This window comes from Ranitomeya variabilis, chromosome 1, assembly GCF_051348905.1.
Source record: "Ranitomeya variabilis isolate aRanVar5 chromosome 1, aRanVar5.hap1, whole genome shotgun sequence".
Classification (NCBI taxonomy): Eukaryota; Metazoa; Chordata; class Amphibia; order Anura; family Dendrobatidae; genus Ranitomeya; species Ranitomeya variabilis.
Genome location: NC_135232.1, coordinates 682,589,850 through 682,650,797, shown reverse-complemented (window position 1 = coordinate 682,650,797; position 60,948 = coordinate 682,589,850). Strand labels below are relative to the sequence as shown.

General features: G+C 45.0%; 1 protein-coding gene across 2 annotated transcripts; it reads left to right on the top strand.

Moving 5' to 3' along the window:
• The first annotated feature begins 21,735 nt into the window (after positions 1-21,735).
• On the top strand, positions 21,736-53,259 carry LOC143776282 (homeobox protein SIX4-like). Of its 2 annotated transcripts, none has more exons than XM_077265512.1 (3): positions 21,736-22,883; positions 27,535-28,199; positions 36,252-37,556. In XM_077265512.1, exons 1-3 carry the CDS (start codon positions 22,165-22,167, stop codon positions 36,920-36,922), a joined length of 2,055 nt encoding a protein of 684 aa, XP_077121627.1. In that variant the 5' UTR covers positions 21,736-22,164; the 3' UTR covers positions 36,923-37,556. The 2 variants fall into 2 exon arrangements, with proteins under 2 accessions (XP_077121627.1, XP_077121619.1); XM_077265504.1 differs by lacking the exon at positions 36,252-37,556 and adding an exon at positions 50,384-53,259 and having other exon boundaries at positions 21,808-22,883.
• The last annotated feature ends 7,689 nt before the right edge of the window (positions 53,260-60,948 follow it).

The following is a 60,948-nucleotide window of genomic DNA, read 5'->3' as shown; positions in this document are numbered from 1 at the left end:
GCTGGATTTACACAAAAAGATAATAGTCAAGGAGCGTTCCTAAAACAGTCGTTTCACGAATATCTTTCAGTGTAAACACACTGCCGATCACTCGATGAACGAGCAGTTCACTTGTGAAATGAAATGATGTTTTTTGCAGCTCCAAAAATTATTTCTTTCTGCGGTGCATCCTGTGTAAACAGGACTCGTGCTGCCGAGAAGTATGGTGGCCTATGCGAACTGAACGATCTGGTATAGATCGCTCAGCATACCTCACTTACTGCGGTCTGCTATTAAATGACCGCCAATTGGTAAAGACCGGCCGTCGTATGGTGCCGCTGTAATTGGAGATTTAGACCACATGTGGTTCCTCAGCTAGCAAGAGCGCCCTAATGACACCAATATCAGGGGTATAACTATAGCATTGGCCAGTGATACCAGGGTAAAGACTATGCTATTATATGTTTAATAGATTTCATTCCTCATAATAGCCACTGTGGATGAACAGCCATTTTTATATGTAGAAGTGATTGGAGGTGTATTCTGGAAAGAAGGCATCAGGTAGTTTCCATTTATCCTGTCTTCTCACGAGAACACCTACAAAGGCCAACATCCTCAAAACGATAATATCTGTTATATATCGCATAAAATGTAAAAATGTAGAAAAATCACACACACAAAAATAGTCACAAATATATATACAGTACCAATAAAATATTTTATTAGCTCATTTTACATAAGCTGTCCTTCACAAATTATAAAAGTAAAAATAAAAAATGGGGCACACATTTGGTTTTTTTTATTCTGAAATGGCACTATATCATGTTGTTGGGTGTGTTCCTTCGTGCACTTTGCTTTTTTCCCATTAGGGTATGTTTCTGTGACTGGTGTGGTCCAATCTGCTAGTTTTTAACTATTTATATTATTAGGCTGAAACGGCTGGATTATGTGAATTGAAATAGTAAGAAATTAGAGAGATATTGAATATAGATATACATATAATCTTTGAATCTATATATATATACACTCACTGGCCACTTTATTAGGTACACCTGTCCAACTTCTTGTTAACACTTAATTTCTAATCAGCCAATCACATGGCGGCAACTCAGTGCATTTAGGCATGTAGACATGGTCAAGACAATCTCCTGCAGTTCAAACCGAGCATCAGTATGGGGAAGAAAGGTGATTTGAGTGCCTTTGAACGTGGCATGGTTGTTGGTGCCAGAAGGGCTGGTCTGAGTATTTCAGAAACTGCTGATCTACTGGGATTTTCACGCACAACCATCTCTAGGGTTTACAGAGAATGGTCCGAAAAAGAAAAAAAATCCAGTGAGCGGCAGTTCTGTGGGCGGAAATGCCTTGTTGATGCCAGAGGTCAGAGGAGAATGGGCAGACTGGTTCGAGCTGATAGAAAGGCAACAGTGACTCAAATCGCCACCCGTTACAACCAAGGTAGGCCTAAGAGCATCTCTGAACGCACAGTGCGTCGAACTTTGAGGCAGATGGGGTACAGCAGCAGAAGACCACACCGGGTACCACTCCTTTCAGCTAAGAACAGGAAACTGAGGCTACAATTTGTACAAGCTCATCGAAATTGGACAGTAGAAGATTGGAAAAACGTTGCTTGGTCTGATGAGTCTCGATTTCTGCTGCGACATTCGGATGGTAGGGTCAGAATTTGGCGTAAACAACATGAAAGCATGGATCCATCCTGCCTTGTATGGAGCATCTTTGGGATGTGCAGCCGACAAATCTGCGGCAACTGTGTGATGCCATCATGTCAATATGGACCAAAATCTCTGAGGATGGAATGCTTCCAGCACCTTGTTGAATCTATGCCACGAAGAATTGAGGCAGTTCTGAAGGCAAAAGGGGGTCCAACCCGTTACTAGCATGGTGTACCTAATAAAGTGGCCGGTGAGTGTATATATACACATAATGTGGATATGTGTTTGTTTGTTTTTTTGTCTTGTGGACTATTGGTATGTATTTCTATTTGAAAGTGGATTTCTAGCCAAAAAATAGTCTAGATGTAATGCCATAAGTTATCATATTGGTACTTTATTCCACATTCCAAAAATAGAAACCAATAAAAGTTGTAATTAAGAAAGAACACAATTGACAGTTTAATGATGAACAGATTTATACCAAGACTCAAAATAATTCATCTCCTCGAAATCAAGGATACTTTATGCAAATACTACTAACCCCATGAGCTACAGACCCATCTGTGTGTATTCAGTAGCTGTATGAACTGCAGAATCACAAGCAGGGTATCCTGTTTGACATTGGGATATACCGCAATTAGTGGTTTAGCCCTACAGCATTAATGTTAAAGGAACAGGAAGGAAGCGTAACCATATTCACACAATGCGAAATGAAATTAAGTTTCCCATTGGAGGAAAAGAAAAATATGTATTATGCTTTCTGGTGCTAGGCAATATCTTAAAGAGGACCTTTCTCCAAATTGTACATGTTCAACTGGACACAGGATGCAATAGTTGCGGCAGAGCAGAATAAAATGTGGTTTTTTTTGTTTTCTTTTCCCCTCTCCGTTGCAGAGATATTAGCAATCTAAGTATTTTGCACCTAAACAGTTAACTTTTTTCTTAAAGGGAACCTGTCACCTGAATTTAGCGGGACAGGTTTGCGGTCATATGGGCGGGGTTTTCGGGTGTTTGATTCACCCTTTACTTACCCGCTGGCTGCATGCTGGCCGCAATATTGGAGTGAAGTTCATGCTGTGTCCTCCGTAGTACACGCCTGCGCAAGGCAATCTTGCCTTGCGCACGCGCAGTATGCTGCCCAACTGCGGGCAAAGCCGAAAACCATTAGTGCGCATGCGCCGGCGCAATATGTCCTGGAACACAGTGAAATACTTCCGGGACATAATGCGCCGGTGCATGCGCACTAATGCTTTTCGGCTTTGCCCGCAGTTGGGCAAAGCATACTGCGCGTGCGCAAGGCAAGATTGCCTTGCACAGGCGTGTACTACAGAGGACAGAGAATGAACTTCACTCCAATATTGCGGCCAGCATGCAGCCAGCGGGTAAGTAAAGGGTGAATCAAACACCCGAAAACCCCGCCCATATGACCACAAACCTGTCCCGCCAAATTCAGGTGACAGGTTCCCTTTAAGTCCAAATGGGCATTACCAGAGAGATTTCACTGGTGGCATGAACTTCTTCTTGCTGACACTGGCTCTGTAAACTGTGGCTCCTGTTCACACAGGATGCATTTTAGTTAGCACTGGGCAGCCCGCCTGATCTAAGAGTATGGGCGTCACTAATAGGCTGTGAGCCAGATGCTCTGCATCTCTTGCGTGTGAACATTGCCGCATACAGACTGTGTCTTTTTGTGCACTGGTGTACCAAACGGCCAATCCCTGATTGCAGGCTGGCTGTCTCATCGGTATTACTGCACCTGTGTAGCTGCCATCTTTAATCGGGTCCCCGATAGTGCATTTGTTTTGAGGCCTGGGCAGGTAAACATCTCTGCCTTTTTCTTGGTGTTTTTTTGACACTGACCAAGCATAAGCAGGAAGAAACACCCTGGGAAAGAAGAACACCCCCCGCCTTAGATTAGAAGAGGCACAGTGTGAGACGTATTGAAAAACACACCGCAGCAAAGTGAAGGACTGCATCCAATCCAGGTGAAGTATAAAAAGTCCTTTATTGTGCCAAATGCATTTGGCACAATAAAGGACTTTTTATACTTCACCTGGATTGGATGCTGTCCTTCACTTTGCTGCGGTGTGTACTTTTCCATTTGGGTCCAGTGGAACTAGGACAGGCATCCCTATATCAGTTGTGCTGTCGGCTATTTTCTAATATATGTATTGAAAAACAGTCTGCTCTCCTCACTGCATAGTGATGACAGGTGCTAGAGCACAGCAGACCTGAGTGTGATAAACTAAGTTTTAACTCTGCAGTAAGGAGAGTAGACTGCTAATATGTCTCACACGGAGCCTGAAAAAAAAGCTAGGAAAATGTGATCTATGTGGGTCTGAGACCATCACCAATAGGGAATCTGTGCCCAGTTTCTACCTAACATAGCGCTACTTTTGACTGTGCGTTATGATTGATATTACAACTATACTGCAATATCAGACATAGTCCAGGGATAAAGGTAGTCTCAAAAAAGCTGAAGTACCCACCATATTCTATGGAGTAAATAATCTTCATTTTTGTGATTGATTATGGTTTCAGTGATCAGACATGTGCTCAAGAGCAATTGGTGCAACGTACAGATTTTGCCTTTCAGATAGCAATCAGGTAAGAAAATCTGACTTTGCGTGATTGTGACATTGATAATTGGTAAAATCCAACACAAGACAGTAATTTTGACATAGGAGAAAAATTTCACGGATAGCACTCGTACCCGTCAGTCTATGGAGCCATGTACATGTATCGAGGAGACCAGTCCAGTTTTGATCCAAGGGTCGGATTAAAATCGGCAATGCAAGTCAGTAGGTCCATGAAAAAAATTGGACTGCAAGTGTGGTCCAATTTTCACGTACTGTCAGAATGGAGACAGTGGAATTTTTTTAATTTTATTTCTCCACATACAAGAAAATCAGATGACATTTGGACCACACTTTAGGCCGGAGTCACACTACAGCGATATACGGCCGAGTCTCGCAGGTTAAAAACAAGCTTTGGCACCGCCACTCCGGAGCGGAGCGTGCAGCTCCATGTATTGCTATGCGGCCGCATGCTCCGCTCTGAAGCGCCGGTGCCAGAGCTTGGTTTTAACTTGCGAGACTCGGCTGTATCTCTCTGTGTGTGATCCCGGACTAACTCTGATGAAAGTCTGATCAGAATAATTGGTCCATTTTTCTCATAAGTGGAAAAATCGGACGTGTGAATGGCTGCGTTCAAGGATTATAGGACCCAAATGCAGAAAGATTGCTAACAATTGAGCCAATTATTAGTCAAGCATCTGTACTAAAATCTGTAGGAATATAGCAATATGTAGAACATCCAGGAAGTCTGGATCTGTCTGAATGGTAAACATACTTCACAAAGCATCAGTAAGTACGGCTATTAAGGTATTAAGGCTTTTACTTAAGTGTTTAACAATGTAATGAATAATTGCTCTTTCTTTCCTACAAAGTCATGTTCCGAGAAATGTTTTCCTAAAAAAATTTTAATAATAAAAAAAAAATATTTACATTATATTATAAGGAAAAAAAAGCGATTCAAATGAATAGGACTGAGCTGTGACTAGTAAATGTTGATGAGGATGCGGCACTCGCTAAGGAACAACCACCAATATTGTGTCCTAATATAAAAGGAAATTCTGAAGATTATGCATGGGAACAGTCCAAATGCACATAATGGTACACCAAACTCTTGGCCACACCAAGGGTGCACCAAAGCCTCCTCATATATACAAGCATGGCTGTTATAGTAGCTATGTCCCCCTACAATGCCGTAAAGCCCATATAAAATGCATTTTGGCGGTGATGGATTCTCTTTAATCCAAAGTTAACATTCACTCTTTAGAAAATATAACTATATGTAAGATCCATGATTGCAGTTTTTACGCATATTCTTGAATTTACATTTTTCCTCATTGAAAGCTCTTAATAAAAATGCAAAAACAATGCAAGGCAAGTAGGCGCTAAAATAAAGGGTACTTTGTTCTGTTAGGCCCTATATTATCGCACCTTATTAACATAAACATGGTTCCCTCATTCAGATTCCCCTTCCATGAGCTATGGCAGAAATCATATCAATGATCACCCATTCATGTGAATGACCGTCATGTATACTCCTAATGATCACCCATGCACATATAAGAATATTACCATTAGAGTCTTATCCTGTAAGACAAGACATAATAAACAAATCTGACCATGCGCTCAACTGCTGTCTGCCATGCTTATCAATTATGCAAAGACCATGTTAATAAGACATATAAAATGCATGCAAGCATTGTCTCCGAGTGTATCATCTTTTATTTAGATGTCACCATAGTAAACCTAGAAGCTAGTATAAAACGAGTCCACATATAATGGAGACATCAGAACTTCTTTCAACTGTGAAAATATAGGTACCATGTAACAATATATTTATAACATAAACATGATCAAAAGGAGGTTCTGGGGAAGTGGTGAGACTGACGAGACGAAACCGTGTCTGCATCAATATCAGTCGAATTAAATATTAATGGTACTTTCCATTTAATTTATATTACTAAAACTAGATCCAAGGCCGAGTTTATCGATTCATCTTTTGCCAATATTTCAAGAGCAGATTAGTAGGAAATGATTCAGCAAGGAATTGTGAGGGATTTACACTTCTACGGGCAGGATCTCAATTCCAAAGTCAATCTGTTCCCATTGCACAGTGTGGAATGTGTGGATGAGAATAGTGCAGATACAATGTTCTTATTGACTTCCAGTGTGATATAAAGGGGATGGACACTGCTTATTTTTTTTTCTTTATTGTTGGTCTATCCCTAGAATAGGCCATCAATATCTAATCGATGAGATTGCGACACCTGTCAGTTGTTACTGACGCCGACCAAAAGTTCTCGGATGACGTCGGAACACAGAAGCTTTGTCATTTCTATAATGGCTGTGGCCGGGTTCTGCAAATCTCCCCACTATTCAACTGAATCTTCGGTGACCATAATAAGTTCCAGCAGCATCCGAGAACTTACAGCCACAGCTGATCGATCGGTGGGGAAGCTGGGTGTCTCACCCCCACTGATCAGATATTGATGGACTATCCTAAGGAAAATTCAAAGTCAAGAAAGTCCTGGCACTCACATAGATTTTTATTCTTTGTTCCTTTAATCTTCAAAGTTGGACACGTTTCAGCTGATCCAAAGCTTTCATCAGCGATGAAGTCTTTTGAATGGGCTGAAACGCGTCCAACTTTGTTGAATAAAGGAACCAAGAAAAAGCCTTGACTTTGCATTATCTACCCTTTCCACATGCACCACTAATACTATTGGAGTGCCGATCAATTTTGGATTACTATCCCAAGGATAAATCATCAAATTAAAAAAAAGTAGTGGACAACCTCTTTAAGGTCTGCAAGATGAGTGGACTTGCATTGGCTATACAGAAAACTTTCTTCTGCTGGTTTCCTGTGAAGTGTGTGGTTGCCCTGGGCTCACCGCCTGACATAGACAGCCTGTTTCCTCAAGTTGTCAGTGCCAATGACAATTACTTTTTGGCAATGGCGGATCAATGCCATAATGCCGTCGAGATGCATGCTGCACTACAATTACAGATTCAGTCTTGGTGAATTGTAGAGTGCAAAATTAATTCTGTTATGAGGTTGACATCTTGGAAAAGACCTAAGCCAGGAACTGTTTGTACACTGGGATAGGCATCTAACGGGAATCATCTGAATCTCTACGACCCAATTCTTCAAGTGGTAAGTGTTAGGCCGGGGTCACACATGCGAGTTTTACGGACGTAAGAGCGCAGAAACTACGTCCGTAAAACTCGCATAACATACGGCACAATTATTCTCAATGGGGCTGCTCCTATCAGCCGTATATTACGGTTCAGTATTATACGGCTTTCTACGGCCGTACAAAATCGCAGCATGCTGCGTTTGTCAGCGTATTGCGCAAAAAAATCGCCAATGAAAGTCTATGGGGGCGAGAAAAATACGGATTACACACGGACCAGCAGTGTGACTTGCGAGAAATACGCAGCGGTGTTAGTGAAAAGCCGGTAATTCAATTGCCGGCTTTTCATTTCTCCTGCACAAACCCGACATGATATGAGACATGGTTTTCATACAGTAAACCATCTCATATCCCCTTTTTTTTTGCATATTCCACACTACTAATGTTAGTAGTGTGTATGTGCAAAATTTCAGCGCTGTAGCTGCTAAAATAAAGGGTTAAATGGCGGAAAAAATTGGCGTGGGCTCCCGCGCAATTTTCTCCGCCAGAGTGGTAAAGCCAGTGACTGAGGGCAGATATTAATAGCCAGGAGAGGGTCCATGGTTATTGGCCCCCCCGTGGCTAAAAACATCTGCCCCCAGCCACCCCGGAAAAGGCACATCTGGAAGATGCGCCTATTCTGGCACTTGGCCACTCTCTTCCCATTCCCGTGTAGCGGTGGGATATGGGGTAATGAAGGGTTAATGCCACCTTGCTATTGTAAGCTGACATTAAGCCAGATTAATAATGGAGAGGCGTCAATTATGACACCTATCCATTATTAATCCAATTGTTTGAAAGGGTTAAAAAACACACACACATGATTTAAAAGTATTTTAATGAAATAAACACACAGGTTGTTGTAATAATTTATTGCTCTCTCAATCCATTTCCAGGCCCTCGCTTGGCAAAATAATAAACGCACAAGATACATACCTTCTGATGTCAGATCACTTCCCAAGATGTAATCCATCTGAAGGGGTTAACTAATATTACAGGCAGGAGCCCTGCTAATGCAGCGGTGTGCTCCTGCCTGTAATTTCGCCGGCGAATGAATGAAATGTAGGTCATTGACCTACATTTCCTTCAGTCGCGGTGATGCGCCCCCTGGTGGATGTCCTCATATGACCTGGAGCGTGGGAAAAAGTTCCCAGGCTGCAGTTCATGAGAACATCCAGCAGGGGCGCATCACCGCGACTGAATGTAAGTACAGATCCAGCTTTCCTTTCAGCACCCGGGGTTTACAGGCACCAGCGAGTGGTTTATTGCAGTTCGTGCCTGTAATATTAGTTAACCCCTTCAGATGGATTACCTCGTTGGACGTGATCTGACATCAGAAGGTATGTATCTTGTGCGTTTATTATTTTGCCAAGCGAGGGCCTGGAAATGGATTGAGAGAGCAATAAATTATTACAACAACCGCTGTGTTTATTTCATTAAAATACTTTTAAATCATGTGTGTGTGTGTTTTTTAACCCTTTCATACAATTGGATTAATAATGGATAGGTGTCATAATTGACGCCTCTCCATTATTAATCTGGCTTAATGTCACCTTACAATAGCAAGGTGGCATTAACCCTTCATTACCCCATATCCCACCGCTACAGGGAGTGGGAAGAGAGTGGCCAAGTGCCAGAATAGGCGCATCTTCCAGATGTGCCTTTTCTGGGGTGGCTGGGGGCAGATGTTTTTAGCCACGGGGGGGCCAATAACCATGGACCCTCTCCTGGCTATTAATATCTGCCCTCAGTCACTGGCTTTACCATTCTGGCGGAGAAAATTGCGCGGGAGCCCACGCCAATTTTTTCCGCCATTTAACCCTTTATTTCAGCAGCTACAGCGCTGAAATTTTGCACATACACACTACTAACATTAGTAGTGTGGAATATGCAAAAAAAAAGGGGATATGAGATGGTTTACTGTATGAAAACCATGTCTCATATCCTGTCGGGTTTGTGCAGGAGAAATGAAAAGCCGGCAATTGAATTACCGACTTTTCACAGATATCGCGCTGAATGAAATCTAAATACAGAATATATATATATATATATATGTGTCTCAATGACATATATATATATACTGTATATATGTTTTCCCTAACATTTGAGCACATAAATCCATTAGATGTCGGTTTTGCAAGCCTGCGCGAAAATCTCGCAGTACGGATGCCATACGGATTACATACGGAGGATGCCATGCGCAAAATACGCTGACACACCCTGACTACGGATCACTATTTTGGGAACATTTCTCCGTATTACGGCCGTAGTACGGACGTATAATACGTGGCGTATTGTCTTACGCCAAGTGTGACCCCAGCCTTACACCCGGTTCCAGTCCTGTACCTTCTCGGGGTCCCCGTCGGGACTCTCACTCTGCGCCGGCCCCATGCCGTCCTGCTGCAGCCTTTACTTCCTCTCTTCCCCCTGCCGCGCGGCCAGAAGGTTCTCGGGTAGAGTGTTTAGGTTGCGCGTCGTGCACTCTTGGTCTCTTAAAGAGACAGCGCGCATTTTTCAAAAAGTACTTCTGACCAATGGCGTGTTAGTGATTACTATTTCTAGCCCGCAGACTATCAGCTACCTGTTACCCAGCTATCCTGGACGATGACTGTTTTGTCTAAACCAGTTCCGTCACGTCCCACCATTCAGCCATCCGTACCTCTGGACAACGCCAGTTTCACATGTCAGTTCCACGAAATCTGTTAACCCTGCTTGTCTGTCTGTCCCGCTGGGACAGCTGCCACGTGTCCAGGGTCTAACTGGAGGTAGCACCCGTGTCCCTCAGGCATTCCATTCCGACCCTGTTCGAGGGGACTTACCACAGGTGCCTGGGGCTCACATAGTCACACCCCCTTCGGAGCCCACTGGACCGTGGTCCCGATGTGCCATAAAAATATCAATAAAAAAATGAATGTGAACTTCACCACCTGTGCCTCCGCTTCCATTTGTTACAATAAGATAGGCGGTTCATGGTTGCAGGGATTTAATGATTGAAACTGGGTTCATCTTTTCCAAACACCCTATACTATCAATTTCCCCCCCAGTGACTGCAGAGATCTCAGCTTTCCAGCAATGCTTGCTGGGGAAACTATAATGCAGCTCCTCATTAGATGTATTTTACTGCACCCATTCAGATCAAAGGGTCGTCTGTTTTGGATGATTATTGTGTGGGGGTCCTCCTAAGCAGGAGACACACTTTTTTTCACAGCCATGGGTCCACAGCTAATGTATGAATTTCTTTCTTTTGTGTACTCATTCAGCAAGACACAGTGAATGTAAGATATAACCATGAAACATCAGAAGAGGAGAGAGGGTAGAGGGATGGTTATTGGACAAAATGCATGTCACGACACAGCTGTCGGGTGACCTGGGAGCAGTGGCTCCTTCCCTGTCCCTAACACTAGGGGCACCCTAACTCGGCCTGCTCCCCGGGATACTTCAGATGGCGAATATGCCGGGGCCTCCATCCTTGCCTTATCTCCTAAGTTGGCCCTCCGTCTGTTCTTTTCCCCCACCCACGGAAGAGGGGGCGCTACTGTGCACCATAGTACACCAACCAAACAAGGCAACACAAACAAGGGTTAACAGAAAACTCCAGGCATACAAAATATTCACTCACATATAACAGAGCAATGCAGCGGGAGTGGATAAGGAATTACCACACATACAAACCGAGCAACAGTCACTAATAACTCCTTCAACTCTCCTCATATGTGCTCCACTCCCTCCAATAGCCATGCAGCAAATGCTAGCTGACAAGGATTAGCAATAGAGCCCAGATTATAAAGGGAAAAGGAGTTGCTAACCAAGCTCAGATGTGAGCACAGGGATTTCCAACATGGCTGATTAACCCCTGTTCTGCCAGAAAAAATAAACACATTTAAAATGATGGAGAAGTGCTTCTTCTCAGCGCCGGAGTAGGAGCAATCAGACTCTGTGGTCTTCTGGCTCCACACTGTCGTGGTAACCCCATGACATTGCATCTCCATTTTTGTCTACCATGTTTTCTTTGTTGTCCTTTCTAGGATGTGCACAGAGATAAATACAAATTTTCTCAGTTATACAATTGTCCCATAATCCTTTCCAAGGACTGAACCAATGTGAAATTTGACTTCTCCTTGCAATGCTCATAGCAAAATACCTTTACATGTGGTTTACAGACAAACATTCCAATATGAGAACATTTACTAAATCGTGGCCACATCTTTTTGCCTATGGCCAATTCGAAAACATGTTAACTTTTTTTTTTCATAAGCTTTACATTCAGGACATGTGGACAAATGGCAATATATATAATGGACAGATACATCATACATGCCTTCCAACCTACCTGATTGGCACCAGCAAGCATAGGCCAATGTCATAAGGTTGTTACATTACAGGTCCCATAGTGTTTGATGGGAATTGAATTGGTAAGATATAGAGTTGAGCAAAATAACTTTGCAGGACCCTTGTCCAGCAGTCAGGTTAGCAGTGTGTGGTGGCCAGACCAAAAGCTGCAAACTGTATCCCGACATCTGTGTCTAATGGGTCCTGTGATGTGACATTGAGGCACTGCACACCTGTGATGTCGTGAGGGGGCTTACTAATCAGAAGAGGCCACAGGTAGAGGTAGGTTTGCAGGGCCCTTGTCCGATGGCTGTTTCCTATGTTAATAATGGCAATGTATCTGTAAAACTCAGATGCAATATATTATGCTCTGCGTGGGTTCCAATTTTTTTTTTTATGCACCAAAGAATAGAACAGGCAAGTCTCATCCAATACTCGGAAGAGACTAATGCATGCAGGGATTTTCTTCACACTGATGCCTGGCTGGAATAATATTGCTGGCGAGGTGCACAGTGGTGCATGCCACAGAGAAGATTGGCCAAATTCATGCCAAGTGGTATCTTATTCCTGCACGCCTGTCATTGAGGTAGATGTTCCAGACATCAGTCTTAATGAATTGAGGCCATAGACTTTGCATCTTTGCCATAGGAGCTGCTTCGGGGCCTGGAACTCCAAGGAGGCCTGGGACGCTGGCCAAAAAAAACAAAAGCGTGTGTATGTATGCAGCAGTGCTGAGTGTATGTATGCAGCAGAGGTGTGTGTGTGCAGCACTGCTGTGCGTATATGTTCTGTCCAGTGAGCAGAGCTGTGTGTATGCATCTACTGCACATGCAAGCATTGTGTGTGTGCAGTGGCGGACATACCATTGGTGCAACAAAGGCCCAAGAAGTAATGGAGCCCTTTTCCCCCTCCAACAGAAGTGGAATTGTGCATTCTGATGAATTATTGCACTGGAAAGGGCCCATATACCGTTCTTCCACAGGGACACTTTTCTTTCTGCGTATGTATGTGTGGATTGCAGAGTTTTACAGTGAGGGAAATAAGTATTTGATCCCTTGCTGATTTTGTAAGTTTGCCCACTGACAAAGACATGAACGGTCTATAATGTTAAGGGTAGGTTAATTTTAACATTGAGAGATAGAATATCAAAAATAAAATCCAGGCAATCACATTGTATAAATGATATAAATTTATTTGCATTTTGCAGTGAGAAATAAGTATTTGATCCCAGGGGCGGACACAGACAGCTTGGGGCCCCCCTCCTTTTAAGGCGACAAAGCTAAGGGACTGTGCTATACATAAGTGAGTACACTTTATACTAAGGGACTGTGTTAGACATAATAATCGATAATAATGTCTTCCTCCACCTCCCCTGTTCTTAAACCCATTATAAATCCCCTGCATCCCATTATTGCCCTCTCCCCCACCCCCATGATTGCGCTCTTCACCACCTCCATTATTGCTTTCTCCCCCACCACCCCAATCATTGTCCTTTCCACTGCCACCATCATTTCCTCCTGCCCCACCACCCCTATCATTGCCCTCTCCATCAACCCAATAATTGCCTTCGGCCCCATAACCCCCCCATCATTGCCCTCTCCTCCACCTACACACACACACACACACACACACACACACACAGCACCATTCACCTCTCTGCACACACACACCTCACCTCTGCTCGCACGGTATTCTGAAGCCGCACCATCGCCGGCAGCTTCCTGTCTCGCACAGCCGCGGCGCTGAATGATGATGTAATTCAGCCGCTGCTGTGTGGCAGGAAGCGCGGGCAGGAAGCAGGATGGATCCATTCCCTGCAGCTCCATTCCGCTGCCTTTTTCTCTTGCAGGCAGCGGAGCTGCAATCTCATGATGGCAATCTGGCCAGGGGCCCCCCTGGAGCCGGATAAACTGGCCAGTTTGCCCTCATTAGCCACCCTCAGGCAGGGCCGGTTTTAGGCAAAGTGGGGCCCTAGACAAAGTTTAAAATGAGGCCTCAAATGCTAACATATTGCACATCACACAGAAGCATTTCGGGTGTATTTACATTCCCTGAGTTCAGGCCGCTAAAGGAGTGTGATCGACAATATTGAAATCGTTCAACGCTTGTTTCCCGGCCTCTTTCCACCGTTTGAGAATGAATGATGGGAACAGAATGATCACTAATAGATCACTAACACAGCACCATACAGTATCATTTTATCAGCAGCACATCTACAGTTTACACCGGCGATGTTCTGCTGAGAACAAGTATTTCTGTTCCGGCATAACCAATCCAATCACTCGATGACTATGCAGCATTTTGCTTGTTTAGTACAATACACCTCATAGTCTTCAATATATTATAATGTGCACCACAGTCCTCCATATTTTAAATGCACACCGCATAGTCCTCCGTATAATATAATGTGCCCTATAGTCCTCCATATAGTATAATACACTCCCCATAGTCCTCCATATAGTATAATACACTTCTCATAGTCCTCCATATATTAAAATACACTGCTCAGTCCTCCACATAATATAATACACTCATAGTGCTCCATATAGTATAATGCACCGCCATAGTCATCCATGTAGTACAATTCACTTCCCATAGTATAATGCACCCCATAGTTCTTCATATAGTATAATGTATTCCCCATAGTCCTCGATACAGTATAATGCAGCCCACATATAGTATAATGCAGCCACCCCAGAGTATGATGTAACCCCCATAGAATATAATGCAGCCCCCTCATATAGTATAATGAAGCCCCCTCAGAGTATGATGCTAACACCCCTCATAGAATATAAATATAATACAGCCCCCCATAGAATATTATACAGCCCACCTCCCCATAGAATATAATGTAGCCCCATCAAAGAGTATGATGCAATCCTCCCTCATAAAATCTAATAAAGCTCCCCCATAGAATATAATGTAGCCCCCCATAGAATATAATACAGCCCACCTCCCCATAGTATATAATGTAGCCCCATAGAATATAATGCAGCCCCCCATTGTATATAACACAGCCTTCCCCATAGAATATAACATATAATGTACCCCCCATAGTATACAACACAGCCCGCATAGCATACAGCACACAGCCTCATAGTATACAGCGCAGCCTCATGGTATACAGCACACAGCCTCATGGTATACAGCGCAGCCTCATGGTATACAGCACACAGCCTCATGGTATACAGCACACAGCCTCATGATATACAGCGCAGCCTCATGGTATACAGCACACAGCCTCATGGTATACAGCGCAGCCTCATGGTATACAGCGCAGCCTCATGGTATACAGCACACAGCCTCATGGTATACAGCGCAGCCTCATGGTATACAGCACACAGCCTCATGGTATACAGCACACAGCCTCATGGTATACAGCACACAGCCTCATGGTATACAGCACACAGCCTCATGGTATACAGCGCAGCCTCATGGTATACAGCACACAGCCTCATGGTATACAGCACACAGCCTCATGATATACAGCGCAGCCTCATGGTATACAGCACACAGCCTCATGGTATACAGCGCAGCCTCATGGTATACAGCGCAGCCTCATGGTATACAGCACACAGCCTCATGGTATACAGCGCAGCCTCATGGTATACAGCACACAGCCTCATGGTATACAGCACACAGCCTCATGGTATACAGCACACAGCCTCATGGTATACAGCACACAGCCTCATGGTATACAGCGCAGCCTCATGGTATACAGCACACAGCCTCATGGTATACAGCACACAGCCTCATGGTATACAGCACACAGCCTCATGGTATACAGCACACAGCCTCATGGTATACAGCACACAGCCTCATGGTATACAGCACACAGCCTCATGGTATACAGCACACAGCCTCATGGTATACAGCACACAGCCTCATGGTATACAGCGCAGCCTCATGGTATACAGCGCAGCCTCATGGTATATAGAGCAGCCTCATGGTATACAGCACACAGCCGCATAGTATACAGCACTGCTCATGGTATACAGTGCAGCTCTCCCCCCAGAATGGCCCTACAGTCCAGTACTCACTGTTATAGTTTAAAAAACAAACAAAAACAACACACTCCTCACCTCTCCTCGTGCCCACGCTGCTTCCAGTTCCTGCTCCTGTCGGCACACAGTGGGTGCGCGGCAGTGTCTGTCAGAGTCAGAGCGGGAAATGATGGGAGAGGGAGCGTCAGGTGATGCTCTCTCCTCCATCACTGCTTTGAACTGTACCGGCAGACGCCGCAATAGTTCAATGCGGCGGGGGGAGTCGGTGCTGGCGGTAGGTGGGCCCCCCTGCCTCACAGGAGCGGGGACCTAGGCAGCTGCCTGCCCCTAACACCGGCCCTGCCTGCAGGGGCCCCCTGGAGCCTCCGTGCCCTGCTGCAGCCGCACAGGTTAAACCGGCGGTATGTTCGCCCATGTTTGATCCCCTACCAACCATTAAGAGTTCTGGCTCCTACAGACCAGTTAATCAACTCAATACCGCATTAAAAACAGCTGTCTTACATGGTCACCTTAATAAAAGACTCCTGTCCACAGACTCAGTCAGTCAGAGTCTAACCTCTGCAACATGGGCAAGACCAAAGACCTTTATAAGGATGTCAGGGACAAGATCACAGACCTGCACAAAACTGGAATGGGCTACAAAACCATAAGTAAGACGCTGGGTGAGAAGGAGACAACTGTTGATGCAATAGTAAGAAAATGGAAAAAATACAAAATGACTGTCAATCAACATCGGTCTGGGGCACCATGCAAAAGCTCACCTCTTGGGGTATCCTTGATCATGAGGAAGGTGAGAGATGAGCCTAAAACTACACGGGGGAACTTGTTAATGATCTCAAGGCAGCTGGGACCACTGTCACCAGAAAACCATTGGCAACGTATTACGCCATAAAGGTTTAAAATCCTGCAGTGCCCACAAGGTCCCTCTGCTCAAGAAGGCACATGTGCAGGCCCATCTGAAGTTTGCAAATGAACACCTGGATGATTCTGTGAGTGATTGGGAGAAGGAGCTGTAGTCAGAACTGACAAAAATGGAGGTCTTTGGCATTAACTCAGGAAGAGAAATGCTGCCTATTACCCAAAGAACACCATCCCCACTGTCAAGCATGGAGGTGTAAAAAATATGCTTTGGGGGTGTTTTTCTGCTAAGGGTACAGGACTACTTCACCGCATCAATGGGAGAATGGATGGAGCCATGTACCCTAAAATCCTGAGTGACAACCTCCTTCCCTCTGCAAGGACATTAAAAATGGGTCGTGGCTGGGTCTTCCAACAAGACAATGACCCAAAACGTGCAACCAAGGCAACAAAGAAGTGGCTCAAAAAGCACATTAAGGTCAGGGACTGGCCTAGCCACAGTCTCCAAACCTTAATCCAACAGAAAACTTATGGAGGGAGTTGAGGCTCCGAGTTGCCAAGCGACAACCTCAAAATCTTAATGATTTAGAGATGATCTGCAAAAAGGAGTGGACCAAAATTCCTCCTGACATGTGCAAACCTTATCATCAACTACAAAATACGTCTGACTGCTGTGCTTGCCAACAAGGGTTTTGCCACTAAGTAATAAGACTTGTTTGCCAGAGGGATCAAATACTTATTTCTCACTGTAAAATTTAAATAAATTTATATAATTTATACAATGTGATTTTCTGGATTTTATTATTGATATTCTATCTCTCAATGTTAAAATTAATCTACCATTAAAATTATAGACTGTTCATGTCATTGTCAGTGGGCAAACTTACAAAATCAGCAAGGGATCAAACTTATTTCCCCCACTGTATGTGTACATAATGTGGACCCTACAGAGCTGTGTGTATATTGCACGTCACATAGAGACGCTAAAGCTAACCTACTGTAAAGTATTGCCTCCCTATTCTACCTATTGACTCCCTCCACTTATTTACAATACCCGGGAAGTTTTACTTAATAGAAAACATGTTTTCTGACATTTAAATGTGGGAACCATGTTATAGTAATATACATCCTACAGTCCGAAAAATATAGTATATGTCCCTTCCAACTTGCAACCTGCAAAGGCTGGGACATCACATGAAGGGGGGTGGGTGTATTCAAAACTTTGATCTAGGCCCCGGTTTCTTTTGAGAAGTAATAGAAAACGGCACTTCTTGGAAAGTGAAAATGCTTGGATAGGATCCCAATCCAGAGTAAAATAATAAAGGAATCGAGCACTCTGAGGTAGGTATGGTGAAAATGCGTCATCCCAACTAGTGAAGGTGGTCTCATTTTGTTCAGCGCATCCCTGCTACTTTACTCCAAGCCCCATGGTCATACACGTGTGTTTGATGAAGCTCTAGAACAGAGGAGGGAGGGGAAACTTTTTTAAGCGAAGGTCCATTTGGATATTTCTATCCTTCAGAAGCCGTATAAACCGCGTGCTAACTCCGGCCAAAAAGTTTGTCCTGATGTTGGCACTGTTGTCAGGACGTAATCCTAAATTGCACATGCCTCGGTGTTCAGTAGTGAGCGATGTGTGCTCGCAGAGCAAGAAGAAATTAAGGGGTTGGCAGCCATCAAAATACAGCTGCGGGCCCAAGTACTGGAGTCCTGGCAATCTTCCCGGGGTCCGTAAATGGCCCATGCTCCTGAGATTCCCCTCCCCTGGTCTAAGAAGACAGAAACACGATTTATAGGACCGCAGAATTAAAATCATTCTATTTCACCATATCTACCTCAGTGTGACGGATTCCTTTATTATTTGATTTCTTTTGAGCCCATACACCACTGTGTGCATTAACACATGGCTGAAGGGCTTTTACCATGTGTCTTTAAAGTTAAAAGTAGCACAATGGCTTTGTAGCGCTGGGGTCCTGGGTGTGAATTCTGCGAAGGACAACAACTGCCAGGAGTTTGTAAGTTCTCCCCGTGTTTGCGTGGATTTCCTCCGGGTTCTCTGGTTTCCTCCCACATTCCAAAGACATACTGATGGGAAATATACATTGTGATCCCCAATGGGGACGGTGATGATAATGTCTGTAAAGTAGTAGTGCGCATGACCCGTACTGCTTTTCGGCTTTGCCCACAGTTGGGCAAAGCATACTGCACACGAGCGAGACCCCATATGACTGCGCACGAACAAAATCTCTACGCGATCGGCGATATTCACGGCAAGGAATGCATCCAGCAAGCCAAGGAAGTGTGGAGTGAGGGAACCGAAGCAACGCCCATGGGACCGGACCAAACACATTAACCATACAGCGCGGGAGCAATAAAAAAGGTTTTTATGGGTGATACATGGGGAGTCAGGGGGAATTTATAGCGGACACTCAATTAACTGGTATTTTTAGTTGGTAGGCCAACAAAGAGGTGACGGGTTCCCTTTAAAGTGTTGCCTCACTTTACTATCTTATTCATACCAAGATGGCTAGGTATAGCCCAGATGTCTCCTCTCTGCTGTCCAGAATCCCGGAGTGTCTATCAGCCATATCCCCCGTCTTCACCTCTCGCTTCCTAAAACTCAGGCCATGTGCACACGTTCAGTATTTTTCGCGGTTTTTTCGCTTTTATTCGCTATAAAAACGCGAAAAAAATGCTAACATATGCCTCCTATTATTTACAGTGTATGCCGCATTTTTTGTGCAAATGTTGCATTTTTTTCCGCGAAAAAAATCGCATCGCGGAAAAAAAAGCAACATGTTCATTAAAAATGCGGAATTGCGGGGATTCCGCACACCTAGGAGTGCATTGATCTGCTTACTTCCCGCACGGGGCTATGCACACCATGCGGGAAGTAAGCAGATTATGTGCGGTTGGTACCCAGGGTGGAGGAGAGGAGACTCTCCTCCACGGACTGGGCACCATATAATTGGTCAAAAAAAAAGAATTAAAATAAAAAAAAGTGATATACTCACCTTCGATGGCCTCCGGAGTCTTCCCGCCTCTCCGGTGCATGCTGCCGCTTCGGTTCCTATAGCTGGTGTGCGGTGAAGGACCTGCGATGACGTCGCGGTCTTATGATTGGTCGCGAGACCGGTCATGTGACCGCGACGTCATGGAAGGTCCTGCACACGTGCACCATCTATAGGAACGGATGCCGCTGAGGAGATCCGCTGTCTGCAGGTGAGTATAACCATTTTTTTTATTTTTTTTAAATTATTTTTAAACATTTTATCTTTTACTATTGATGCTGCATAGGCAGCATCTATAGTAAAAAGTTGGTCACACTTGTCAAACACTTTGTTTGACAAGTGTGACCAACCTGTCAGTTTTCCAAGCGATGCTACAGATCGCTTGGAAAACTTTAGCATTCTGCAAGCTAATTTCGCTTGCAAAATGCTAAAAAAACGCGAAAAAAACGGGGGAAAAAACGCAAAAAAAAAAATGCGGATTTCTTGCAGAAAATTTCCGGTTTTCTTCAGGAAATTTCTGCAAGAAATCCTGACGTGTGCACATACCCTCAATGTAGACAAAACCGAACTCATCATCTTTCCCCTGTCTCGCGTATCTCCCCTACCCGATCTATCTATTATGGTAAACGGCATCACGCTCTCTCCCGCACCTGAAATCCGCTGCCTCGGAGTAACTCGCGACTCTGCCCTGTCCTTCAAACCACACGTCCAAACTCTTGCCACTTCCAACTCGAAAATATTGCCAGAATCTGTCCCTTCCTCAGCCCTCAATCTACTAAAACTCTTGTGCATGCCCTCATCATCTCCTGCCTCAATTACTGCAACACCCTCCTCTGTGGCCTCCCCACTAACTCTCTTGCACTGCTCCAGTCTGTCCTCAACTCTGCTGCCCGCCTAATCCACCTCTCTCCTCGCTACTCTCCTGCTTCTCCCCTCTGCAAATCCCTCCACTGGCTCCCAATTCCCCAACGAATTCAGTTCAAACTACTAACACTGATCTACAAAGCCATCCACAACCTGTCCCCTCCCTTTATCTCTGAACTAATCTCCCACTATCTTCCCTCACGTAATCTTCGAACCTCCCAAGACCTCCTACTCTCCTCCATACTTATTCATTCCTCACCCAACCGCCTCCAAGATTTCTCCCGAATATCCCCCATCCTCTGGAATTCCATGCCTCAACACGTCCGATTATCCACCACCCTCGGATCCTTCAGACAGAACCTGAAAACCCATCTCTTCAGGAAAGCTTACAGCCTGCAATAACCATTCTGCCGCCTCACCAACCACCCGAGCAGCTGCACCCCAACCTCCTGTCTCCTTCCCCACCATCCTGTAGAATGTAAGTCCGCAAGGACAGGGTCCTCTCCCCTCTGTACCAGTCTGTCATTGTAAATTTGTTTACTGTAAACGATATCTATAACCCTGTATGTAACCCCTTCTCATGTACAGCGCCATGTAATTAATGGTGCTATATAAATAAATAATAATACCTATCAATATTTATAAATAAAGAGTAAGCCAATCGGGTCACAGCAGTAAGGTGAAGCACCAGGGGCCCCACAAATACTGTGCCTTTGAGGGTCCACACTTTTCTCTGCAACCATCCAGGCTCCTGAGTTATTGCCCTGTCTATGGAGGCTCAGTCAGGCCCGGGAGTTGTACAGACGTGTGGGGGACAGGCTCGGGCCAGCAGGAGGACAGGCTCGGGCCAGCAGGAGGACAGGCTCGGGCCAGCAGGAGGACAGGCTCGGACCAGCAGGAGGACAGGCTCGGACCAGCAGGAGGACAGGCTCGGACCAGCAGGAGGACAGGATCGGACCAGCAGGAGGACAGGATCGGACCAGCAGGGAGGACAGGATCGGGCCAGCAGGGAGGACAGGCTCGGGCCAGCAGGGAGGACAGGCTCGGGCCAGCAGGGAGGACAGGCTCGGGCCAGCAAGAGGACAGGCTCGGGCCAGCAGGAGGACAGGCTCGGGCCAGCAGGAGGACAGGCTCGGGCCAGCAGGAGGACAGGCTCGGGCCAGCAGGAGGACAGGCTCGGGCCAGCAGGAGGACAGGATCGGACCAGCAGGAGGACAGGATCGGACCAGCAGGAGGACAGGATCGGACCAGCAGGAGGACAGGCTCGGGCCAGCAGGAGGACAGGATCGGACCAGCAGGAGGACAGGCTCGGGCCAGCAGGAGGACAGGATCGGACCAGCAGGGAGGACAGGCTCGGGCCAGCAGGGAGGACAGGCTCGGGCCAGGTGGAGGTGTCTGTGCAGCCTGCGCCTGACCGTACGGGATAGGTGGAAGGGGGAGCGAGCGCTCTGAGTGACGGTTGCCGCAGCAACGGCCGGTCTTGCATCGCGAAGTCCCCGCCCACCTCGTTCCCCCAATGGCTCTCCCAGCTCCAGGCCAGGACGTTCCTGCCAGTTTTTGCAGTTGTGTAGTAGTCACATTGCTGCGATCCGTTTACACTTCTGGGGAGGGGGGGGAAGTAATGATCGCTGCGTGGCCGATGGAAACCTGATCAGACGGGAGGGGTGGACTTTTTTTTTTTTTTAACAGAAGGGGGGAAAAAAATGTCTTCCCCTTCCAACGGGATCCCAAATGCAATAGAGATCAAGCAGGAAAATGCCTTGGACGCGGCTCCTTTCTCTATGGAGCATGCACAGCAGCCCGGGACGGAGGAAGGGATCAAGAGCGAACTTGTGATCGGCGGCGGCGGCAGCGGCGGCGGGGCCCCGTACACCCTCGCCTTCTCCCCGGAGCACGTCGCCTGCGTGTGCGAGGCTCTGCAGCAAGGTGGGGATCTGGACAGGCTGGCCCGGTTCCTGTGGTCGCTTCCCCAGAGTGACCTGCTACGTGGCAATGAGAGTATCCTGAAAGCCCGGGCGCTGGTCGCCTTCCACCAGGGCAGGTACCCGGAGCTCTTCTCCGTGCTGGAGAGCCATAACTTTGAGCCGTCCAACCACGCCGTGCTGCAGGACCTCTGGTACAAGGCTCGGTACAACGAGGCGGAAAAGGCCCGGGGGAGAGCCCTGGGGGCGGTGGACAAGTACCGGCTGCGGAGGAAGTTCCCGCTGCCCCGGACCATCTGGGACGGAGAGGAGACCGTCTACTGCTTCAAGGAGAAGTCCCGCAACGCGCTGAAGGAGCTGTACAAGCACAACCGCTACCCGTCCCCCGCCGCCAAGAGGAACCTGGCCAAGATCACCGGCCTGTCCCTCACCCAGGTCAGCAACTGGTTCAAGAACCGGCGGCAGCGCGACCGCAACCCGTCCGAGGCGCAGTCCAAGAGGTGAGGACGGAACTGGTGCCGCTCTCTATTGTGCCTGCTGCAATATGGCGCTGCTCTGCTCCTGCTAACTTTTCTCCACTTCTAGAAAGCTGGAAGGTGATTCCATGAAAGCAGATCAAAAATGCACCAGTAGCCCGAGGAATCTAATATGGACGCATGTGGGTCATTAGAAAGGGGGAGTATCACAAGGAAAGGTTATTGGTGTATGCGGGTCATTTGTGGGGGTGATTGGTGCATGTGGGTCATTTATAGGGAGTGATTGGTGCATGTGGGCCATTTATGGGAGATGATAACACAAGGAAAGGTTATTGGTGTATGCGGGTCATTTATGAGGAGTGATTTGTGCATGTGGGTCATTTATGAGGGGTGATAACACAAGGGAAGGTTATTGGTACATGTGGGTCATTTAGAAAGGGGGAATATCACAAGGAAAGGTTACTGGTGCATGTGGGTCATTTATGGGGGTGATAACAAGGAAAAGTTATTGGTGCATGTGGGTCATTTATGGGGGTAATAACACAAGAGAAGGTTATTGGTGCATGTGGGTCATTTATGAGGGACAGTAACACAAGGGAAGGAAACCGGTGCATGTGGGTCATTTATGAGGGATGGTAACACAAGGGAAGGTTATTGGTGCATGTGGGTCATTTATGAGGGACAGTAACACAAAGGAAGGCAACCGGTGCATGTGGGTCATTTATGAGGGATGGTAACACAAGGGAAGGTTATTGGTGCATGTGGGTCATTTATGAGGGATGGTAACACAAGGGAAGGTTATTGGTGCATGTGGGTCATTTATGAGGGATGGTAACACAAGGGAAGGTTATTGGTGCATGTGGGTCATTTATGAGGGGCGGTAACACAAGGGGCGGTAACACAAGGGAAGGCAACTAACTGGTGCATGTGGGTCATTTATGAGGGACGGTAACACAAGGGAAGGTTTTTGGTGCATGTGGGTCATTTATGAGGGATGGTAACACAAGGGAAGGTTATTGGTGCATGTGGGTCATTTATGAGGGATGGTAACACAAGGGAAGGTTATTGGTGCATGTGGGTCATTTATGAGGGGCGGTAACACAAGGGAAGGCAACTGGTGCATGTGGGTCATTTATGAGGGATGGTAACACAAGGGAAGGTTATTGGTGCATGTGGGTCATTTATGAGGGGCGGTAACACAAGGGAAGGCAACTGGTGCATGTGGGTCATTTATGAGGGACGGTAACACAAGGGAAGGTTTTTGGTGCATGTGGGTCATTTATGAGGGACGGTATCACAAAGAAAAGTTCTGGAGAATCCCATTGATGCATGTAGGTCATTAATGGAAAGGGTGGTGGTATCACAAGGGAAAGCTCTGGGGAACATTTTGCCTATGTCCTAGCAGATATGAAATTGGTTTAGCAATTTGGGGAATTTGTTACCTGGGCAGATTGGGGTAAATCTCTTTATCGGTGACGATTGATTGTTTTAATTTTAAATTTGACAGAGTAAATGATTTACTAAAATGTGATGCTGCGGAGAGCATGGCAGATCAGGCTGCAGTGTTTTGAAACCTGATTCTAAGCTCATTCAGCTCAGGTTTCATTGAAATCCTAGATGGGAGACTCCTGTGCCCTTTGATCGGCTCTCATTTGCATTGTCCCCTTTTATGATCTTGCTGTCACACTGCTTTCTGCAGCTGCGTACACCTGCCCGGTAAGGGCTGGTGGCTTAGGTAAGGGTTGGTAACGTTCCCTCGTGCGCTGGGTTTAGATTATCCACAAGGCGCTTCTTATACTAAAATAAGTCACTTCTGTAGGGAAGGAGGGGGAGAAGGGTCTCTGATTTGCAGCCAGAGGGGGCTGAGATTGCTGTAAGCCCCCTCTGACTGCACAGGAGAGTGTTAGAACAGATGTGAGCTTGTTCCCCTTAGCTGCCACTCAGTTGTTTGGTTTTTGCAGTGAGGGGATCCAGGGGGCTTCACAAATGCACTTTTAACACCTTCATGATTCTTTAAATCCTTTTGTTACCTGGAAGTTGCCTTTCTTTCTTTTTAAGGAAACTTCTGAGCACCAAATGGCAAGTGCTAGCCATAAATGTTAAAAGTTGCAGGCCCCCATATCGGTAGATTGTGGCCTCTCCTTCCCATCATTGTATCGTTCTAGTACAAAGCCATCTGAAACTGCATTATTATATTGCAGTGGCCTACAGCTGTGGAGCCAGAAGTCCCAGCATGCCTGGAAACTTTTCTGAGCTTTATTCCATTACCACCATGTTTATCCTCACTTGGGGCTCGTAAATTCCAAAGTAACTCATCGGTATGTCTTTGGGTCGAGGGTGGAAGCCCAGAGGAGACCCAAACAAACATAGGATTAATTTTTTCCTATCCCCAGGAGACGAGTAGTAGCTGATGGGACAGCAGTGATCCTGGGCCTGGGCTCAGCTTATGCTTCTAAGTTGGGAGCAAGGTCCAGGGTCGTAGCGTAGTCTGGGACCTGGTGGAGGCTTTGCAGGGGTTAGTTTCTTGTCTTCAGAAATCCCTTATCTCTAGGTCTGACTGGTTTGGCCTGCCAGGTGGAGGTGACCTGTGCTTCCAGCAGAATGCTCAGCCCTTCCCTGTTCTGTCTCTTTACGCCTCCCATTTGCAGAACCTAATGAGTGAAGTTGCCCGGAGGTGTTTTTTTTTTTTTCTCGTAAGGCGCCTACAATACTGAAATAATGCGGTGTGTCGTATTTACAGAACGATCTGGCAGTTTGCTTATTTCTAGATGGTTCTTTAATACTCTATACAGAGGCAAAATTCACTCCAAACTTCTAAATAGATGATGTTATGAATCCTTTTCATTTCCACTGGTGACCAAAAGCAGCTAAGATATTGGGGACCATGACGGGCCAAAGTGGGTGCTGTGTACTAGGGATGTGTGGGAATACAGCCAGACGACCTGTGCAGGTCTATGAGACGCCCCTGTGTATGTCGGATGGCATAAATATAACGGGGTCTACCAATTTTCACAGTTGACTGCTTTATTTGACTATTAGTTGATATGTACCAGCTATTAGCAGGGTTTAGACACTTTGTCCCCGGACTTGTATAAGTGGCTGCAATGTTGCCGGTGGTTTTGGCTATGCCTAGTTGGAATCAGTGGCGTTCTGGACATGAGCAGTGGCTCCATTATTTTCCGATCAGCTGACACAAACTACTGTGGTGTGGACGTATTTTCTCATTTGTCACGGCCACTTTTGACCTGAATCATATATGGGTTAGATCTGGTCACTTGCCCGCAATTGGATCAGGAATTGTGGCAGTAATAGGGATCAGGAATCTGGCCACAATACGGCCATGTGAATCAGCTCAAACAATGAGAAACATAAAAAAAAAAAAGTCTTTGCCACCTTTTAGGCCACATTCACACGTTCAGTATTTGGTCAGTATTTTACCTCAGTATTTATAAGCCAAAACCAGGAGTGGAACAATCAGAGGAAAAGTATAATAGAAACACGTCGCCACTTCTGCATTTATCACCCACTCCTGGTTTTGATTTACAAATACTGAGGTAAAAAACTAGCCAAATACTGAACATGTGAACGTGGCCTGATGCTTCATAATCCCAGCCGTATGAAATATTGTGACCAGTTGGTACATTGTACAGATGTGAAAGATGCAATTGTGAAACAGTGTATACCACAGCATTTAGCAATGGTTAGAGGAAAAAATGGACGTTTATCAAAACGCATCCAGAGCATACCTATATTGTGCTACTAAAGCGTTGTAATCTGGCCATATCTCTAGTTTAGTAGTAAATACGTCCTGAGCTTGGTTGATCTTTCCTGAAAAGTATGTAGTGAGCATGTTTCCATATACCCGCCATTGTAGATGTCATAGATCAAACCTTTACAGCTTGTAAAATTCATGGGCTTAAGTGTGCAGCTATGCCTCCTTCAGATATGACAACCCCATTGGAAACTCGTGCATTTAATTGTCCGGACGACGCGGGCATGTGCTGCAGAGCAATTTTTGCCCTTTTTTTTTTTCTATCTCTCTGCAGCCTGCAGCTGTCGGGGGTGGGGGATGCTTGATGGATGGGCAAACATAGTCAGGTAACATTCCTTGGGTTTTCTAAACTAATGCTCCCTGGTTAAAGAACACCTCCCCCACTGCTCTGCCGCTCTTCCCCATACATTAGCACCTTTGGGGCATTCTCGCTTATTTAAGGCCTTCTGTGAATTTGCCGCCTGTGTGATCAGGAAGGATATAATTAAGGTCACCCCTCACTTCAGTGGCTGGATAATAATTACATGTTCCAAAATGTCCTATTTTCTGCAGTTGGAGATGATGTAGTTAGGTGCCTCGGAGAAAGCTGGGTTCAGGTTATGTTCCTGTTTACGAGCCCTTCTATTCTCCTTGGTTCCATATTTGTTTTTCTGCATAACAATAGGTGTTCCTTTACAAATGCCACCACTCGATTACCATATATTTGCCAAATGGCCCTTCTGTGTTTGCTTCTTGCCACTTCACACAAGCTGAAGTGTCCATTAGTCTCCTCACAAGAGGTTTCCCCTGATCCTCTCGTCTGCTCAAAAATAATACCGTCAAGTAGCGTCACTTCCTTTTCCAGTGCCATTTTTTTTGTTAACGATTTCTCTTGTTTTGTGTTCTTTACTTTTGCTTCTTTAGTGAGTCAGATGGAAACCACAGCACTGAAGATGAATCGAGCAAAGGCCAAGACGACCTGTCTCCACATCCTCTTCCCAACTCGGATGGCGTCTCCAACATAAGCCTTCCTGCGCACGCCGATGCCGTGTATATGCAGCACATTGGGAATAAGATTTCCTTAAGCTCTTCTGGAGTTCTGTTAAATGGAAGTTTGGTATCGTCCAATACTTCACCCGTTTTCTTAAATGGAGGCTCATTTATCCAGGGACCCAACGGCGTGCTTCTTAATGGTTTAAACGTGGCAAATTCGCAAACGGTGACATTAAATTCTCCAAAAGTGGCCTCTACCATTGTAAGCAATGGTGCTCTGAACTCCGACATCTTGGTGTCCTCCCCTGAGGAAGTCAAGGTTCTTCAAGCTGGTTTGACAGATTCTTCCTCGTCGTACACTACAAATATACAGCCTTCTTTCCCAGGGTTAATACCTACTACAGAAGTCAAGACTGAGACTATCCAGCCTGCTGCTGTTTCTCAAGATGGCGGAACAGTCGTTACATTTACCACTCCCATACAAATAAACCCGTACAGCATTGTCCAGATACCCAATTCAGGAACAAACGCTCAGCTCATTAATGGAAGTATTGGATTCTCCACACTCCAGCTGCCTTCAGTTGCAGTTTCCCAAGGTAAATGACGTGTATAGATGGGAGAATTTGTACATTGTTTTCTGAAATGTTTCTTGGATTTTGATACCAAAACTTGGATCTGTCATCCACAGAGAACCTTGCGTTCTAAGGTGTTACATACATACATACATACATACATACATACATACATACATACATACATACACCCCCATAAAATAGGGTCCAGGACCAGAGCTGACCACTGTAGGGCTGTCCGTCTCATATATGGCATTGTCCATATTTATGGCGCACACACTCTAGTGGGGCTGAGATCACAGCCACGTGAGGTACTGGCAATTTTGTCTGGTCTCTTGGTTAGTGTTGGGACCCTTTCGCTTCTGTAGATTGGTGGTGCTCTGATCTGAAGATAGATCATCAAAATAAAAACACTTTTTTTTCAGGCATTTCCGCTTGAAACATCTGTAGGGAAACTGGATGAAATACGCAGGATAAAATGACAGGGATATGAAATCTGTAACGCTGATCTCCAAGTAATTTTTTCCCCCTTCTGCGTTGGATGAGATTTTGTAAAATCACATCCATTCAGCTGATACTTGTAATACACGGCATGTTTTCCATCAGAAACATCTTACCTGTGTAATAAGCTGGCCATACACATTAGACTTATGTCGGCCAATATTCAAGGGTTCTTCTGATGGTCTAATGTGTATGGGGGAGTCAGCCACCTAATGGTCAGGTGAGATGTCGATCGCACATGTCTGATTTCACCGTCGATCGTTTGTTCTCCCAGAGATAAGGCGCCGGCCGACTTGTCCTAGACAATACAGGAGCACTCTGCCGAATGAGAGCTCCTGTGTATGGGAGAGTCGGCCCAGATCACTGACATCCATCTAATGAATGAGGATGGTGGCGCCAGGTGCCTGATGGTCGGGTGAGATGTCGATCACACATGTCTGATTTCACGCTGTCAATCGCATTGTTCTCCCGGGAATAAGGCATCAGTCATCGTGTCATAGGCAACACAGGAGCACTGGGCCAAATGAAAGCTCCTGTGTATGCGACAGTCAGCCCAGATCGTTGACAGCCTTCTTCTGTGTATGGTCAGTATATTCATGCAACTGGGTATTGGAAAAGTCTTAGTCTTCCCAATGTGACTTAACCACCCATGTTGCTATATTTCATAAAATACAATTTATTCTTGTAAACTGCCTTGCCCATTCCACGTTCATGAAGTCACAGAGAACAACAACGGCAGCGGATCTGTCTATACTTCTATGTTGCAGCTGTTCAGCACTAATAATAGCGCTTCTACATATGAGGAATAATTGAGTGGACTTGGTGTAGGTATTGGTTTGATATTTCCAGCCGTCCTGCTTTAACAATCCATTAGTGCAGCTTCTAAATGGATATAGCCATCATTTGGTTAAACCAGAAAAGTGCAAACCATGGGGCCTTGGTGTCTGCTGTGCGTATCTGCATCACTTCTGTATAATCGCTTCCTTTCCTGTGCCAATCACTGATTGATAAGTAGTGCTCTTTTCTTATAGAAGAGGGCAACAAAATTAATAAAGGGGATGGGGGAACTACAACACCCAGAGAGATTAGCAAAATTAGGATTATTTAGTCTAGAAAAAAGACGACTGAGGGGTGATCTAATAACCATGTATAAGTATATAAGGGGACAATACAAATATCACTCCGAGGATCTGTTTATACCAAGGGAGGTGACAGTCACAAGGGGGCATTTCCTGCGTGTAGAGGAGAGAAGATTTTTCCACCAACATAGAAGAGGATTCTTTACTGTTAGGGCAGTGAGAATCTGGAATTCCTTGCCTGAGGAGGCGGTGATGGCGAACTCAGTTGAGGGGTTCAACAGAGGCCTGGATGTCTTCCTGGAGCTTCAGGGTATGTGCACACGCTGCGGATTTTGCTGCGGATCCGCAGCAGTTTCCCATGCGTTTACAGTATAATGTAAACCTATGGGAAACGAAATCCGCAGTGCACATGCTGCGGAAAAAAACGCGCGGAAACGCAGCGGTTTACATTTCGCAGCATGTCAATTCTTTGTGCGGATTCCGCTGTGGGTTTACACCTGCTCCAATAGAATAATGCAGGTGTAAACCCGCAGAGGAATCCGCAATAGAAACCGCGATAAATCTGGAGGAAAAACCGCAGCTGTTTTGCCCTGCGGATTTATCAAATCCGCTGCGGAAAAATCCGCAGCCCTCACAGATACGTGTGCACATACCCTAACAATATTGTATCTTACAGTTATTAGGTTCTTTAGAAGGACGTAGATCTGGGGATTTATTCTGACGGAATATAGTCTGAACTGGGTGGACAAATGTTTTTTTTCGGCCTTGCTAACGGTTACTATGTTGGATTCTTCATCAGCTGTAGATATCTTATACATGCCACAGCTGCTGCAGAACATCATTATAGACCTCTCCGGTGGTAGAGAACTTCTTCTTGAAAGGTATGAGAGTTTTTTTCATATGAATCTGATAGAAATTCTGAGACATATTTAAAAAAGTCCCCCTAATGAGTTATAAAGAGTATTGGGAGCCATCTTGTAGTTTTGTGCTCTATAGGTGCATCTCTATGGTTATGACACCGCTCTCATTTCTAATATTATAATATATAGTATGTCCTTGCTCTTAAAGGTTTTTTTTTTTGTTTTAGAAAACCTCATTCCTATGACTGCAGTTTGTTGGGAAAAAAAAGTTCTTTCTCATCCTTGTCAGGTCCAGCACCGTGTCTCTGCTTCTGGTGTCTGTTATTGTCTGCAGTGCTGACGTCACAACGACAGCACTGCAGACAATCGCTGAGCTCAGTTATTGTCTGTAGTGCTGTCGCAGTGACTTGGATGGTTATCTCAAATGGCAAGTGGCTGCGTTGGACATTGTATTGCTACTTTATACTTCACGTTTATCCTCAAGTCTCTACCATGGTTGTTTGCACTCTGGTGACGCAGATCCAGAGATGATCAAATGCTCAATGGTACCTTAGGAAATGGAGCTTGCAAGATTTCATGCCATAGTGTCCTCTGACTGGAGCTGTTCTGTCTAAACGTTCCCCATACATATGAATGGTCGGCTCAACCAAATGTTCATGTGTACTCCATGGGGAGAGTAGAGTACGTTACTAATCTGCCTGCAAAACAAAAGGATCTGGTGAATGAACTCAAAGCACCCAATCTTTAACCCCTCCCCCCCATATCGTCTGTCAGGGGATAATTGACATTACATGATTGGCCAATCCTGTCGAAAACGACGATTTCTATCTAATGTGTATGAGGGCCTTATCTCCACAACCGACTTGATTTGGAGGCCCTTTTCTTAAGGTACCTTCACACGAAGCGACGCTGCAGCGATAGCGACAACGATGCCGATCGCTGCAGCGTCGCTGTTTGATCGCTGGAGAGCTGTCACACAGACCGCTCTCCAGCGACCAACGATGCCGAGGTCCCCGGGTAACCAGGGTAAACATCGGGTTGCTAAGCGCAGGGCCGCGCTTAGTAACCCGATGTTTACCCTGGTTACCAGCGTAAAAGTAAAAAAAACAAACAGTACATACTCACCTGCGCGTCCCCCAGCGTCCGCTTCCCGACACTGACTGAGCTCCGGCCCTAACAGCACAGCGGTGACGTCACCGCTGTGCTTTCACTTTAGGGCCGGATCTCAGTCAGAGCAGGAAGCGGACGCTGGGGGACGCGCAGGTGAGCATGTACTGTTTGTTTTTTTTACTTTTACGCTGGTAACCAGGGTAAACATCGGGTTACTAAGCGCGGCCCTGCGCTTGGTAACCCGATGTTTACCCTGGTTACCAGTGTAAAACATCGCTGGTATCGTTGCTTTTGCTTTCAAACACAACGATACACGGCGATCTGACGACCAAATAAAGTTCTGGACTTTATTCAGCGACCAGCGACATCACAGCAGGATCCTGATCGCTGCTGCGTGTCAAACTAAATGATATCGCTAGCGAGGACGCTGCAACGTCACGGATCGCTAGCGATATCGTTTCGTGTGAAGGTACCTTTAGTTATATCACTAGGCCTGGTCTAAGTATAGATAAGGAAGCCATCTTCGTCAAATTCCATGTTGCGTGATTGGAATACGACAAAAGAAACACACTATAAATGATTGTGCAAGGCACACATACAAAGAAGTATTAAAAGAAAAATGTAAATATTTATTAAGCTACAATAAATCAGTTAGCATATGATAAAAACAAGACACACACTAGAAAACACCTTGTGGGTAAATGTAAGTGGATAATTAGTTCATGTGCACATTATACAGACACTTCTACCTAATCATGTGAGCAGTGCAATAAAGTGCCCATAAATTTAAAAAAAAAATGCATGACAGTAAATCATGCCTGACTTTAAATATATGACAAGTGGCCACAGCGAATAGTGAAATCATAATACTGTACCATTAGTTTACTTACTATGGGGTATATGCTCAGTTTGTTTGTTTTTTCTTGGATTTTGACAGTGGTGATGTGCCCCTGACGCACGTTTCGCCAATCGGTGTTTGTCGGTACTTATCCCCTCTGACTTGTGTCCAGCAGTCAGTCTGAGTGCTCACAACTGCAAAGTATTTCTGGCTTTGTCTACTGGAAGAAGAACTCAAAGACCCTTTGGCTTTGTCCTTTTGGGTTACTGAATGCATGGATTTAGAGTGACTTGATTCGAATAAAAAAAAAAAAAATTCTGAAATCTTATTTCTGTATGTAGTGGCACTTGCAGCTGGAAGAATGGGCTCTGAGCATCAAACAGTTTTGCTCCTTCCCGTCATTGTGTGGCTTGTATAAATTCCAATGCAGTTCAGTAATTGCTTTTCCATCAAGCTAAAAAATTACTCTGAGACTTGAAAATGTGATGGTCTAGTAGCCGGATCTTCATAAAATACAGATACTGTAGTTTACAACTGGTAAATCTAAAGTGCATGTAATTCACCGTTAGTACAGATACGTGCAAAAGTCATGGAAATAAAGATTCTTAAAAATCAGCATTAATGGGTCTTGATTTTGTGAGCGGACTTGTCAGATAGGTCCCAGGGTGGCTCATCTGCACGGAGGCAGACAGATGAAATTGGGGTCTGTCTGGTGTTTGTAATGTTACTCTTAATACTTAATTTCAGCTCTGTCTGTGCAATCTGTGCTCCCTTCGCTGCCTTTTTTTCTGTTTATTGCCCCCCTACAGATTGATGTATTGTACTTGGGTTTGACAGTCCATATTACTGACGTGACCCCCTGTAGTTCTACAGCACTGTACTGGCACTGAAGCTCTGGAAAATGGCTAAATAGTGTCTAAACTTCCCAAACTTATTTGTTTCATCAATAATTTTATTCCATGTTGAAAATTATTTATCTTTGCTTATCACTTTGTTAAAGGAGTTTGGTTTCAGTCATCTAAACCTTGCATCTAAATAGCCCAACAAACCACTGCTTACTCTAGATGTATGGCTGTGAGGATCCTTGGCATGGAAAGTAAAAGCCCCTGCTTGGCTTGAGATGTAGGCAACGCAAAGGAAAGTATCCAGCCGTTTGAAAATAAAAATTCACCAATTAATGCAACTTAAAATATTGCAAAATCCCACACGTTTCGGACAAAGAACTCTCCTTAATCATGGACCTGTAAAAAAAAAAAAAAAAAAAAAAAAAAAAAAAACAAACTTGGACCTATTGACCTCCATACCATAGTCTATTTGTCTGGCATTTCTGTACTCCATCACTATGCACTTCCCCGTAAAAATATTCAGTGCAGGTATCCTCCTCTCTGCGCTCAGCAGGATCTTTCTGTGTCTCCTCCGTGAGCCCCATCATGTAGTGAGTCTCATGCACTGTGCCACCTGCAGTAACTCCTCCGGCATGGTTATACTTAGTGCAGGTGAGATTAGGCAGCTTGAAACCTATAGAGCAGTCATGGTTGTGCTGCCTAGTCTCATCTGTGCTAGGTACAACCGTGCCGGAGGAGTTACTGCAGGTGACAGTGCAGGAGACTCACTACATGATGGTGCTTACGGTGGAGACACAACCAGATCCTCCTGAGCGCAGAGAGGAGGATACCTGCACTGAATACCTTGCAGGGGAGCAAGCACACGCCTAAGTATCCTCCTCCTTCAGTGCCAGAGTTTGTACTCCCATTGCATAGTGACGGAGTACGGAAAAGCCAGACAAGTAGACTAAAGAGTAAGCAATGGTATGGAGGCTACTAGATGCAAGTTTGTTTTTTTTTGTTGTTTGTTTTGTTTTTTACAGATCTAAAGTGAACTCTCTTAATGACTTGATTAGCAAAGTTAAATAACTTTCAGTGCAAAAAAACGGGCATCTGTTGGTGGACGCGACTTGGCTTAATGGAGAACTGGACACCTGTTTTGTACAAACACTTGAGTGAATGATATGCGAGTCCCATCTACCCTGGAGTAGCGGACTGTGGAGATAATGCAATGCGCATAAGTTAGGATATGTTTTTCAGGCTCTTTTTCAGTTGACTTTTACCTTTAACCACCTTGTCAGTGCCACTGCGTTCAGGCTTTTGAGACTCTTTATTGTTACACATACCGTCTGCTCGCCTTTTCATGGCCGTGAATGCATAATTTTGGCCCAGAATAAATCTGGACAATGCTTGTCCATATGCTCTGTTTTGAGCAAAAAGGCATCAATGCTGGCTCAGGACTCCCCTCCGAGTCAAAATGGAGGTCCTGTCTGTAAGACGGGCTCCTGTTCTGGAGGACTTGTATTACAAGGACTGCCATTTATCTGCTGCTTTCTAGGGGTGCCAGGAATGGGACCTGGGTCAATCTGATGATCACCCTAAAGAGCTACATTTTGAAGGGGGTTGGCTGAGGAAACTCCATATGTTTCCTTTGCGACAACAGTTAATTTTATATTTTAATATTTCACTACTCACGATGGATGGAAGAGGTTTGGATAACGTGCAGACCTCCTTTTTAGCTTCTTAGTAGATGGTCATAAAGCGATCACCTTATAGAGTAAGGATTGTTTTTTTTTTAAGACCCATTAACAACGAGTATCCTACAAGCTCTGGTTTTAATTCGGACATTATAATACTTTATCACCTTGTCACTTTCACTGGAGGGAACGGCTGTATGGTCCGTGGCATTTTAGAATGACTTTTGGCTATGGTTCCTCTTTCTATATCTGTATTTTTTTTATGGGAAGCCTGGGCTACTGCAAGAGAGATGAGAAGGTGTCTGAATATTAAGTGAATATAATCAAGAACATGGCAGCATTGAGGAGAATCACCAGCCGGTAGACACAAGTATACGAGTTCTAGGTGCTCATTAAATTGGCCAATATGAGGAAGATAGATGATCTCCAAGTCCAGGTAAGAGGATTATTTACCTTGCTGCATTTTAACTGAAATAACATTGAATCTTAAAGGGGATTTTTCGGCAGGTTTTTGTTACGTAATCTGAGAGCATCATAATATAGGGGATGAGATCCTGATTCTGGCGATGTCACTTACTGGGCTGTGTTTTTAATAAAGTTGGTGATTTATCAGCAGGAGATTATCACTAGAGGAATAGGTGTCTCGAGCCTCCTGGTCCAGCCACACCCCCTCCACTGATTGCCAGTCTTCTGTGTAGACTGCATATTGATAGTGGTGTGTGGGGTTATACACAGCTCAGCACTCCAAGCTCTGCTATAGCTACAGCAGAGAAAACTGACTGTATCACAACTGCTGCACCCAATCAACTAAGTAAAACATTACTGGAATCAGGGTCTCAGCCTCTATAGCATGCTGCTGTCAGATTGCATAGCGCAAACCTGCCGACAGATTCCCTATTAAGTTTTAATTTTGATTAACCAAAAAGCTTGATTACTGCCATGTTTATTGGCAATTTTTATATATCTAAAAACCAAAAATCATATTTTTTTTAAAGGTCAGACCTAAGTGAGGTCAACCAGATCTCCTCTTCTGCTCCTTTGCAGTAGCTCAGACTACGGGACCTTGTGCCACAGACTCCCCAGTGTGTAAGTATTTAACGTGATTCTTTTTTACATCTGATTTCCGAACCTCCATACTTATTCTTATGCCATATTTTCTTCCCACAGGGGAGCAGTTGAGTGAAAAACATCCTAGGAAACGCTACCCTGCTTCTGAAGGCCACCGGGCAATCCACTGTGAAGGATCTTCTCAAAAGGAAGGTGTTTTGGATACTAACATCCAGCCACACAACATTCTTAAAGGATCCCGGGAATATTCCAAACTTAAAATCAGGAAATTGGACCTTAAATGTCCTGTGTTATCTTGTGAAGTTTCAGAAGATGGCAAAGTATCGTGTTCGGAGCAGGATCTTCCTGAAACAGTAATGGACTGTTCATCGGCAGAAGACCTTTACCTGCCGGAGAGAGATTCTTCTTCAGATGGTGATGACCCCATGTTATTTGAAAGGCCAAAAAGAATATTAAAGAAGAAGTTTAGACGACGTTCATCGTTGGTTTCTAGATCTACACCTTCTTCAGGTTTTCAGCCCTTTCAGGAAAGAATGAAGAAACCACTTGAAGAACCTCAACGTTGTGTACTGGATCAGAAGGAGAGAGCAGGTTCCCATGTAGATCAAAGATTAAGAGATCTTTGTGAGCTGCAGAGGACAATGGCTACAGACTTGCATGGTCTTCGCACTGAGATGGCCAACATTGGTCTGATACTTGGGAAGATGTTGGTGCTTCTGGAGAAATCTATGTCTTCCAGTTCCAATGCAGATGAAACCGATGAAATGTGAAATTTCTGCACTGTTACTTTACAAAGGTTTAAGAGTCCATTAAACTGTTCAACTGTTAGTTTCTTTTTTTTTTTTTACTTAATAAATGTTTTTGTGTGTGTATTGGGTGGTGTAATTTTTTGAGTTTAACAATGATTGGTGTGAACTCCAGAGATGAACAATGATGCATTCATTCATATTTCTGCCCTATCTTAGCCGAGATTACAATTTTCCTACAAAACGTAGGCTGCTTTTATTAGAAGCCATATGAATGGAAATGTGATTAAGGCATGGGATATTGCATGTGAAGAAACATATTGTAAAAATGCAGGTTTCCCTTTAAAAAAAAAAAAAAAAAAAGTAGCATCACAATTATCTCTAATCTAGTAATATTTAACCTATTCAATGCAGCCAATTTCCATTTTTGTATTTTCATTTTTCCTCCCCTTTTTTCCAAAAGCCATAACTGTGTTTTTCTGCCTGCATAGACTACTAAGGGCTTTATTTTTTTACGGGATGAAATGCAATCCTGCAGTTTTTTTTTTTTATTGTTTTTACGGCGTACATTGTGTGGTAAAAAAATTACTTTGCTATATGATTTTGTTTATCAGTACGGCAATACCAAATGTCAATTTTTTTTTAATAATTATTTTAATGGTGAAAAAAAATCGGAAGTTTGGGGGGAAAAAAAAAGTTTTTCAGATTGTGCTACCATTTTTCGAGAACCATAACGTTTAAACTTGTCGGTCGATGGAGCCATGTAAAGGGTTATTTTTTTGTGAGACACTGTTTTTATTGATATCACTGTGGGATAGACATGAAATTACGATCGGTTGTTACAGTATATATATATATATATATATATATATATATATATATATATATATATATATATATATATATATATATATATAATATATATATTACATTTTGATATATCTTACTTTACTGTACATGGCAATACCACATGTGTATTTTTTTTATCTATTTTCAATGAGGGAAAAGGGGAGGAATTAGAATTTCCACTAAATCAATCTATCTATACTAGATGGTGGCCCGATTCCAACGCATCGGGTATTCTAGAATATGCATGTCCACGTAGTATATTGCCCAACCGCGTAGTGTATTGCCCAGCCACGTAGTATACAGCACAGAGCCACGTAGTATACAGACTTACAATAAAAAATAAACGTATACTCACCTTCTGAAGGCCCTTTTGAAGTCCTGGCCCTGTGTGCGGTGCACGTGGCAGCTTCCAGTCCCAGGGTTGGTATGAGCGCAGGACCTGTGATGACGTCGCGGTCACATGACCGTGATGTCATGGCAGGTCCTTCTCGCATACCATCCATGGCACCGGAACCTGCCGCTTGCATGGAGCGGTCACCGGAGCGTCGCGAGGAGCGGGAAAGGCGGCGGAATGTGAGTATATAATGATTTTTTATTTTTTTTATTATTTTTAACATTAGATCTTTTTACTATTGATGCTGCATAGGCAGCATCAATAGTGAAAACTTGGTCACACAGGGTTAATAGCGGCGGTAACGGAGTGCGTTACCCGCTGCATAACGCGGTCCGTTACCGCTGGCATTAACCCTGTGTGAGCGGTGACTGGAGGGGAGTATGGAGCGGGCGCCAGGCACTGACTGCAGGGGAGTAGGGAGGGACTAATCGGACTGTGGCCATCGCTGATTGGTCGCGGCAGCCATGACAGGCAGCTGGCGAGACCAATCAGCGACTTGGATTTCCATGACAGACAGAATATCCGTGACGGACAGACGGAAGTGACCCTTAGACAATTATATAGTAGATAGAAAGGGTGCAAAAAATCCTTCCAGGTATGTAGCAAACCTCATGCTATTATCCAGAAAAATGAAGGCAGCACTCCACTAGAAAAAATGTGTATTTTATTGGTCCATGTGCGACGTTTCAGTCCAGGATGTGGACCTTTCTTAAGCTTGAGATGACTGCTTTGCACACTCTTGGCATTCTCTTGATGAGCTTCAAGAGGTAGTCACCGGGATTGGTCTTCCAACCATCTTGAAGGAGTTCCCAGAGATGCTTAGCACTTGTTGGCCCTTCACTCTGCGGTCCAGCTCACCCCAAACCATCTCGATTGGGTTCAGGTCTGGTGACTGTGGAGGCCACATCGTCTGGCGTGGCACCCCATCACTCTTCTTCTTGGTCAGATAGTCCTTACGCAGCCTGGAGGTGTGTTTGGGGTCATTGTCCTGTTGAAAAATAAATGATGGTCCAACTAAACGCAAACCGGATGGAATAGCATGCCGCTGCAAGATGCTGTGGTAGCCATGCTGGTTCAGTATGCCTTCAATTTTGAATAAATCCCCAACAGTGTCACCAGCAAAGCACCCCCACACCATCACAGCTCCTCCTCCATACTTCACGGTGGGAACCAGGCATGTAGAGTCCATCCGTTCACCTTTTCTGCGTCGCACAAAGACACGGTGGTTGGAATCAAAGATCTCAAATTTGGACTCATCAGACTAAAGCACAGATTTCCACTGGTCTAATGTCCATTCCTTGTGTTCTTTAGCCCAAACAGGTCTCTTCTGCTTGTTGCCTGTCCTTAGCAGTGGTTTCCTAGCAGCTATTTTATCATGAAGGCCTGCTGCACAAAGTCTCCTTAACAGTTGTTGTAGAGATGTGTCTGCAGCTAGAACTCTGTGTGGCATTGACCTGGTCTCTAATCTGAGCTGCTGTTAACCTGCGATTTCTGAGGCTGGTGACTCGGATAAACTTATCCTCAGAAGCAGAGGTGACTCTTGGTCTTCCTTTCCTGGGGCGGTCCTCATGTGAGCCAGTTTCTTTGTAGCACTTGATGGTTTTTGCCACTGCATTTGGGGACACTTTCAAAGTTTTCCCATTTTTTCAGACTGACTGATCTTCATTTCTTAAAGTAATGATGGCCACTCGTTTTTCTTTGGTTAGCTGCTTTTTCTTGCCATAATACAAATTCTAACAGTCTATTCAGTAAAACGATCAGCTGTGTATCCACCAGACTTCTGCACAACACAACTGATGGTCCCAACACCATTTATAAGGCAATAAATCCCACTTATGAAACCTGACAGGGCACACCTGTGAAGTGAAAACCATTCCCGGTGACTACCTCTTGAAGCTCATCAAGAGAATGCCAAGAGTGTGCAAAGCAGTCATCAAAGCAAAAGGTGGCTACTTTGAAGAACCTAGACTATAAGACCTATTTGCAGTTGTTTCACACTTTTTTGCTAAGTATATAATTCCACATGTGTTAATTCATAGTTTTGATTCCATTCAGTGTGAATGTACAATTTTCGTAGTCATGAAAATACAGAAAAATCTTTAAATGAGGTGTGTCCAAACTTTTGGTCTGTACTAATATAATAATAATAATCTTTATTTTTATATAGCGCTAACATATTACGCAGAGCTTTACAGTTTGCACACATTATCATCGCTGTCCCCGATAGGGAATTTAGATTGTGAGCCCCATCAGTATGTCTTTGGAATGTGGGAGGAAACCGGAGTGCCCGGAGGAAACCCACGCAAACACGGAGAGAACATACAAACTCTTTGCAGATGTTGTCCAAGGTGGGATTAGAACCCAGGACTCCAGCGCTGCAAGGCTGCAGTGCTAACCACTGCGCCACCGTGCTGCCCTATATACGCACACACGCGCACACATACATACATACACACATACATACATACATACATACATACATACATACATACATACATACATACATACATACATACATACATACATACATACATACATACATACATACAGGGGTTGGACAAGATAATGGAAACACCCGGAAACATCAACAAAAGTTAGTTTAATATGGTGTAGGTCCACCTTTTGCGGCAATTACAGCCTCAATTCTCCGAGGTATGGATTCATACAAGGTGTGAATTTTTTCCAAAGGAATTTTAGCCCATTCCGCAGTTAAAACACCCTCCAGTTCTTTGAGCGACGATGGCGGCGGAAATCGACGTCTAACTTGAATCTCTAAAATCGACCATAAATGCTCAATAATGTTGACGTCTGGGGATTGTGGGGGCCAGATGAGATGCTCAACTTCATTAGAATGTTCCTCGTGCCATTCTAGCTGTATGAATTGGTGCATTATCATCGTGAAAGATGGCGTTCCCCTCCGGGAACAGTGCTTGAACCATTGGATGCACTTGGTCGCCCAAAATGCCTAAATAATCTCGGCTGTTAATTCTTCCATGAAGGGATATCATTGGCCCGGTGGATCTCCACGAAATAGCACCCCAGATGATCACAGAACCTCCGCCATGTTTTACGGTTGGGAGAAGGCAGTCTGGATGGAATGCTTCTTTCGGCTGTCTCCAAACGTACACTCGGCAAGAGGTTGGAAATAGGGTAAACGATGATTCGTCTGAGAATATCACGTTTCCACTGCTCGAGGGACCAATTCTGGAGATTTCTACACCACTCTAAACGCTTGGAAACATTTGTCATTGAAAGCAGCGGTTTTCTAATTACAGCTCTTCCGTGGAATCCAGATTTGTGCAGCTCCCGACGAACAGTTTTCGTGGAAACTGGGTTCTGTAGGTGTCCATTGAGCTCAGCAGTGATTTTCGGAGCCATGGTCTTGCGATCCTCTCTCACAATTCGCTTTAGAGTCCGACGGTCTCTCTGTCAACTTTGACTTTCGGCCGGACCTGTGCTTTGCTGCGGACGTTTTTCCTTCTCTTTCAGCCGCAGTCATTACTTTGGAGACAGTACCTCTTGACACGCCAAGCATTCGGGCACTTTCTGTTACACTAGCGCCTGCCATACGAGCACCAACAATTTGGCCTCCTTGAAAATCCAAGAGGTCTGCCATTGGTATCAGGATCTCATCAATGTTCTTACAATTATGCAAAACAAACAGTTAATTTACATACACATATCACATAACACAAATAATCAACTACAAAACATTACCATATGTCACGGTTTGCATGTATATAACATGTTCGAAGATTATGATTAGGTGTTTCCATTACTTTGTCCAACCCCTGTATATGTGTGTGTGTGTGTGTGTATATGTATGTATGTATGTATGTGTGTGTGTGTATGTATATGTATGTATATATATATATATATATATATATATATATATATATATATATATATATATATACATATACATACAGCAATACCAGAGTATTGCTGCATATAGTGAAAATCACGCTGTCCCAGGCAGGATTTCAAAGGAGCTCTGTAATGACAAGCACGGGGGTCTTCAACAGACCCCCGGTTGTCAAAGCAATCCACCTGTGCCCTGGGGTCAACAGGTGCACCCCCATGTCGGCACATGTTAAGTGTCGCTGTCAGGGATTGACAGTGGAATTTAACAGGTTAACAATGGCGGGCAGCGCTCCGCGTCCCCCTTGACTATTAGATGCAGATCCTGCCTGTAACACACAGCCATTACCTGCTGTGTATGGGTCGTGCTCTGCCCGTGAGCCCACTCCAGACAACCCCACCCCTACATGTACGGCAGATTTCTGTAAAGATGTATTCATTTGTTTTTTAAAATGATCAAGGACTTCAAAAGGTTGTGAAGGATTTGGGGCAAAAAAGGCTTGCAGTTTTTCTATAACGGCACCATAGGTGGAGGCGGCTATTGCAGCTCACACTTTCCTAATGATCGGGGCTAAGCCACACCAGATTTGGTGTACATGAAGGGGAGGAGGTGCTTTTTTTTTTTTTTTGGGGGGGGGGGGGGGTTTCCTCCCTGTCCTGTGGTTGAGTACACAGTCGCCAATGCTGCATTAGTATTTTTATGCTATTTGACAGATGATTTTTATGTCCCCATTTTCACTATAATTCCCAGTGTAAAACTTTTTGAAATATTGCAAAATCTTTGCATAACTTGTAGTAGCGCAAAACTTTTGCAACTTTAGGCAGGGTGTTTTGTTTTTGTTTTCAAAGTGGGAGGGGAAGTAGCAGAGCGCAGCCGATAAATTCATCATTTATGTACATTTTTATGCAGGCGCACAGCAGCCACAAAATTTGACGAATTCATGAGGCACACATCTCTTCTATATGCCGTTCTTGATGAATCTGGGCTAATTTGCCATTGGAAAGTGACCTGTTAGTTTGTTTTTTTATTTTACTCGCTTACATAGCACCATCATAATATTTTTTTTAGAGCTTTACATACATCATCATCATCACTGTCCCCATTGGCGCTCACAATCTAATTTACCTATCAGTATGTCTTTGGAGTATGGGAGGAACCCGGAGTAACCGGAGGAAAACCTCGCAAACACGGGGAGAACATACAAACTCCTTGAAGATAAATAATGGTTATTTGATGGTATTTTATTGAATTAAGCCACATTTTTGTTAACCCCCTTAAGAGACATTTGTTCCAATGTTTTTGATGATCATCCTTATCAACACAGGATCCTCTCCTCTCTGCACAGTAATCTCTGTGCAGGTCACAGAGCATGCCTAGAAAACTGACCTATAAAAGTCAAAGAATGTCTTCAGACTATTGCTGTCTATCGTCCCGTGATACTGCTGAAAAGTTCATCTCTGAATGCTGTTAACAGCAGATTACGGTAGTAATTAATGTGCTTTAAGTCTGAGGAAAAGAACTTAATATTTTACAGAAGGAATTTTTGTTTAAAGGCTGAACTTCTAAAGAACTTTGTGTTGTGTTATGGTATATGTGTTTGCATGCGTGCAAGGACTGTCACCTGTCTTCTGAACATAGAAGATAGTGATGTACTACTAAAAATGGATGCACTGTAAATTTGTAATGGACTGGGCGGTGGAGCCACTGCATAGACGGGCATGACAATGCGAACACCCGACTCTTCACTAGAGCCTCTAATGGTGGGGTTAGACTTGGCTCCAGATGGATGCCAGATGCTACTCCAGGACAAACTTCGGACGCACGGCAGCTGACCCCCCAAAAGGGGCAGAAAGTTGTAACAGCAGGTACTAGCAGATACGGCTGGTATACAGGCAAGCAGGTACTGGTAGGCACGGCTGATGTCTTGGTAGGCATGACTGATGTAGACAGGCAGGTGTTGGCAGACACGGCTGATAGGCAGGCAGGTTCTGTTGGGCACGGCAGGAATACAGGAAAACATGGCAAGTACGGGCAGACAGGTACAGAATAGGTAAACTGACTGGCAGGTATTGGGGACCTGAGAACTAGCAAACGTGCAGACAATTGACATAATACGTTGCTCTGGGACTTCCCAACAGACGGAGGTGCCTTAAATAATAAGCGTCTCCCAGCCATTGTCCTAGGACACTTTAGGATCGTGTGCATGTTGTCACTTTTAAGAGACCATGGAGTGCCCTAAGCACAGTGCCCAGAGATCTGCAAGCATTACGCAGACACTGGGCAGTAGAGGAAGAAGGAGGAGCAGGTCGGGTGTTGCGGTGGTGAGTCTGCATTCCTGCCAGGGGAGGTAGTGTGCAGGGATGCCAACGCTACAAAATTGAAGAGTTTGTCTAGCCTTATTTTTCATCTAATCAGTCATCAGGCTTGAAGAGCTGCTGCAAATGTTTGCCACTTGCCTCAGCCACCGCCGTTCATTGTGCAGTAGCGTCGCTGTATACCTGATATGTACAGGGTGGATCATTTATATGGATACACCTAAATAAAATGGGAATGGTTGGTGATATCAACTTCCTGTTTGTGGCACATTAGTATATGGGAGGGGGAAAACTTTTCAACAAGAAGTTGATATCACCAACAATTCCCATTTTATTTAGGTGTATCCATATACTGTAAATGGCCCACCCTGTAGAGAGAGAGAGAGCGCGAGAGCCTCTGAAGTCAACTCTATAAAAGATAAACTGCAGTTCACACAGATGACCACTCTTCACTATGAATTCAATAACTGCAATATGTTTAAAGAAAAGGGGAAATTCCCACTTGGTTTCAGGTTTTCTATTTTTCCAGTTTCTTGGGATACTTAAAAAATAGCAATATAGATTAAATTAAGGATGGCTGAACTTAGGGATTTAGACGGAATTAGTTAACCTTTGTTTGGGGAATGGAAGGGTAGGCTGACAGTCCTCCTGCTATATAATTTACACTGCTCTAAAAAATAAAGAGAACGCTAAAATCCCACATCCTAGATATCACTGAATGAAATATTCCAAATATTCCAGTTGTAAATCCTTATTCATTACATAGTGGAATGTGTTGAGAACAGTAAAACCTAAAAATGATCAACGTAAATCACAACTAATATCCCATGGAGGTCTGGAGTTGGAATGATGCTCAAAAGCAAAGTGGAAAATGAACTTACATGCTGATCCAACTTCAGTGGCCTCGAGACAAGGAAATGATGCTCAGTAGTGTGTGTGGCCTCCACGGGCCTGTATGACCCTCCCTACAATGCCTGGGCATGCTCCTGATGAGGCGGCGGATGGTCTCCTGAGGGATCTCCTCCCAGACCTGGACTAAAGCATCTGCCAACTCCTGGACAGTCTGGTGCAACATGACGTTGGTGGATGGTGCGAGACATGATGTCGCAGATGTGTTCAATCGGATTCATGTCTGGGGAACGGGCGGCCCGTCCATAGCTTCAATGCCTTCATCTTGCAGGAACTGCTGACACACTCCAGCCACATGAGGTCTGGCATTGTCCTGCATTAGGAGGAACCCAGGGCCAACTGCACCAGCATATGGTCTCACAAGGGGTCTGAGGATCTCATCTCGGTACCTAATGGCAGTCAGGCTACCTCTGGCGAGCACATGGAGGGCTGTGCAGCCCTCCAAAGAGATGCCACCCCTCACCATTACTGACCCACTGTCAAACCAGTCATGCTGAAGGATGGTGCACGCAGCAGATCGCTCTCCACGGCGTCTCCAGACTCTTGTCACATCTGTCACATGTGCTCAGTGTGAACCTGCTTTCATCTGTGAAGAGCACAGGGCGCCAGTGGCGAATTTGCCAATCCTGGTGTTCTGTGGTAAATGCCAAGCGTCCTGCACGGTGTTGGGCTGTGAGCACAACCCCCATCTGTGGACATCGGGCACTCAGACCATTATCATGGAGTCGGTTTCTAACCTTTTGTGCAGACACATGCACATTTGTGGCCTGCTGGAGGTCATTTTGCAGGGCTCTGGCATAGGTGAGCCTGCATCAAAGCTGGGACATGTCAGCTGTTTTGAACAGCTGACATTAGCCCGCAATAGCGGCGGGTGTAATCGCGATTCACCCGCCCGTTATTAATGCCACTGTCAAACGTTGACGGTGGCATTTAACTAGCGCTTCCAGCCATCCGGCCGGAAATGCGCTTATCGCTGACCCCCTCACGTGATCGGAGTCGGCGATGCGTCGGCATAACAACCAGAGGTCTCCAATTCTGCTACATAGGAGCAATCTGAGCTTCGCACCTATGTAGCAGAGGTGATCGAGTTGTGCCAGCGTCTAGCCTCCCATGGAGGCTATTGAAGAGTGGCAAAAGTAAAAAAAAAAAGTTAAAAAAAAAAATTAAAGTTTAAATCACCCCCTCTTTCACCCCATCCAAAATAAAACAATAAAAAAAAATCAAATATATGCATATTTGGTATCGCCGTGTTCAGAATTGCCCGATCTATTAATAAAAAAATTAACCTGATCGCTAAACGGCGTAGCGAGAAAAAAATTTGAACCGCCAGAATTATGTTTTTTGTCACCGCGACATTGCATTAAAATGCAATAACAGGCGATCAAAAGAACGTATCTGTGCCAAAATGGTATAATTAAAAACATCAGCTCGGCACGCAAAAAATAAGCCTTCACCTGACCCCAGATCACGAAAAATGGAGACGCTACAGGTATCAAACAATGGCGCAATTTTTTTTTTATATAGAAAAAGTTTGAATTTTTTTTTCACCACTTAGATCAGTGATGGGCAACCTTTTGAGCTTGGTGTGTCAAAATTCGCCAAAAAAATGAACATAACTTGGGTGGTGTCACCTTGATAAAAAAAACCATAATTTTGCGACATGTATAGTTTAAATAACAAATATGTATAATTATAATTAACTTACTTGCTTAGTGACTTCTTTGTTCATCTGTCAGTTGGTTTCTTTTGTTGGTCTTGTTATTATTTAACTTGTGTGGGGTGCCGTGAACTAAGATGATGGGTCTCCCCTGTACACTGATGCTGGGGTGCAGGGCAGATGTTGGGTCCCACCTGTACACTAATGCTGGGGTGCAGGGCAGATGATGGGTCCCCCCCTGTACACTGATGCTGGGGTGCAGGGCAGATGTTGGGTCCCCCCTGTACACTGATGCTGGGGTGCAGGGCAGATGTTGGGTCCCCCCTGTACACTGATGCTGGGGTGCAGGGCAGATGTTGGGTCCCACCTGTACACTAATGCTGGGGTGCAGGGCAGATGATGGGTCTCCCCTGTACACTGATGCTGGGGTGCAGGGCAGATGTTGGGTCCCCCCTGTACACTGATGCTGGGGTGCAGGGCAGATGTTGGGTCCCCCCTGTACACTGATGCTGGGGTGCAGAGCAGATGATGGGTCCCCCCTGTACACTGATGCTGGGGTGCAGGGCAGATGTTGGGTCCCCCCTGTACACTGATGCTGGGGTGCAGGGCAGATGTTGGGTCCCACCTGTACACTAATGCTGGGGTGCAGGGCAGATGATGGGTCCCCCCTGTACACTGATGCTGGGGTGCAGGGCAGATGTTGGGTCCCCCCTGTACACTGATGCTGGGGTGCAGGGCAGATGTTGGGTCCCCCCTGTACACTGATGCTGGGGTGCAGGGCAGATGTTGGGTCCCCCCTGTACACTGATGCTGGGGTGCAGGGCAGATGGTGGGTCCCCCCTGTACACTGATGCTGGGGTGCAGGGCAGATGTTGGGTCCCCCCTGTACACTGATGCTGGGGTGCAGGGCAGATGTTGGATCCCCCCTGTACACTGATGCTGGGGTGCAGGGCAGATGTTGGGTCCCACCTGTACACTAATGCTGGGGCGCAGTGTCCTGTGACTGTCCAGGACATTAGTGAAAGTCCTTTGCTTTTCTCCCTCCGGCCCTTGGTGTACTCTACAATACCCCCAGTCATTCTAGTGGTGGCACCAGGGACAGTGTGCGACAATGGCAGGCGCCCTCCATACATAGCGTGTGATGAGCTCCTCTGAGGATTTTTGTTCACTTCCTTTCCTCTGAACTGGCCTGGGATCACTTCCTCGGAGCACACGTAGCTCCGTCAGTAATGGCTCAAGTGTGTGTGTGTTTCCCCCCCGGGAGGGGGCTGGGAGCGTGAGCCGTGGCCAGAGTCCGCCTGCTTCCTCCTGCCGCTGGGAGGCCATGCATTGCTGGCTGCGGTGACGGAGAGTGAAGCGCAATCAGCAGCTCTCCGCGGCTCCGCTCCGTGCTCTCCGCCGGCCGTGCTCTGCAGCAGGCCGCCCCCTCCCCTGTGCAGCCTGCCTGCCTGTGCCGCCGCCGACCTCCTGCTCACTGGCGCTCACTTTCTGCTTCTAGGGTGGATCCATGCTGTGTACACTCCAGCAGACTCCCTGGTGTTCGGGGCGAACATACTTGGCCTGGGACTTCCGGGAGCTGCGCCGGGTCTACCGGAAGTCCCAGACCTAGACGCTCTGCGCCGGAGCTCTGTTGTTTCGGCCTACAGGCCTCCTGCATGGCATCCGATCCGATAAAAAATCGGAACGGCTTGCCATGCAATTTAAGGATGCAATTTCTATGGGGCCGCGGCCGGCGGACGCGTGTCACTGAAAATGACTACGCGTGTCAGCACTGACACGCGTGTCATAGGTTCGCCATCACTGACTTAGATAAAAACCAACCTAGACATGTTAGGTGTGTATGAACTCTTACTGACCTGGAGAATCATAATGGCAGGTTAGTTTTAGCATTTAGGGTCTGTGCACACGTTGCGGATTCTCTGCGGATCCGCAGCGTTTTTTGAGGTGCAGAAATGCTGCAGATCCGCAATTGATTTACAGTACAATGTAAATCAATGAGAAAAAAAAATGCTGTGCACACTTTGCGGAAAATCCGCTGCGGTTTAAAAGAAGTAGCATGTCACTTTTTTGTGAATCTGCTGCGTTTTTGTACCCACTCCATTATAGAAAACCGCAGGGGTAAAAACCGCAGCAAATCCGCAAGAAAACCGCAGCAAAAACGCACAAAAAAACGCTGCGGAACCGCACAAAAAAACGCAGGTGCGTTTTCTGCCAGGAGAGGCAGAATCCGCACCAGAAATTCCTAAGCCTAATCCGCAACGTGTGCACATAGCCTTAGTGAACCTAGCAAAAACGCCAAGCAAAACACAAGTGTGGGATTGCACTTTTTTTTGCAATTTCACCACACTTGGAAATTTTTTCCCGTTTTCTAGTGCATGACATGGTAAAACCAACGGTGTTGTTCAAAAGTACAACTCGTCCCGCAAAAAATAAGCCCTCACATGGCCATAGTGACGGAAAAATAAAAAAGTTATGGCTCTGGGAAGGAGGGGAGCGAAAAATGAAAACACCCCGGGTCATGAAGGGATTAAAGGGGTTTCTTATGTTTTGAATGCAGAAGGTTACTGAATCATTTGCATCACAGGAGTGATGACCAGCTCTGCAGCTTTTAGTCTGGCTCGGCAGCACATTGAAGTTTTGTGTGCTTTTTGACCGCTGCTTTTCATATGTCAAGTCAGATGTTATTGCATATTGTATGTGTCTATGTTGCTTGTATTTATAACAGACCAGGAAAAGTACAATGCTCTTTATTCTGTGGGAACTTGAAGAACCTCACTGAATATTCATGTTATTCACTTAGCTTCTTCCAAGGCAGGAATCAAAATAAACTTGGGAGGGCAAGACTGCAACAACAACAAAAAAACACTTCATTTTTGTATTACAGGTGCTGTGTTTTTGTTTGGGTTTTTTTCAACCATCTATGTAAATTAGTCCGTAATCTACTTTATTACAGGGATCGGGACTGCATTAACCCCCATAAACACTGTAGTTGTGTGCTTCTAGGCTGACAGTTGACACAAAGCATTATAGCATTTTGTGTAAATTATGGTTATTTATATGTAAATTGGGCAGTGTAGTATTGGGAGGGCCACAGTGAAGACTGAGTGGTTCATGATGTGAGAAGCCCGCTGTACATAACTTAGATACTTGATAGGCTGAGCCTAAAGGTCCCCATGCACATAGGAAAAGTTGGCTAAAACTGCCGATTGGGGCTGTACTGGTCAATTATCTGATGTATATGGGGGACTTTTAACTCTCACCTTATGGATGATGTTGGAAGAGAAGTATCGGACAGTTGGAAATTCAATGCCCGATCTTTTTGTTTTCCGAGTAGATAAGCCGCTGCAATGCCTGACAGATTGGCCGATCGCTCATGTGTATGGTGGAGTTGGGAAATATGGCTGTCTACCGAACAAATGTTCATTCTTTGATTATGTCTATTGACTATTTTTGGAGATTGGACATTTTACTTAGTAACTGTACAAATTTCTCGTTACAGGAAATATTGGAAACCTCTCGTTGGTCCGTGGTACTTCAGATGGAGGGACATTTACAAACGACACCATCTCAAGCAGCGATCAAGGAAAAGTATTCCTAAGCTCTCTCCCTCCTAGCACAGTTGTCTACACAGTTCCGCATTCTTTAAAACAAGATGGCCTGGAACAAAGTCTTGTCTTTTCTTCGTTAATGCCTGTCAATCAAAACACAGCACAAGTAAACATTAGCATGTCATCAGACGAGACCCTTCAGTCTGTTGCGGCTTCCTTAGTGAATGGAACGCAAGCTCAGAATTTTTCACTAGCTCCTACTTTAATAACTTCTTCCGGGAATCTCGCCTCCGTTACCGGGAACCAGTCGGTCTCTCTCAGTCAATCTATTTCCACACATGCCGCCACCACAACCAGTGTCACAGCCACGAGTAATGCAAGTTTTCCACATCTTCAGAACTGTCACTACATTGCTGCCCAAGACCTATTGTCAGTGACCCCTTCACAGTCAGATCTTGGAGAACCCATTGCTGCAAGCGGTAATAATGCCAGCCTTCCTGCCACACAGGCCCATCAGGATTTCAACAGTCATCACAACCTGGTTCTGCAACGTCTACCTGAAACCAAGGAGAGTTACCTGCCCATGGAGCAGAATGCTGCAATCAGTGGGAGTGTCATGTTGTTGGATGCAAAATCCAAGTATGTCATTAGCGGTTTGGTCAATATGGGCTGTGAAGAACTTGAAAATGATAAGAAGGAGTTGGCCAAGCTTCAGAACGTTCAAATGGAGGAAGAAATGCAAGACATATAGACGGTACAGACCTGATGTCCGAAAGCTGATTCTTTGTGACTTTGGTTGCATTCAATAAATTGTATGAACTAAAACCTTTTAGTGAAAATCGCACTGCTTTCTATTTTAATTTTTGTTGTCCCAGTACCACATTATTTAACCTTTTCACAAAGGTGGGTAAGTAAAGGGAACACCATCTGAAGTACTTCTGTTCTATTGTTTGAAATAGTGGCTTAAAGGTTAAAAAAAGTGCATTATTGGTACTTTTCTATTAATATTATTTTTGGGGATATGCTGGAAAAAAAGTTGATCACAAACTAGAGAGAAATAATGGAATCCTATTTGTGGTTTGTATAGTTTTTGTGGGTTTTTTGGTTTTGTTTTTGTCTTTTTTTTTTTCGATTATCGAAAAAAGAAAAAACTATAATCTACTTGACATGTTAATGAACTAAACCGGTGGGATTGTTACATGTAGACTTTTTTTTTTGTGATTTTTCTCTTCTGCTAAATCGCTAATGCGAACATTTTCCAGCTCGGTTGCAAAATTGAAATAGGAATCCAGAAGTTCTTCTAGTGTTTTCTACACAATCCTATGTGGTACTAGTAAATTATTTAATTCCAAAAATATTTAAAAATAATTATGCAAATTTCACAAAAAAAAAAAAAAAAATTAAAATTTTCCTTCTAAGTTTTGGAAATTGATTCCTGTTGTCCTCCTATTTTCTATTGTCAGAGTAATATAGTAATTTCTTATTAAGTTTCCTGGTGCCTTCTGGCCTACGGGCTATGTAATTGTAGCAAAGCACATTATAAAAAAAAAACGTAGATCAGTGAAATATATATATGTAATTATGTCTTCCAACAATGTTAATGTATTCTACAATTTTACTGTTCATACTTCCTTTACCCTAGAGCCCCCCCCCCCAAATATACAATAGATGGCTGACGGCTGAACTATCATTTAGCAGATCGTCCGGACCCCTTACTCCTCCATGAACACACACTCTGCCAAGCGCGCCTGGGTTCTCTGCTTATGTCCCCGAGAAGATAAAACAGCAGTCTGAAGTCCGACATGCCAGATTCTTAAGATCCCACCCCACACACACGCACACCCGAACTTGCTTGTTAGGGGACAGTCAGGAGGCCTCCATACGTTTTAGAATGACGAATGCTCCCGCAAATGTATGCGGGTTTGGCCGACTTGGTCTAGTTTTTTTTTTTTTTTTATAAACCTAAGCACATTGCAAATGTGGCTCTAACTACAAAGGGAAAGACAATCAATTCTTAATCGAGCATTGCCCCGAAATCCATTAAATACCCTGAAATTTAAACACTACATTTATATGAATTATTTTGCACTATTTTACAATTTCAACTAGAAACTTATTTAGGCATTTTTCTCACTATTGCATGGAACCTGCATAAAATATATATATATATATATATTGTGTGCAAAATGCTATTTATTCTTCGGGTCTTCGCTTCTGACTAGTGAAAAATAAATGTTTGGTTTTTTTCGTCAAAAAATTAATTGACCTTAACAAATTTTTGTTAGTCTTTTGTTTACTTGACTTCTATTGTGCATGTTTTTCTTGTTTCTTTTTTTTTTTTTAAATCCAAAAAGGGTTTGTAAACATTAGAAAAATACAACTAGAGCAAGCAAAAACTATACAGGATATAAGTGGGTAATGGCGACATTTAGTTTTATTTTTTATCTATTATTTAACTTATATGCATGTAATATCCGGCCTTCTGTTCTGTTTTTCAAAACTGCTTTCTCGTGCATGTTAATTTTTTAAAATTTGTATTTATATTTGTTTCTTTTGTGCCTTATGATGATTTATGAGAACAGAACACATCTGAAATGTTTTAAGTAGTTTATATTTTTCATGATGCATTTCTTGCTAATGGTACCAACCTCAAGTCAAAAACCATTTCTGTGCAGTTACCCAACCAAAGAGGTATCTTTACATATATATATTTTTTTGTTTTCATTGTACTGTAATAGGGATTTATTCTTCCCAAGTTTTATTGTATTCTGAAATGATGTGAACTTATTTTTCTAAACACTATACTGAATAAACTTTTATATTTATACGTTTGTTTCATCTCAGTTCAGGTCATTTTATGAGACTGTGGAAACATCAGTTGACCTTTTTGATGGCCATAACATTGTGTAAATGAGGACAACACTATAGACCGCTATTTCAGTTAGTTTCAAAAGAAGACCTGTTAATAGTTTATATTTATCTATTATCAAAATGCAAAGTGAATTAATACATGAGAGAAATGTCAATCAGATCAATATTTGGTTTGACCTCCCTTTACCTCCAGCATTATTTCTTCTGGGTTCAATTTCCCTAGGTGCTGTGTTTTCATGGTCGCGTTTCCTTTTTTCCATGCAGAAGCTATGGCTTATGGCCACAATTCTTCCATGACGAGTGCTTCTGACCAGATTTTTCTGAACATTATATGGGTGTTACTGAGTCTCGCTGGTTGATGGCACTGCTTTACAGTTCTGAGTAGAGTTGAGCGACTTTTACTTTTTTAGGATCGAGTCGGGTTTCACGAAACCCGACTTTCTCAAAAGTCGGGTCGGGTGAAATCGGCCGATTATTGCGAAAAGTCGGGGGCCGACCGAAACACGAAACCCAATGCAAGTCAATGGGGAATCAAAGTCGGCAGTGAGTGGAGGACAGGAAAACACCTACGGTGCCCATTTTAATGCCAAAAACATCAATTCTTGTTACTTAAGCTTGTCAATCTTAATTTACCATATAATAATAGTTAGGCATTGAAAATTGGGGATCATTTGGCTAAAGTTGTGGGGGGGGGGGGTAGGGCTGGTTCAAGTTTTTCATGGGCCCAGGAAACACGGACTACATCACGGCGGTGGAGCTGGGAGAGGTAAGTATTTAAACTTTGCAAGTGCTGTGATCCTGAGCAAGCAGGGGGGGCCCACTCGTTCGCATTGGCACTGGCACAGGGCCCCTCAAAGTACGGCGGTGTGTTTGACGGCGGTGGCGCCTCCCACCAGCAGAGACACTTTTGCGTACTATGAGGGGTCCTGTGCCAGTGACGTCGCCAATGAGTATGCCCCCCCACCTTATGAAGGAACCTGCACTTTCATCTGCACCTTCTTCTTTGTCCCCGTATAAGGTGGTATAGTATGCGGGAAGGGGAACCTGACTTTCAGCAGGATCAGATTCTGGCTGTGTAGAGTGCAAGGAGAATGTAGTGGTCTGGGTTAATGTACCAGCAGACTCATCTATCAGTGGCTGGGCAATGGGCAGGATGAGGAGGAAAAACAGAGATAGAGGCCCAAATAATAAAGTAGGCTAAATGCAGTTCAAAATTGGTAACAGGAGTAAACAGGCGGCACTGCTTTGTTCAATGGAGGAGAACAACAAGCAGCTGCAGACACCGTTAGTAGGCCCAACCAAACAAGTAGGCCAAATGCAGTTTAATATTTGAAACAGGATGAAAATTGAGGCTCAGCTTTGTTCAGTGGAGGAGAAAAGCAAGGAGCGGCAGACACCGTTAGTAGGCCCAACCAAACAAGTAGGCCAAATGCAGTTTAATATTCGAAACCGGATGAAAATTGAGGCTCAGCTTTGTTCAGTGGAGGAAAAAAGCAAGGAGCGGCAGACACCGTTAGTAGGCCCAACCAAACAAGTAGGCCAAATGCAGTTTAATATTCGACACAGGATGAAAATTGAGGCTCAGCTTTGTTCAGTGGAGGAGAATAGCAAGGAGCGGCAGACACCGTTAGTAAGCCCAACCAAACAAGTAGGCCAAATGCAGTTTAATATTCAAAACAGGAAGAAAATTGAGGCTCAGCTTTGTTCAGCGGAGGACAATTGTAAGGAGTGGCGCAGACAGACTTAGTAGGCCTGAAATAAAAAAGTAGGCTCAATGCAGTTCAAAATTGGTTACAGGAGTACACAGGCGGCATAGCTTTGTTCAGCGGAGGACAATTGTAAGGAGTGGCGCAGACACAGTTTGTAGGCCCACATTAAAAATGTAAGCTCCAAGCAGTTCAAAAATGGTAACAGGAGTAAACAGGCGGCATAGCTTTGTTCAGTGGACGACAGCTGTATTGAGTGGCGCAGACAGACACAGGTAGTAGGCCTAAAATAAAAAAGTAAGCTAAATGCAGTTCAAAATTGGTAACTGGAGTACACAGGCGGCATAGCTTTGTTCAGTGGAGGACAGCTGTATTGAGTGGCGCAGACAGACACAGGTAGAAGGCCTAAAATAAAAAAGGCTAAATGCAGTTCAAAATTGGTAACTTGAGTAAACTGGTGGCATTGCTTTGTTCAGTGTCAGAAAATTGTAATGAGTAGCAGACAAAGTTAGTAGACAAAAATAATAAAGTGGGCTAAATGTCTGTCAAAAAATTGTTCATAAGTAAAATGGTGGCATAGCTAGGTACAGGGGTGGGCTCCTCTGCTGAGTATCAGACAGTGGTAGTAGGTGCAAAGTATTAACTGGTCTAAATGGAGGCCAGGGCCCCTGTATATTTTAACTATCATCTATCATTTCAACAAATTTGTATTGGCAGTGCCATTGAAGGATTTAACAGCACAGACTACACAGTGGTGGAGCAGGGAGAGGAAAGTATTGCAAGTGGTAGAGCACTGTTTGAGCAGGGGGGAACACTCGTGGGCGGCTGTACTGGCACAGGGCCCCTCATATTACGACTGTGTCTGACGTTGGTTGTGCACCACCACCATCAGAGACACTTCTTTGTACTATGAGGGACCCTGTGCCAGTGCCATCGCCCAAGAGTGGGCACACCCACCTGTCCAGGCAAACGGCACTCACACGGGTGCTTGCGCCAAGTGGTGACCACGGCCCTGTGGGGGGAGTCAGCCCATTTAGGGAGGTATAAAAATGGCCTATGGTGGACATTCAGCAGCTGCAAATGGAGGAATTGGAGCAGTCAGTAAGAGGAGGCCAAAAGCAAGACATTTTTCAGGCAAGCTACGTGTCAGCAGGGGAAGGTGGGGCCAAATAATTTGAAATCCATGATTGGTTCATTTTAATGAAGGTTAGATCAACATTTTGGGTAGCCAGACGAGTCCTTTTTTTTTTTTTTTGTCAGTATTGAACCAGCCGCACTGAAGACTCTTTCTGATAGCACACTAGCAGCAGGGCAAGCGAGCTACTGTAATGCTTATTCAGGCCAGGTGTCTCTTTTAGATGCCCAGTAATCAAAGGGGAATGACCTGTGAGGGAGAACATCGATAAGGGAGGAAAAATAGTTTGTAATCATACTGGACAAATGCAGTCTCCTGTCGCTTTGAATTGATGCAGCAGTACCTGTCGTGTCTGCGGTCATTGCGAAATCACTCCACAACCTGGTCATAAAACCCCTCTGTCCAACGCCACTTCTGGTTTGTGCACCTCTAACACCTCTGCCATGTTGCCCCCATCACCGCCGCTGTGTGCTGGGAATGCCTGAACCAAACGGTCTACAAGAGTTGCTTGTTTGGTAGCCAATATTTGCTCAAGGTTCTCATGTGGCATGATATTTTGTAATTTTCCTTTATATCGTGGATCCAGGAGGCAGGCCAACCAGTAATCGTCATCATTTTGATAATGTGGGGGTCCCTTTTTAGGATATGCAAGGCATACTCAGCCATGTGGGCCAATGTTCCAGGTGTCAGTTCACTGCTTGTGCTGGGTTGAGGAGCACTGTCTTGCAAATCAACATTACTTGTCTCCCTCAAAAAACCTGTACCTGACCTTGCAACGCCACCAGTTTCTATTGCCCCCTGAGAAGCATCCTCCTCCCATAAATATTCATCCCCATCATCATCATCATCCTCCTCCTCTTCGTCCACCACCTCGTCCAGGAGAGTTCCCTGAGCAGACAATGGCTGGCTGTCATCAAGGCTTCCCTCCTCCTCGGATGCAGACGCCTGCTCCTTAATGTGCGTCAAACTTTGCATCAGCAGACGCATTAGTGGGATGCTCATGCTTATGATGGTGTCGTCTGCACTTACCAGCCGTCTGCATTCCTCAAAACACTGATGGATTTGACAGAGGTCCTGTAGCTTCGACCACTGCACACCTGACTAACTCCATGTCTGCCATCCAACTGCCTGCCTGTGTATGTGTATCCTCCCACAAATACATTACAGCACGCGTCTGTTCGCAAAGCCTCTGAAGCATGTGCAGTGTGGAGTTCCACCTTGTTGCAACGTTGATTATTAGGCGGTGCTGGGGAAGATTCAGCGATCGCTGATGGTTCAGCATACGGCTGGAGTGTACGGGTGACCGGCGGATGTGCGAGCGAAGTCTTCGCACCTTCAGGAGCAGGGCTGGTATGTGTTTCAGTTCTGAAAGGGCTATGGCAGCCATAAAATTCCTTCCGTTATCACTGACTACCTTGTCTGCCTCAAGATGTACACTGCACAGCCATGACTGAGTTTCTTGCTGCAAGAACGTGGCCAAAACTTCCGCGGTGTGTCTGTTGTCGCCCAAACACTTCATTTCCAACACAGCCTGCTGACGCTTACCACTAGCTGTTCCATAATGGGACACCTCCTGTGCAACACTGGCAGCTGCGGATGGAGTGGTCGTGCGACTGCGCTCTGTGGACGAGCTTTCACTTTTGCTGGAGGAGGAGGAGGAAGAGGGGTGGCGAACGCCTACAGCCAACTGTTTCCTAGACCGTGGGCTAGGCAGAACTGTCCCACTATGGGTGTCCCTGTGGACCCTGCATCCACCACATTAACCCAGTGTGCCTTGATGGACACGTAACATCCCTGGCCATGCCTACTGGTCCATGCATCTGTTGTGAGGTGCACCTTTCTACTGACTGAATGCCTCAGTGCATGGACAATGCGGTCTTTGACATGCTGGTGGAGGGCTGGGATGGCTTTTCTCACAAAGAAATGTCGACTGGGTAGGTCATAGCGTGGTACTGCGTAGGCCATCAGTGCTTTGAAAGCTTCGCTTTCAACCAACCGGTAGGGGATCATCTCTAACGAGATTAGTCTAGCAATGTGGGCGTTCAAACCCTGTGTACGCGGATGAGAGGATGAGTAGTTTCTTTTCCTAACGAGAGTCTCTTGTAGGGTGAGCTGCACTGGAGAGGTGCATATGGTGGAACTAGCGGTGGTGGTGGTGGTGGACATGGCGGATTGAGAGAGGGTTGGTGAGGCTATTCTTGATGTTGACCTACATACAGTGTTTCCTACCAAAAACCTTGTGATTCCCTGACTGCTTTGGCCTTGCGACGATACCTCCACATTTGCTGCTGGTGGTGTCCTAACTGGTGGGCTTACAGTGAGGGAAGCAATGTAGCTTTGCTGACTACCTTCATTCTGAGCAGGTGCACCAACGGTACGGGACGTTTGGTAGTTAGTCCAGGCTTGCAAGTGCATGCTGGTTAAATGTCTACGCATGCACGTTGTATTTAAATTTAGGGGATTCTTCCCTCTGCTAAAGTTCTTTGAGCATTTCTTACAGATAACTTTGCACTGATCATTCGGATCTTGGTTAAAAAATTGCCACACTCCACTCTTCCTACTATGCAATACCTTTTCAGGCATTGCACGCTGTGCTACTTTCACCGGATGGCCACGCTGTCCTAAAACTGTTTTTTTGGTTGACAAACGTTTTTGGCCTTAGACGGGCCTGCTAAATGAAAGCTGTTGTGATGTTGATGGCTGCTGCGGATCCTCCTCCTCCGCTTCTGAGCTACTGTCAGCGGCACCCTCTTCCCCCAATGGCTGCCAATCTGGGTCAACAACTGGGTCATCTATCACCTCCTCTTCAATGTCATGTGCACCTTTCTCTGTGTCACCGTGTAAGGTGCTATAGCGTTCGGGACGGGGCACCATAGTCTCATCAGGGTCAGTTTCTGGCTCAGTACACTGCGAGGGCAATGTAGTGATCTGAGTCAATGGAACAGCATAATAATCTAGCTGTGGCTGTGCATCAGTGCACTCCATGTCTGATTCATCTTGTAATAGGCTGTTAACAATTTCCCTTTTTAACCCAGGCACGGTATGTGTAAAGAGCTCCATGGAGTAACCTGTAGTGTCGCCTGACGTATGCTTCACTTTTGGTTTGGGTGAAGGACACAAGGAAGCGACTTGTTCCTGACCGGGAGCATCCACTGACGACTCGCTGCTTTTGGAACTTTCTGAAGAGGAGGCGAAAGAGCTAGAGGCTGAGTCAGCAAGGAAAGCCAAAACTTTTTCCTGCTGCTCCGGCTTTAAAAGCGGTTTTCCTACTCCCAGATAAGGGAGCCTTCGAGGTCTTGTGTAGCCAGACGATGACGCTGGCTCAACACCTCCAGCCTTAGGTGCTATTTTGCTTTTCCCACTACCACCAGATGCTCCACCACCACCATCATTACCAGCTGCCAATGACCGCCCACGGCCTCTTCCACCAGACTTCCTCATTTTTGGGAAAATGTAACCAAAATAACAACCATTATATGGTACTGTAAAACAAGGTAGAAGGTGTATCTAAACTTGTTGAGAATTTAAATCTCTCTTTTTTGGGGGTGAGATTGCACCCAAACTCAGGCCCAGTGTATTACACTACACAATGTAAGTGGCAGAACGTGGCTGGCAGATATACGACAAACAGAACTGACGTAGATCCACTTAGTGGCAATTTAAGGCTATGTTCACACGATCCTTTTTTTGATCCTTTTTTTTTCAGGTCCTTTTTCCATGCAGGGTACAGTCCAATGTTACTCTATGGAAAACAAAAACCGCTGTGCCCACTATCCTTTTTTTCTCAGGCAAATCCGCGAGGATTTGCCTGCAGAAAAAAAGAAGTACCATGTCATTTCTTTCTGCGGATTCAGCTCCTGTTTTCAACAGGCACCAATAGGAAAGTGCTGTTGAAAACCCGCAGAAGAAACTGCAGGAAAATCAGCAGTGCAGTTTTGCACTGTGGGTTTTCCAAATCAGGACCTGAAAAAAAAAGGATCAAGAAAAGGATCGTGTGAACATGGCCTTAATCTCCCTTTTTTGTTGGTGAGACTGCACCCAAACTCAGGCCCACTGTATTTTACAACACAATGTGAGTGGCAGAAAGTGGCTGGCTGATATACGACAAACTAACAGAACTGACGTATATCCACTGTGTGAGAATTTCAATCTCACTTCTTTTTTTTTGGGACACAGAACCCAAACTCAGGCCCAGTGTATTTTACAATACAATGTGTTAGGAGTCAAGTTTCCTCTGCTACACAGGGGGAATCTCGATCTGTGTCTGCTGCGGTCTCCCATTCTGCATCGGCCACAGTGGAGCCTGCTCAGCGGAGATGTCGGTCCCAGCGTCTCACTAAGACTGATACTGTGCAAAGGGTTACTGCTGCCTCTTCAGGCTCTGCTATTGTACCCTGCACTGATCTGCGGCGAGCAGGCTTTTCTGGGACTAAGTCCTGCTTTGCACACACTGAGCATGCCCAGGGTAAGATCTCTCAGTGGAGATCAAGGGTCACATGCTCAGGTACTGCAGCCAAATCTATTGGTCCTTCTAGGAAGGTCCTGTAGGTGCGCAGGCTCCGTAGCAGCCTCTCATTGGTCCTTCTAGGAAGGTCCTGTACGTGCTGCAGCTATTTAAAGGGAACCTATCACCCCGTTTTTTAAAGATTAGATAAAAATAGTGTGAAACAGGGGCAGAGCTGGGCTTTACATTAGTGCCTCTTTGGTGCCTTTACACCCCCGTTAGGCTGCCGAAATACCTTAGTGAAGTGTCCGTTTTGTCCTGTCACTCAAGCTGGTCAGGTCGGATGGGCGTGGTCACAGC

Excerpts from the sequence above, each read along its gene's own strand:
- LOC143776282 (XM_077265504.1), top strand. The coding sequence starts at position 22,165 with ATGTCTTCCCCTTCCAACGGGATCCCAAATGCAATAGAGATCAAGCAG. Across the intron at positions 22,884-27,534 it reads TCCGAGGCGCAGTCCAAGAG|TGAGTCAGATGGAAACCACA; the intron begins GTGAGGACGGAA and ends TTGCTTCTTTAG. Across the intron at positions 28,200-50,383 it reads TTCAGTTGCAGTTTCCCAAG|GAAATATTGGAAACCTCTCG; the intron begins GTAAATGACGTG and ends TTCTCGTTACAG.